The 72,089-nt window shown below is 43.8% G+C and overlaps 1 protein-coding gene and 1 pseudogene across 2 annotated transcripts; one reads left to right on the top strand and one right to left on the bottom strand.

The window, feature by feature from the left end:
* Positions 1–40,223: 40,223 nt before the first annotated feature.
* Positions 40,224–41,485, top strand: LOC123117861 (uncharacterized; annotated as a pseudogene).
* A 9,914-nt stretch (positions 41,486–51,399) lies between these two features.
* On the bottom strand, positions 51,400–55,792 carry LOC123114438 (probable WRKY transcription factor 14). 2 transcript variants are annotated; one of them, XM_044535919.1, is made up of 3 exons: positions 55,004–55,792; positions 54,313–54,498; positions 51,400–52,088 (listed from the first exon to the last, which is right to left on the bottom strand). In XM_044535919.1, exons 1-3 carry the CDS (start codon positions 55,450–55,452, stop codon positions 51,608–51,610), a joined length of 1,116 nt encoding a protein of 371 aa, XP_044391854.1. In that variant the 5' UTR covers positions 55,453–55,792; the 3' UTR covers positions 51,400–51,607. The 2 variants fall into 2 exon arrangements, with proteins under 2 accessions (XP_044391854.1, XP_044391855.1); XM_044535920.1 differs by having other exon boundaries at positions 54,313–54,459; positions 55,004–55,790.
* Between the last annotated feature and the right edge of the window lie 16,297 nt (positions 55,793–72,089).

Raw genomic sequence — 72,089 nt, 5'->3', positions numbered from 1 at the left:
CTAAAAGCAAGCTTTGGAAAAAAGGTATTTGATTGTGCTGTTTATCCCCGTTGGTTGATCGATGTGAGATCATCTAGTTCAACTGTCTGTTTATATTATGCTAGAATAACTGATTTGTGGTGACAGTGCTGCCTGCTGTATGGAATAATGACATTATACCGAAATATGGATAGTATAATTTGGCAGTGCCATATGCATTTTCATATTATCATGCGAGAATAACTGGTTTGAGGCTATTTTGTTTGTGTGATCACATTGTGGTGCCTGGCATATTTGCCACAACACTTTGTAGCCGAAAAATATGCCTGTCATATATATGCCTTTCATTCAGCTATTAGTTGGTGATCCTATTTCGCTTGCTGTACTTACCATATGGTCTTCATTTGTCTTTGAACCTACTTTGCATCTGTATCATGCACTAAGTTTCTGATTTTAGTGTTTTCAGTCTATTATTTCTATTTCTGCTTTAACATAACGGAATAACTAATGGTGGCTGCCTAATGATGATAGACTAAGTTTCTGATTTATTTTCTTATAGAAGTGTAGATTCATTGGTAGCAATTGTTTTCAGTGTCTCATGTTGCTTGTAGTGGTTTGTCCAAAATGTTGAATGATACTGCTTGGCGATGCATATATTGTTTCACCTCTTCACATGCCAATGTATTTTCCATGTTGTGATGGAGGCCTTTTTTTCCTTGTCCACCCGAGAGGCCCTTGAGTTTGCTGGAATGTCGATTAACTTCCGTTCCAGCAAATTCGGGTACTCCATATGTCCTATTTTCAGCAAAGGTCATGCTGAAATTTTCCGTGAATTTTAGCATGATTTGCTAAAAATAGGACATATGGGGTACTTGTGACTAATGCATGGGCCGGGGTACTTGTGACTAATGATGAAAGCTTAGGCTTTTAGGGTGCCTCGCCGTCGAAAAACCCTCAATGATAAAAGCTTAGCTTTTAGGATGCCTCTGTGTCGACAAACCCTAAATGATGAGACCATGATCTTGTTCCTTGACAATAACCAACTTTGTTCCTATTTAGAGAGAAACATGGCCAACAACGATGAGGCCGGGTGTTCGGGCGGCAAGGCATTCTGGAAGCTGTCCCAGGAGATGGAGGAACAACCTCACTTGTATGAGGACGCCGCCTTCCCCACCGATCCTGAGACCATTGATGGTACCGCCGAGGATGACCCCACTGATGCCACCACTGATGGTGCCGCCGAGGATGCCACCACTGATGATGGCGGCGCACGCACAGATGGCAGCCAACCGAAGAGGCAACGGAAGGACTGGCGCTCGACCGTGCTCCGCACCCTCAAGGAGACAGTTACTGAAGTGGACTCCGACGGGAATCCAACGGCGCCCGAACGAATAGTCAAGGGGTACTCGCTTCAGATCGGGTGCATTCTCTGGAGCACCGTCCCGATCAACACCGAGAACCTGAGGCATCCTGACCGAGGGAATTTGCGCAACCTCCTCTTCACGAAGCTGCACGAACGATACAAGTTCCCCACTGAATTTGAAAACAGAAGCCTCAAAGGGAATAAAGTGAACAGTGCTGCCCTCACGAAGATGAGCAAGGCCCTGTCTACTTGGAAAAGCCATGTGAAGAGAATGATCGAGAAAGGTGAGAGTTATGAGAAGATCAAGGAGAAAAATCCTTCGATCATCGAAGATGACTACAACGACTTCAAGATCAATTGCTCGAGCACTGCAAACTCCGAATCAAGTCAGTGGGGGAAAGAAATGCGGGAATTGAACTTAGGGGAACACAAACTCGGTCCCGGCGGTTACAGAGTGGCGGAGCCTATATGGGACAAGGAGGACGCGGAGCATGCCGAGCAAGGCCTACCGCCCTGCTTCGAGAAATACAACGGTAACAAGCAGACCTGGAACTATGTCAGGGCCCGGTACAAGGAGGACCCGATAACAAAGGAGCTTACCACAGATCCGAAGACCAGGGCGCTGAGCTTGTTCTGGTAAGGAATACACCCCCGCGTAATTAGCTCCATATGGTTGCATTCTAATTAATGAAGCCAAATTTCTAAATGGTTCACATTCCTTCCGCAGGCGACTGAAAGCAGTAGCGCGGGGTCGACTAAGAGCAACCCTTAGGACACCACTCTAAATAGGGCGTTGAATGTAATGAAGAACAAGGATAAGCTCAGTAAGCCGACGTCAGCTGGTCGTGTGGCCAGCAAAGGCTTGTCCACAAAATGGGGGTCATACTATACCGCTGGTGTGCGGAAGGAGAAAAAGACCAGCTCGGAAAGCCAGGCGCCCGAGGTTCAAGAACTCAAGGCATAGGTGGCGCGGATTCTGGAGATTGTCCAAGAGCAAGTGCAACAACAACTCGGAGCGACGATCACCGCCATTATGCCTACCTTGATCCAGGGGTTCAGTGCGTGGATTGCGGGAGGCCAACAGGGGCCGCCCCCGATTCCTAGCTTCACGGCCAGCAACTCGCAGAATGCGATGGCGGGGCCATTGGTGTCTCCGGCGGAGGCGGCATTGGTGTCTCCGACGCCGGCACGGGAGCTTAATGCACCCGGGTGTACGCCAGCTGGCACCTCTGCAGCAAGCGGCCCCTCCGTCAACTGCACGCCCGCCGTTGGCGGTGCCTCGAAATTAGCCGAGCTCGACGCCATCATCACGGTAACTAATTAAGCCTCTCTCGGCCGAGGACTTCATCTCCTTGCCTTTGACTGGGCATCCCTGACGCCCTACATGTTTTCGCAGGGCACCACCGATGTTTCGTGCACTCTCCTGCACTTCGTGAACAACGAGTTGGTCGATGTCTCCAAGGGCAAAATCGTTCAACCAGGCAACCCCTTGTTCCACGGTACCCAGATGCCACCCAACTTGTTTAGGGTTGAACTGGTTCGGGTGCTGCCAGGCTACGACGAGTTGTTACCTCCGATTCGACCCGTCGGGGCCGACGATGATGACGTGATGACCCTCAGCGCCTACCTGAGCTGGCCCCTGCTTTGGCCAAAGAGCCAGATTCGTTTGGGGGCGGGGGACACCACCCCAAAGACAACACCGCCAGTCGTGTCGGCGCCAAGTCGGCCCTATGGCAAGACCGCCGCAATGGTGCCGGACATCCCTATGCCACTGGATCCAAACATGCATATGTCACAGGATTAGAACGACGACGACGACGATACATTTGGCAATGTCGATCAGTACTTTGCCGAACATGGGTACGATGGCGACTTCATGGGGCCTCCTTCTCAAGAACCCAACCCAACAAAAGACGTGCACGATCTAGCTGGTACCGCGGAGAAGCCAAGTTGCAACAGGCGTCGTCTGCCGTTCAGCTCTCAGGAGACGCCTCCAGCTGCCGACTTCACCGAGCCTTAGATAGGCGAGGTGCAAAATATTATCAGCCCAAACACACTCAAGAAGGCGGTCTGTGAGCAGAACTCGGTCCCATTACAGGAGAAGAAGAAGGCACGCAAAAGAAAGACTAACAAGGGTGTGAGCCAGCCGGCACCGAGTACGATCCGTGCTCAGGACGGGCCACCTTCACCTGAGGATATCTCGAGGAGGGTGCATGTGGCGGGTAGGGCGATGCTACCGACAAATATGCTCAATGTTGCAACCGGTGCTATGCGGAGTCTGCATGACAGTGTTCTTTCTTTGGAGAAGCGGCGTCTCAGAGAGAAGGATGTGGCATACCCGGTTTTCGCGGCCAAGGTGCCAGAGGGCAAGGGCTTTGTGGATAACTCCATCGGGCGTACGATCGTCTTGTGGTTTGATGACATCCACGCTATGTTGAACCTTCATCCGCTGCACTACACCTTCGTTCGGCTATTTTCCCTGAGTATGGAGATGCGGATCATTCGCGACAAGACCCCGGACATCGTGATAGTCGAACCCTTCTACATGCGTGCCAAGATCTTGGGCAGCGCTGGGGACCGGCAAGTCGCGAGTTCTTACCTCGAAGGCGTCATTCTGGCAAACCAAGATAAGGATAACTTCCTCGTGCCTTACTTTCCCGAGTAAGTCCTCCCCTCAACCGGCCCGTAACATATAAATTCTTAGATTTCGATCGTTTTTCTTTTAACATTCCGTGTTTTCTGCAGTGACACACATTGCACGCTCATCCTCCTAAGCCCCAAATATTCCATGGCCACGTATTTCGACCCGGACCGTCAGTCGAACGTAGACTACACAAATGTCAAGAAGGTTCTTGATGATGTTCTCCCCGGCTACGCCAAATCTGGGGGCACCTTCACCAGGCCTATTCGTAAGTACGGCAAGCACGTGTTCTCCCACAATACGACGTTCTACTGCGTCAAGCAGCCGCCTGGCGGTCAGAAGGGTGCCTCCTACGCCATCCATCACATGCGAGCGATCGTACGGGACCATCATCAACTTCTGCTACCGAGTAAACTCAAAGATTGGGCCGCGAGCGTGTCGGCAATCCAGGACGCGGACATCAGACAAGAATTCTTTCGCATCCAGTCGGAGTTTGCGGAAATCATCCATCAAGATGTCCTTCGTACCTCGGGGCAGTTCTACCTCAGAAATCAACCGTCCAACAGTGACATCAACACAATGCTACAAATGCAGGCTGACAACGCCCATTCTTTCATGACTCCCACGATAGACGGCGGCTTCATCCACGCTCCGGTCCCTTGAGTCGAGTCGAAAGCAGTGATGCTGTGTCTAGTTCTAAAACATCAATTGGCTCATGTTGTAATTAAACTTTAATGAACTTGTAGTATGTCTCTTTGGTTTCGAGAGTCGTTCAACTTAGATGTAATCGATGCTATTAATGTTTTGCTTTTCTCTTCCGATTGTTCTATTGCATACTTATATATTGCTTATGTATTGTCTGTGAATTGGTACTAACATTTCGTTTGGCTAGTGCATAGCGATGCCGTCGTATGTCGTGTACAAGGGTAAGGTTCCCGGAGTCTACGACGACTGGGAGGAGTGTCGGAGACAGGTTCATCGATTCAGCGGTAACAGTTACAAAGGGTACACCACTAGGGCCGAGGCTGAATCTAGATATGCCCGCTATCTAGCGGGAGAGGGGAGGGAGCGTTGGAGGAACCGGATGAAGACGAGTTTCATCGTGATGATGCTCATCGTGATGACCGCAGCTCTCTTCTATGTGATGGTAGTTTAGATGATCGATATCGACTTGTAATGTGAAGACAAACTCGCTACTCGCGGTCTTGAGACTTGTAATATAATGTTCTATCTTTGTTCGGTCTTTTCAATTCGGAGACTAATATGATGAATTGTATTCAGAGACTAATATGATGAATTGTATTCAGAGACTAATCTTCTATTGTATTCGATGAATCTGTTGTTGATGTGTGCTGTCTATATTTTGTCCAATTATACATTTTGTAACCTGTGCAAAAAACAGAAAATAAAAAAATAAAAAAACCTAATATTCATACTAATGGCGCATCACATCACAGTGTGCCATTAGTATGCCAAAGGATACTAATGGCGCATCATTAAACAGTGCGACATTAGTATGCCGAAGTTACTAATGGCGCATCTTGTTGTTGTGCGCCATTAGTATGCCAAAGCATCTGGGTATACATGGCCCCCTGGGAGGCATACTAATGGCGCACTGTTGTATATACTAATGGCGCATCCAGTGGTGCGCCATTAATATACCAGATACTAATGGCGCACCACTGGTGCGCCATTAGTAAAATATACTAATGGCGTGGCATTAATGGCGCACCACTAATGCGCCATTAATGGCCAAATTAGGTGCGCCATTAGTAGGCCTTTTCCTAGTAGTGATGACTTTTGCTAAGAAAGGACATATCGAGCGCCTGAAATTTGCCGGAACAGAAATTAATCAACACTCTGGCAAAACATAGGCCACTCGGAGGTGTTCCGTGCAAACGTGGCCACTTGGGCAAACACATATCCTATTTGTGCAACAATAGATATACTTGTTTATATCTACCTCATATGAGCATTCAAACATGATGGTCATTGCATTTCAATGGTTGAAAATATGAACAAAAACATTTAAAAATATATTATATATAATCCTAACATAACTAAATTTGCCAATATAGGTCTCTCTCTAAACTAGTTCTATTAAGTACTTACTAGATAAACTCGTTCTATTAAGTACTTAATAAATAAACTAGTTCTATTAACCATCTACTAAATAAACTAGTTCTATTAAGCACTTATTATAAATAAACTACTTTTATTAACCACTTACTAAATAAATTATTTCTATTAAACACTTACTAAAAATTCTATTACCCTAGTTCTACCCTAAATTTTCTTACTTCTATTACTAAATTTAATACCTAAAAATTTCTATTCTTAAAATTTCAAAAATAGAGGGAAGTACAGGCAGTAGGAACGAAGGGAGGGGTGAGTGAGGGTGGAAGGGAGGAGGCAGGCGGATGATCCAGGGAGGAGGAGGACAGATGAGTCAGGGAGGAGAGGACGAACGAGGCAGGGAGGGAGGTGGGAGGGAGGAGGCGGGAGTGAGGAGGGAGAGGAAGGGAGGGATCAGGAGAGGGACGAGGAGGGGAGGGAGGTGGAAGGAGGAGGGATGGAGGAACTACGTACCTCGGTGGAGGAGGAGCAGGAGCGTCGGCGGCGGCGGACGATGACGGTTGTTGGGGAGGGCTGGACGGCGGCGGCGACAGACAACGGGGTGCATCGGGAGTGAGAGTGCGAGTGAAGAGGGGGAGAGTGAAGGGAGGACGGTGGAGAAGATAGGATGGGTTTAGCAGTAGCGCGTGTTAGGGGAAAGCGCTACTGCTAAACTACCTAGCAGTAGCGTGTTTCAAGGGAAAGCGCTACTACTACACTTACCCTGACGGAAACGGTGGGGCAATTTTAGTAGTAGTGCTCTTTGTCCTTGCGGCGCTACTGCTATGTCTATAGAAGTAGCGCCTGCTTTGGACATGCGCTACTGTTAAGTAGCAGTGGCGTCTCAGTTTATCCAGCGCTACTACTAATGTTCTGTGTATAAGGTTTTCCCTAGTAGTGTCAGGCGACCACAGTTTGATAATGCTGAATTCTTCTAAGAGAAGAATTTCTTCACTAGTGAGTCCCCATATGACTGATACGTCTCCGTCGTATCTACTATTCCAAACAGTTTTGCCCTTGTTTTGGACTCTAACTTGCATGATTTGAATGAAACTAACCCGGACTGACGCTGTTTTCAGTAGAACTGCCATGGTGTTATTTTTGTGCAGAAATAAAAGTTCTCGGAATGACCTGCAAATCCACAGAGGCACTTTTCAGAATTAATAAAAAATACTGGCGAAAGAATTAACATCACTGGGCCTACACCCTAGTCACGAGGGTGGGGGCGCGCCCCCTCCCCTAGGGCACGCCCCCTGCCTTGTGGGCCCCCTGGACGTCCACCAACCTCAACTCTAACTCCATATATTTGCTTTCACGGAGAAAAAAAATAAGAGGAGAAGGGTTCATCGTGTTTTATGATACAGAGCCGCCGCCAAGCCCTAAAACTTCTCGGGAGGGCTGATTTGGAGTCCGTTCGGGGCTCTGAAGAGGGGAATCCGTCGCCGTCGTCATCATCAACCATCCTCCATCACCAATTTCATGATGCTCACCGCCGTGCGTGAGTAATTCCATCGTAGGCTTGCTGGACGGTGATGGGTTGGATGAGATTTACCATGTAATTAAGTTAGTTTTGTTAGGGTTTGATCCCTAGTATCCACTATGTTCCGAGATTGATGTTGCTATGACTTTGCTATGCTTAATGCTTGTCACTAGGGCCCAAGTGCCATGATTTGAGATCTGAACCTATTATGTTTTCATGAATATATGTGAGTTCTTGATCTTATCTTGCAAGTCTATAGTCACCTATTATGTGTTATGATCCATTAACCCCGAAGTGACAATAATCGGGATACTTACCGGTGATGACCGTAGTTTGAGGAGTTCATGTATTCACTAAGTGTTAATGCTTTGGTCTGGTACTCTATTAAAAGGAGGCCTTAATATCCCTTAGTTTCCATTAGGACGCCGCTGCCACGGGAGGGTAGGACAAAAGATGTCATGCAAGTTCTTTTCCATAAGCATGTATGACTATATTCGGAATACATGCCTACATTACATTGATGAACTGGAGCTAGTTCTGTGTCACCCTATGTTATAACTATTACATGAGGAATCGCATCCGACATAATTATCCATCACTGATCCAATGCCTACGAGCTTTTCACATATTGTGCTTTGCTTAGTCACTTTGCCGTTGCCACTGTTACAATTACTACAAAACTGCTACTGTTACTTATGCTACTGTTGCCGTTACTTCCATACTACTTTGCTATTAAATACTTTGCTGCAGATACTAAGTTATCTAGGTGTGGTTGAATTGACAACTCAACTGCTAATACTTGAGAATATTCTTTGGCTCCCCTTGTGTCAAATCAATAAATTTGGGTTGAATACTTTACCCTCAAAAACTGTTGTGATCCCCTATACTTGCGGGTTATCAAGACTATTTTCTGGCGCTGTTGCCGGGGAGCATAGCTCTATTCTTTGAGTCACTTGGGATTTATATCTTCTGATCACTATGAAGAACTTGAAAGATCAAAGAACTAAAATTTATCGCTCAACTACGAGGGGAGGTAAGGAACTACCATCTAGCTCTGCACTTGATTCTCCTTCCGTTATGAGTAACTTGCGACACCTAAACCTGCTTCTGCTATTAATTTTGATATGTCACATGTTATTGATGATGCCACTTCTGCTATGCATGATACTTGTGATGAAACTACTTCTATGCTTGATACTACTGTGCCATTAGGTCAATTTCTTGATGAACAACTTGCTAGGGCTAGGGAGAATGAAATTATTGAAACTGATAATATTGATGATAGTGATGATGAAGGTTCTCCCCTAGATAAGAATTGCCTGTTGTTCCTGAGGGTTATTGAGGGAGTCCTGGATTAGGGGGTGTCCGGATGGCCGGACTATGACCTTTGGCCGGACTCCCGGACTATGAAGATACAAGATTGAAGACTTCGTCCCGTGTCCGGATAGGACTTTCCTTGGCGTGATAAGCAAGCTTGGCGATGCGATATGAAGATCTCCTCCCATTGTAACCGACTCTGTGTAACCCTAGCCCTCTCCCGTGTCTATATAAACCGGAGAGTTTTAGTCCATAGGACAAACAACAATCATACCATAGGCTAGCTTCTAGGGTTTAGCCTCTCTGATCTCATGGTAGATCAACTCTTGTACTACCCATATCATCAATATTAATCAAGCAAGAGTAGGGCTTTACCTCCATCGAGAGGGCCCGAACCTAGGTAAAAACATCGTGTCCGTTGTCTCGTGTTACCATCCGCCTAGACGCACAGTTTGGGACCCCCTACCCGAGATCCGCCGGTTTTGACACCGACATTGGTGCTTTCATTGAGAGTTCCTCTGTGTCGTCACCTTTACGCCCAATGGCTTCTTCAATCATCAACGACGACGCAGTCCAGGGTGAGAATTTGCTCCCCGGACAGATCTTCGTGTTCAGTGGCTTCGCACTACGGGCCAATTCGCTTGGCCATCTGGAGCAGATCGAAAGCTACGCCCCTGGCCATCAGGTCAGATTTGGAAGTTTAAACTACACGGTGACATCCGCGGGGACTTGATCTTCGACGGATTCGAGCCACGGCCGAGCGCGCCGCACTGTCACGATGGGCATGATCTAGCTCTGCCGCCGGACAGCTCTCAGAGCGCCGCTCAGGTGTCTGCTCCGACCCTTAGCTCGGAGCCGACCGTGCCAATTGGGGACGGACGGTTGGACGCCGCCCCAGAAGCTGCAATCTCTACGGCGATCGAGCCGAATACCAGCCTAGTCCTTTGTGAGGCCTGTGACTCCAAGGTGCCGGACTCCTTTCCGGACTCCGAACCTTCCGCACCCCTTCCGATCGAACCCAATTGGGCTCCGATCATGGAGTTCACCGCCGCGGACGTCTTTCTGCACTCGCCCTTTGGCGACATCCTGAATTCACTAAAGTCTCTCTCTTTGTTAGTAGAGCCCTGGCCAGACTATGGTCAGCAAGGTTGGGATGCGGACGATGAAGAAATTCGAAACCCACCCACTACCCACTTCGTAGCCACTGTCGATGATTTAACCGACATCGACGGTATGGACGCCGATGAAGGAGAAGAACAAGAACCAGCACCTATAGGGAACTGGAAAGCCACCTCGTCATATGACATATACATGGTGGACACCCTGAAAGCAGGGAATGGCCATGAAAAAACGGAGGATGACCCCTCCAAGAAACAACCTAAGCGCCGGCGTCAGCGGCGCCGCTCTAAATCCCACCAAAGCAAAAACGGCGAGTACAGCACTGGAGATAACAACACCCCGGACAGTGCCTAAGAAAACCCCCTCCAGCAGGATTCAACGCAGGAGGACGGAGAAGCCAGCCCTCATGAGAGAGCGGCAGACAGGGAGGTCGAGGACGACAATTATATGCCTCCCTCTGAAGACGAGGCAAGCCTCGACGATGACGAATTTGTCGTGCCAGAGGATCCCGTCGAACAATTGCGTTTCAAACGCAGGCTTATGGCCACGGCAAGCTGCCTCAAGAAAAAATAGCAGCAGCTTAGAGCTGACCAAGATTTGCTAGCCGACAGATGGACTGAAGTCCTGGCGGCCGAAGAGTACAAACTCGAACGCCCCTCCAAGAGCTACCCAAAGCGCAGGCTGCTACCCCAACTAGAGGAGGAAGCAACTAAACCTACATCACCAGCGTATGATGCGGCCGATCGGCCACCCCGTGGCCGCGACAGAGAGGCCTTTCGACCCTCAACTCAAGCCGCACCCCGGCGCCGCTCAAAAAATACCAGAGCACGGGGAAACGCACCAGACCTGCGAGACATATTGGAGGATAAGGCAAGGCAAACAAGATCAATATACGGATCGCGTGGGCGCCCCACGTCACGTGATGATAACCGTCACGCCGGGTATGACAAATACGGCCAGGCCGAACACAACAGACAAAGCTCATCCGAGCTACGTCGCGATATAGCCCAGTACAGAGGCGCCGCACACCCACTATGCTTCACAAATGAAGTAATGGATCATCAAATCCCCGAGGGTTTTAAACCCGTAAACATTGAATCATACGATGGCACAACAGATCCTGCGGTATGGATCGAGGATTATCTCCTTCATATCCACATGGCCCGTGGTGATGATCTACACGCCATCAAATACCTCGCGCTCAAGCTTAAAGGACCAGCTCGGCATTGGCTTAACAGCCTGCCAACAGAGTCAATTAGTTGCTGGGAGGACCTGGAATCCGCATTCCTTGACAACTTCCAGGGCACTTATGTGCAACCACCAGACACCGATGACCTAAGCCACATAATTCAGCAGCCAGAGGAATCGGCCAGACAATTCTGGACGCGGTTTCTAACCAAGAAAAATCAAATAGTCGATTGTCCGGACGCAGAGGCTCTTGCAGCCTTCAGGCACAACATCCGAGACGAATGGCTTGCCCACCACCTAGGACAGGAAAAGCCGAAATCTATGGCAGCCCTCACGACACTCATGACCCGCTTTTGCGCGGGAGAAGACAACTGGCTAGCTCGTAGCAATAACATAACCAAGAGCCCTTGTAACTCAGATACCAAGGACAACAATGGCAGGTCACATCGTAACAAGCAAAAGCGCCGCATTAACGGCGATAATACTAAGGATACGGCAGTTAATGCTGGATTCAGAGGCTCTAAACCCGGCCAGCGGAAGAAGCCATTCAAAAGAAATCCTCTGGGCCCATACAGTTTAGATCGGATACTCGATCGCTCGTGCCAGATACACGGCACCCCCGAACAACCAGCCAATCACACCAACAGGTATTGTTGGGTGTTTAAGCAGGCAGGCAAGTTAAGTGCCGAAAACAGAGACAAGGGGCTGCATAGCGATGACGAGGAGGAGCCCCGGCCGCCGAACAACAGAGGACAGAAGGGATTCCCCCCACAAGTGAGGACGGTGAACATGATATACGCAACCCATATCCCCAAAAGGGAGCGGAAGCATGCTCTCAAGGACGTCTATGCCTTGGAGCCAGTCGCCCCAAAGTTCAACCCATGGTCCTCCTGCCCGATCACTTTTGATCGAAGGGACCACCCCACTAGCATTCGTCATGGCGGATCCGCCGCATTTGTCCTAGACCCAATCATTGACGGATTTCACCTCACTAGAGTCCTTATGGACGGCGGCAGCAGCCTGAACCTTCTTTATCAGGATACAGTGCGAAAAATGGGTATAGATCCCTCAAGGATTAAACCCACAAAGACGACCTTTAAAGGCGTCATACCAGGTGTAGAAGCCAGCTGTACAGGCTCAGTCACACTCGAAGTGGTCTTCGGATCCTCGGACAATTTCCGAAGCGAAGAGTTAATCTTCGACATAGTCCCATTCCGCAGTGGCTATCACGCCTTGCTCGGACGAACCGCATTCGCAAAATTTCATGCGGTGCCGCACTACGCATATATCAAGCTCAAGATGCCAGGCCCTCGCGGAGTCATTATGGTCATGGAAACACCGAACGCTCTCTCCGAACAGAGGAGCACACGGCGGCCCTGGCGGCGGAAGTACAAAGTAGCCTCATAAGGCAATTCTCCAATCCGGCTGTTAAACGTCCGGACAACGTCAAGCGCGCCTGAAGTAACCTACAACAAAACCGGTTGGCACGTTCCGAGCTAGCATAGCAGTGCGGCCCCAACCCCAGCCCTCGCGAGATTGCGATAGCAGTACCACGCGTACATAACTACGCTCTGGAAATACCATGGGCATAAGGGGAGGGGCACAACCACGGCACGCCCAGAATACGGCTCAACCGCACTAGGGGCTCCCGATTTTGCCATTTCTTCTTATTTATTTATATATATATATATATATATATATATATATATATATATATACTTTCAGGACTCCACTATTCGGAAGGCCTGTCCGGCAATACACTCGCCGAACACACGATGCAGCAGCCATGGGGACAACAAGCCACGTCAAATGTCCAGATGGTCTCTATAACAAGCTAAATACCTATCTTACTTAAAGTCTCGCAGCTTGCCCCTGAAGGGGGGAATGTCAAATAATCCCATATCTTGCTTATCACACTATTTGTATCGTTCTGCTTTCATAGCAGCCCTTTAAATAACAATACATAGCTCTTCTCTATTATTGTATTCATTCATTTTTATATAAATATGTTCAGTCATGACATTATGCAACCGTACACTTTGGTACGGCCAATACACCAGGGGCTTAAGTACCCCATAATACGGTGTGAGAAGACCGAACACTCTCATGAGTGCGGCACCCCGAACTTATAGCACTATATGCATCGGCTCCGAATCATGTCTTGGGTCAATAGTTGGGTTTGCCCGGCTCCCATGTTTTGGTACCTTAAGTTCCGCAATGTCAGCTAAGGTAGCACTGGGAGAACTACTGCGATTGTGCCCCAGTTGAGCTGGGTTAACACCTCAGTAGAGAAAGCTAAAACTGACCGTTATGATAGGGCGAGAGACCGGTCGCTCTTCGAGAGGTTTTTCGAGTCCCTAAAGACTTATGCCGCTTAGAGCGAGGAGCTGGATTTATCCGGCCCAGGCGTGGATAGCGCCCCAAACTCGGTCTTCCGAATACTAGGGGCTTCGCCGAAATTTAAAATTATAGAATTCTATGGCCAAGTGAGAGTGATAAAGCATTATAAGTCCGACGGCCTTGTTCGTTGTGCTAAGCGCCTCCCTAGATGGACCCGATAATGGGAACAAGAGCGCTCAGGTTTATCCCGAACACCCCAGCACTCGTGGCATGGGGGTAGAAGCCGATGACTTGCATCTCTCAGATTTCATAAACGGCCGCACAGAAGTTAATATTTTAAATTCAAAAAGCGTTGCTTAGCACATATGAACAAGTTTTCAGCGCGCATGATAAACACGAGCGAGTTACTCAAAAATTACATCCCCAGTACATTCATTCGCTACAAGATGGGCACCCTTCAGGACGCCCTCATAATACATCTCGGGCCTGCGATGCTCCTTCCCCTCCGGTGGCCCATCCTTCACCAGCTTCTCAGCATCCAGCTTGCCCCAGTGCACTTTAGCACGGGCAAAAGCCCTACGGGCGCCCTCGATGCACATGGAGCGCTTGATGACTTCAAGCTGTGGACAGGCATCCACCAGCCGCCGCACCAGCCCAAAGTAGCTCAAAGGCATGGCCTCCCCAGGCCACAGCCGGCCTATCAGGCCCTTCATGGCTTGTTCGGCTGCCTTATGAAGCTCGACTAGCTGCTTCAGCTGGTTGCTCAGGGGCACCGGGGATTCGGCCTCAGCATACTGGTACCAGAACTCCTTCTCCGTCGAGCTCCCTTCCTCGGCCCGGTAGAATGCGGCAGCGTCGGATACACTGCGGGGCAGATCTACGAATGCTCCTGGAGAGCTCCGGATTCGGGTAAGTAACAGGTAATTTACTTTCACGTGCTTGCTTTGCATAAAGAATGCCTTACCCGCCGCAATCCTTTTCATCGCCTCAATTTCCTGGAGGGCTTTTTGGGCTTCGGCCTTGGCAGATTTGGCGCTTTCAAGTGCCGAGGCAAGCTCGGACTCTCGAGTCTTGGAGTCAAGCTCTAACCTCTCATGTTTTTTCACAAGAGCATCGAGCTCTTGCCGCACCACCGCCACCCGCGCCTCTTGCTTTTCTCGCTCAGTGCGCTCCACGGCCGCATTGTCTTTGGCCTTGGACATCGCTTCCTTCAGGGTCGCCACCTCGGATGTGGCCCCTGCAACATTCACGTTGGTCCTGTCATTATTTGCAACCAGGTATTTTTTATATACTTACATAAGGTATTACATACCTTCCTTGTCCTCGAGCTGCTTCTTGGCACGGCCGAGCTCGTTCTCGGACCGCTCGAGGCTCTGCTTCAATGCATCGACCTCCGCAGTCAGTGCGGCAGAGGTCAGCAGCGCAGCCTACATTCCCATATTGACATATTTATGTTAGACTCCTGTGTATATCTTTTTTAGATCCTCAGTCCGGCTTTTCTTTCCGAACACCAAACTGAGCATCAGGGGCTACTGTCTATGCAGTAACATCTTTATATGTTTTAAACACATACCTCAAAGCCTGTTAGAAGGCTGGTACAGGCTTCTGTCAGCCCGCTCTTGGCGGACTGAACCTTCTGAATCACCTCACTCATTACAGTGCGGTGCTCCTTGTTGATGGAGGTGCCGTTAAGCACCTCCAGCAAATTGTCCGGCGCCTTCGGTTGGACGGAGGCCGCCGGCATCATAGGCTTGCCCTTCTTACGAAGGGGCCGCCTGCCGGACTCCGGAACCACTGAAGGTTCCGGAGCGGTGTCCGTCCCAGGGCCGGACTTAGATCCCTCTAGGGCTTCATCCCCTTTGGGCCTGGAGTCTGGGAGGTCGCCTTGCGGCGCCTCCAGGACCACGTCCTCCTGGTTTATTCCCTTTTGGGACTCCACCTCGGCATCGTCCGTAGGGCGAGGGGAGGAGGCCGTCGGGAGTAAAGCGCTATTCACATCCGACGAATCCAGGGAGCCGCTCGACGAATCGCCGAGCTGAGCCTTGGGCGGACTGCATGATTGAATTCGGCGTCAGAAGGTACTGTACAATAGAGGAACGCCATCAGTTATTCTGGTATCCGGATACTTACGATTTTGCCAGGGGCTTGACCATGGATGGCCATTCCTCTCCGCCGTCTTCGGCGTTGGAGGCGTAGTCCGGAAGAAGGGTCTTCCCCTTCTTGGACCCTCTGGCCTCCCCAGTTGGGGTGGCCTTCCTTTTCTTTCCTCCCCCCGCTGGAGGGGGGGAGGCTTCTTCTTCCTCCCCTCGTCTTCGGAGGCGGAGGGCTCTTCGGGGTCGTCGGGCGATGAATCCGACACCACCAGGCATCGGGAACTCTTTCGAGTCCCCGTGGCCTTCTTCTTGGCCTTCTTCTCCGGCACCACGTGAGGTGCCGGAACCAACAGCTTCGTCAAGCGTGCATCTGCTGGGCCTTCGGGCAAAGGGGCCGGACAGTCAAACTGTTCGGACATCCTCTTCCAGTCCTGTTAAGGGAGCGGGAGTTTAGATCCTGCATAGAGTCAAACTATGAAAATCGAGTATCCTTTGAAGGATAAAAACAAGCTTACTTTGGTGGCTTGGCGCTTGGCGCAGAATCCGCGATCCTCGGTGACGGGAGGGGAGACCTCAGAGCTCTTGAATAGCACCTTCCAGGCGTCCTCGTGCTTTGTGTCGAAGAGCCTGGACAAAGTCTGGTGCTGAGCCGGGTTGAACTGCCACAAGTTGAAAGCCCGTTGTTGACACGGGAGGATCCAGCGGAAGAGCATGGCCTGGACTACGTTTACAAGTTTAACCTTCTTGTTCACCAGGTCTTGGACGCAAGTTTGGAGTCCGGCCACCTCTTCCGGATTACCCCACAACAGGCCCGTCTCTTTCCAGGACGTGAGCCGGGTGGGGATGCCAGATTGTAATTCGGGGGCCGCTGCCCACTCAGGGTCACGTAGCTCGGTGATGTAGAACCACCACAATTGCCACCCTTTGATGGTTTCTACGAAGGAGCCCTCGAGCCATGTGACGTTGGGCATCTTGCCCACCATGGCGCCTCCGCACTCCGCTTGCCGGCCCTCACGACCTTCGGCTTGACGCTGAAGATCTTCAGCCATAGGCCGAAGTGAGGCTTGATGTGGAGGAAGGCCTCGCACACGATGATAAACTCCGAGATGTTGAGGACGAAGTTCTGGGCCAGATCATAGAAATTCAGGCCGTAGTAGAACATGAGCCCCCGGACAAATGGGTGAAGTGGCAAGCCCAGTCCGCAGAGGAAATGGGTAAGGAACACCACCCTCTCATGGGGCCAAGGGGTGGGGATGAGTTGCCCCTCATCTGGAAGTCGGTACGCGATGTCGTCAGACAAGTATCCGGCCTTCCTCAACTTCTTGATGTGCCCCTCCGTGACGGTGGAGGCCATCCATCTACCTCCCTCTCCGGACATGATTGGAAAAGGTTGAGGTGGGAAGTGCGGACTTGGGCGCTGGAGCTTGAGTGCGCAGGAATGGATAAGCAAAGGAGGAAGAAGGCGTAGATGGAAAGGGCGGATCCTTATCCCCTTATATGGGCGGCCGAACTATGAGCCCCCACCAGCCTAATAAACTCGCTTATCTCCCAAGTGCCGCGGTTAATGGCGCAGTTGGGTTACCCACGCCCGTATTGATGAGAATCCCGGAATAAGGGGACACGATCTCTGCTTTGACAAGACATACCAAGGAACCGCCCCGCTAAACACGCTGAGGTGGAACAGTAAAACGATTCGAATAAAGGCTTGGCAGTAGCGTGACATCACACTACGGAATACGTCAGCAGATTAGATTTGTGTAAATATTATTCTCTCTACGGTGGTATGTGGAACTTATTTTGCAGAGCCGGACACTATCCTTGTGTTCAAACATCTTCTATGAAGTATTCAAAGGAGGAACCCGCCTTGCAATGCCGAAGACAATTTGCGCGCCGGACTCGTCGTCATTGAAGCTTGGTTTAGGGGCTACTGAGGGAGTCCTGGATTAGGGGGTGTCCGGATGGCCGGACTATGACCTTTGGCCGGACTCCCGGACTATGAAGATATAAGATTGAAGACTTCGTCCCGTGTCCGGATAGGACTTTCCTTGGCGTGGAAGGCAAGCTTGGCGATGCGATATGAAGATCTCCTCCCATTGTAACCGACTCTGTGTAACCCTAGCCCTCTTCGGTGTCTATATAAACCGGAGAGTTTTAGTCCATAGGACGAACAACAATCATACCATAGGCTAGCTTCTAGGGTTTAGCCTCTCTGATCTCGTGGTAGATCAACTCTTGTACTACCCATATCATCAATATTAATCAAACAGGAGTAGGGTTTTACCTCCATCGAGAGGGCCCGAACCTGGGTAAAAACATCATGTCCCTTGTCTCCTGTTACCATCCGCCTAGACGCACATTTCGGGACCCCCTACCCGAGATCCACCGATTTTGACATTGACAGTTATGTTATGGATGAAGAAACTGCTAGAGATTTTCTTGCTTGCAATGATAGACCAAATCTTAAGAAATTATTAGCCAAGCTGAAACAAAGACTCAGAATGCTAGAATGAAACATGACCCTGCTTTTGCTACTTCACCTATCTTTGTTACTGATAAGGATTATGAATTCTCTGTTGATCCTGAGATAATTACTTTAGTTGAATCTGATCCTTTTTATGGCACTGAATCTGAAACTGTAGAGTTACATCTTACTAAGTTAAATGATATAGCCACCCTGTTTATTAATGATGAGAAATCTCGCTATTACTATATCCTTAAAATATTTCCTTTCTCATTAAAGGGTGATCCTAAGACATGGTTTAATCCTCTTGATCCTGGTTGTGTGCGTAGTCCCCAGGATATGATTTACTACTTCTCTGCTAAATATTTCCCTGCTCATAAGAAACAAGATGCCTTGAGGGAAATATATAATTTTGTGCAAATCGAAGAAGAGAGTCTCCCACAAGCTTGGAGGAGGCTTCTCCAATTACTTAATGCTTTGCCTGATCATCCTCTTAAGAAAAATGAAATACTTGATATCTTCTATAATGGACTAACCGATGCTTCCAAGGACCACTTGGATAGTTGTGCTGGTTGTGTTTTCAGGGACAGGATAGTCGACCAAGATGAATTGCTATTAAATAATATGTTGCCAAATGAAAATAATTGGGCACCCCCTGAACCAACCTCTAAGCCAACTCCGAAGAAAAGAGGTGTTCTATTTCTTAGTCCTGAAGATATGCAAGAGGCAAAGAAATCTATGAAAGAGAAAGGTATTAAAGCCGCCTGTTGAAGAAATTCATGGCCTCAATATGCCACCTAAAGAAATACATGGTCTTGATAAACCGGCATAGGTAGTGAAGGTAAACTCTCTTTATAGATACGATAAAGTTGAAATCCCATCTACTAAGTTTGGTAGCCAGTGCTTAGATGAATTTGATGATTTTATGGATAAACAAGCAAATTTTAATGATTATGTTAGTAGACAATTGAAAAATAATGCTTATATGATTGGACGCTTGAGTGATTATATGTCTAGAGTTAAGGGTGAACTTAAACTCACTAGTAAACATGTCTCTATGGTCACTACTCAAGCCGAACAAGTACTTAAGGCTCGGAATGAATTGCTTGATGAATTAAATAATAAACATGATTTTGCTGTTAGAGTGGCTACTAGAACTGGTAAAATGACTCAGGAACCTTTGTATCCTGAAGGCCACCCTAAGAGAATTGAACAAGATTCTCAGAAAAATAATCTAGATGCTCCTAGTCCTTCTAAAAAGAAGAAAAAGAAAAATGATAGGACTTTGCATGCTTCTAGTGAACCTATTGTAGAAACACCTGAGAATCCTAATGAAGCTTCTATCTCTGATGCCGAAACACAATCTGGAGATGAACATGAACCTAATGATAATGCTAATAATGATGTTCATGTAGATGCTCAACCTAGCAATAACAACGATATAGAAATTGAACCTACTGTTGATCTTGATAACCCACAATCAAGAAATCAACGTTATGATAAGAGAGACTTTGTTGCTAGGAAACGTGGTAGGGAAAGAGAACCATGGGTTCAGAAACCCATGCCCTTTCCTCCTAAACCATCCAAGAAAAAGGATGATGAGGACTTTGAGCGCTTTGCTGAAATGATTAGACCTATTTTCTTATGCATGCGCTTAACTAATATGCTTAAAACAAACCCTTATGCTAAATACATGAAAATATCATTACGAATAAAAGGAAAATACCTGAAGCTGAAATCTCCACCATGCTTGCTAACTATACCTTTAAGGGTGGAATACCTAAGAAACTTGGTGATCCCGGAGTACCCATTATACCATGCTCCATAAAAAGAAATTATGTTAAAACTGCCTTATGTGATCTAGGAGCCGGTGTTAGTGTTATGCCTCTTCCCTTATACCGTAGACTTGAATTAAGTATGTGACACCTACTGAGATATCTTTGCAAATGGCTGATAAATCAACTGCTATACCTGTCGGCATTTGTGAGGACGTGCCTGTTGTTGTTGTGAATGTTACTATCTTAACAGACTTTGTCATTCTTGATATTCCCGAGGATGACAGTATGTCGATTATCCTTGGTAGACCCTTTTTAAACACTGCAGGTGCTATTATTGATTGCAACAAAGGCAATGTCACCTTTCATGTTAATGGTAATGAGCATACGGTACACTTTCCGAGGAAACAACCTCAAGTTCACAGCATAAATTCTATTGGGAAATTTCCATCAATTATATTAGGAGGTTTTGAATTTCCTCTTCCTACTGCAAAGAAAAAGTATGATATTCTTATTATTGGGGATGTTCATATCCCCGTTGAGGTAACCTAGTGTCACTTCGAAATTTCTCCAATTTCATGTGATTCGGAATGAGTTTGTTAACAAGACTTGATCAACCTTGTTAGTGGATTCCTTTTGATGAGCATGAGATGGATTAAGTTAGAAGGCACAACCTTCTGTACACTCTCTTTACTTTCTGTTACTTAGAATAAATAAAGTAGAAATAGTATATATTGTCTGTTTTCTGAATTATCCATGCAATAAGAAAAATATCCCAAAAATAAAATTTCTCCAAATGCCATGCCAATTTAGTATGATTTTTGCTGGAATATCTGAGAATATTTGGCACTGAGAACACAGCAGGGGGAGCAAGCACCTAGCCACGAGGGTCCAGGGCGCGCCCACCCCTACAGGGCACGCCCCCTGCCTCGTGGGCCCATGGTGGCTCCCCTCCACTTATTCCTGCACCCACACACTCCATGTTCCTCCCAAAAAATCACTACCTAGCTCAAGCACGAGTTCCAGCTTGTTTTGCTGCCATTTTCGATCTCCTTGCTCAAAGCTCCATTCATAAAACTGCTTTGGGGGATTGTTCTTTGGTATGTGAATCCTCCAATGATCCAATTAGTTTTTGTTCTAGTGCTTTATTCATTGCAAATTCTCGATGTTTAGGTGACCCTGTTCGTGAGCTTGCATGTTAAATTTATAAGGTCCCAAGTAATTCTAATGCATGATAGAGGCTCTAGGCACTTGTGGGAGTAGTTGCTATCAATTTTATTAAGTTTGTTTCACTTTTATTTTGAGTCACTAAATTTTTTAGATATTCTTAGAAAATGATGAAGAGATTCTTCTTGAGGGGCTCTTCTAGCTAAGGTTCTAAGGATAAACAAGCTAAGGAGAATGAAAAGCCCAAGTATAATCTCCCTCGTGTGGTGGAAGTATGGCCGTGTGAATGGCCTTGTGATGATTTCTTGAGAGCAGTCGGGATATATGATGATTTCTATTCTTTGGTTGATAATGCGGGCCTCACCAACTTCCTCCACAACCAACTTGAACAGTATCTCTTGCTCACCAATACTTTCGTGCAAAACTTCTACTTTTATCCTAAGAAATCACCTCCTTCAGTAGAGTTTAAATTATATGATGTTGATAGGGAGATGTCATTATATGAATTTTGCATAGTTTGCAAGATACCCTTCGGGGGCAGCTTAGAGGAACCACATCATAAAGATGTGGAAGGATTTATTGACACTATCACTGTAGGGGAAACGGGGAAAGTTTCCGATGCACGAATAACTAGCATACACTCTCCTGTTTTACGCTACTTTGCAATATTTGCTAGTCGATGCTTGATTGGTCGTGGAAACTATGGAAACCTTAGTATTCCTGATATTATCATTTTGTTCCATGATTTATTTTTTGATAACACTTTTAATATGGGCGCTATTATTGCTAGACGGTTAAGCATGAGCCGTACTAAGGGCCCTATTTTTGGAGATATCTATGCGGCACGCCTCGCTAAACACTTCGAGATACCTATTAGGCACTATGAGGAAGAAGAAAACTATTGCCCCCTACCTTTCTAGATTACAAGAGCATGGTAGCACATGAGTTTATTGTTGCAAATGATGAGAATATGCTTAAGTATAATTTGAGATATCATAAGAAACACAGTGAAACTATTATCCTGCCTGCACCCTCTTTGTTTGATTTATCTACAGGCACGTTTCTCGTCTTACCGGATGCGCTCGTGCTTGCCAAGGCCAGACATCAGCCCCAGAGCCTGAGCCGGAACCACAACTTGACCCTTATCGACCATCCTTTTATCAGTGGAATCCGCAGGAGTTTGCCAGCCAGTGGTACCCAGACGATGCATCCCAGTACACCGGAGGGAGTAGCTCTGACCCATGGCCATAGACCAACTTAGGCCAAAAGTCTAAGCTTGGGGGAGTACGTATTCCTTACCGACTTCACATTCATGTTCACACACTCATTCTAGTGTCGGTGCTCATACTCTTTCACTATACTATCCATGCTAGTTTAATTTATTTTCCTGCTTTCTTCTTGTGTGTTAGATAAACCTTAAGAAAAACCAAAAAAAATTAGTTAGTTTAATTTCCATGCCTGTAGTAGCAATAACTAAAAAAAAACTCAAAAAGATTTCTCGTTCTTATTTTTTCTTGTTGGGAGCTTTCCCGTGTAAATAGTTTTATTTCTTTTCTTTCCTTTGGGGTCGAGAGGAGAAGACTATACTGAAAATGTCTAAGTGGCTCTCATATGCATGATTGATTTACTTTAACCAAGAGCCCATATTACTTTGTCTTCTCTCTTGAAATGAATGCTTGCAGATTCCAGCTTAGTCCAATGCACATGCACTATTATTATTATCCACATCGTTCGGTCATGCAAGTGAAAGGCAATGATGATGATATATGATGAAATGATTGGGATGAGAGAAGCTGGTATGAACTCGACCTCTCTTGTTTTTGTAAATATGATTAGCTAATCGTTCCTGATTAAGCCTATTATGAATAAACATGTGTGCAATGACAATTAGAGATTGTAGTTGCTTATGCCATGCTTAATTAGCTATGAGTTATAATGGTTTACCTTGCGTGCCAACATGCTATTAAAATGGTTGTGGTGAGGTATAATAGGGTGGTATCCTCCTTTGAATGAATTGAGTGACTCGACTTGGCACATGTTCACGCATGTAGTTGAAAAAGAATCAACATAGCCTTCACGATATTTATGTTCATGGTGGATTATATCCTACTCATGCTTGCACTCAGTGTCTATTAATTTTAATGCATGTTCATGACTGTTGTCGCTCTCTCAGTTGGTCGCTTCCCAGTCTTTTGCTAGCCTTCACTTGTACTAAGCGGGAATATGATACGTCTCCAACGTATCTACTTTTACAAACACTTTTGCCCTTGTTTTGGACTCTAACTTGCATGATTTGAATGAAACTAACCCGGACTGACGCTGTTTTCAGCAGAACTGCCATGGTGTTGTTTATTGTGCAGAAAACATAAGTTCTCGGAATGACCTGAAAATCCACGGAGATAACTTCTGGAAAATATAAAAAATACTGGCAAAAGAGGAAGGCCAGGGGCCCACACCCTGTCCACAAGGGTGGGGGCGCCCCCCCTCCCATTGGGCGCGCCCCCTGTCTCGTGGGTCCCCTGATGCTTCACCGACCTCAACTCACTACAAAAAAATACACTTCCGTGATGATACATGTTTGTCACAGTAGGTCGGGTTTTTTGTCATGCAGGTACATCCATGACGATTTTATGACAGAATCAAGATAGTCATACCTATGCTGTCGTAGAAGTGTTCCATGACATTACCAAAATTATCATCACGGAAATGTCCACTTCCATGACGATAAATCATGCATCACAGAAGTTCTTTCGTCAAGGGTGACCAACACGTGGCATCCACCATAATGGAACATTGTTAAGCTATTGGGTCGGATTTTGGATCCAATAACCCGTTAACAGCCCCGACCAATGGGAAATTTCCACATGTAAAATTCTGATTGGCCGAAGGGAACACCTGTCAGCTCGTCAGTGGGCCAGATGTCGCCCGTCCATTGGAGGAGACATGCCTATGGTACGTCGACACGTGGCTAGGCCCAACAGAGGCCCATATAGGTTAAAAAGGCCGGCCCAGTCAAAGGCCCGTAGAACTTAATCAGGTACTAGTGGGCCGGCCCAATAATGGCCTGCTTAATAAAGGCCCATTTACGGCATGAAACCAGATCTGGCTCGTTAATTGTTCTCCCAATATTTGGGCCCATTTACGGCCCGAAGCCAGATCTGGCCCGTTAATTGTTCGCCCAATATTTGGGCCCATTTGCGGCCCGAAGCCAGATCTGGCCCGTTAATTGTTCGCCGAATATTCGGGCCCAACTACAGCCCAGTGACTTTCGGCCTGTTAGAGGCCTGATGTAGACATGGGCCCATTTCAGCCCGGTGTGACTTTCGGCCTGGGAATGGCCCGTGCTGCCCATGGGCCATATATGGTCCGACGGGACATCGGGCCCACTAACGGCCCGTGCTAAAGGTGGCAACAGTTAAGCCCAACGTGACTTTGGGCCTGTTAAAGGCCTGTCGCGTAATTCGGCCCGTTGATGCCTGTACTAAGCTTTCGGCCTCTTAAAGGCCCATGATATCAGTGGGCCAACTAAGGCCCGAGATATGTTTCGGCCTGGTAACGGCCCGTGAGCTAACTGGGCCCATAACGGCCCGGTCTACATTTCGGCCTGCTGAAGGCCCGTCGACGACTAGTGAAAATTGAGGCCCAACATGCATTTTGGCCTGCTAAAGGCCCGTGGTTTCATCTCGGCCGTAACAGGCCAGTACAATATTCAGCCTGTTAATGGCCCAATGCTACCTGGGCCAAACTAAGCGCTGGGTCGACAAAAGGCCCAACTAAAATATAGGCCGGTGTAAGTTTGGGCCTGGCGCAATGTGTGAAGGCCCCAATCATTCGGGCCCAAGAAAGACGCAGGCCGGCCCAATTGTGGCCCGCTAAAAACCTGGCCCGTTAGAGTCGAATGTTTCGGCCCAGTCGACTACATCTGATTTTTTTTCAGATAGCGAATGATGGCAGTAACTAGTAGGAATTAAGAACAAACCTACTCTATACAATAAAGAAATTACGGCATAGTAACTAAGAATAAACCTACACTATACAATAAAGGATTTAAGGTATATTACATCCACTGGGCATCGAAGTTCGCCACCAGTGATCATAAAGCGCAACGAAGAAGCAGATTACAAAAACTGGGCACCATTGCAGCGTAACAAAATAATACTGAACCGAGACCACTTCCAAGACAGTTCAAGAAAGGTTAGCCTTGCGGGGGAACTGCTGCGCAAGCTGCTGAGCAAGGCTGTGAGACCGGCCTAGCATGTCGGTCATAGCTTCCAGGTGTAGCTGTTTAGCGATGAGGTTCTCATTGGTGTTCTCCGCAATCTTTCTTAGAGATAGGACTTCAAGTCGAAGTTGAGTTGCAGAATGCCTTTCTGCTAGAACTTGGGACTGAAGAAGTCGAACTGATTCAGACAACGAATTCTGTGAGCTTGTCTGACTGTTAGTCTCAAGTAACTTGAACACTGCATCAAGACAAGACTTTGGGGTTGTCTCGCTATCTTCAAGATGTTTTGCCTTCTTTGCTGCAATATATGTTGGGTTTGTCTCACAGCCTTCAGCAGACTTGTGCATGCCATCAGGCATATCACCCTGAAACAAAGCAGAGAGATGACAGGTTTTGCACGTGTATAAACAAAGATGATAACTGTTCTGTCAATTCTATCCAATTTCAAATTAGAAAATAAAGAGTAAGTTCAAAATATCAATAGCATAATTTGGCATTGTTCATAATGCGGGGAGCTTCACCACACTACTGGATTACCATGTCAACATAACAAGCATAGATGAAGGGCAAAGAAAATCATTGTATCTATTTTGGATAATGTGCATGGCATGTTGTTCATATCATCAGCCACATCAGTAAGATAAAACAGGAGATGACAAGGTGCAAACGTGGGCTGCTTCACCACACACTGGATTATAGATCCACAAAACCAAGCATACATATAGGGAGTATTAAGTAATGTGCATGGTATGAATAAGAAATTTGGTTTTACAAGTAAAACTTAGAACTTACGGTTCTTACGAACATGCATTTTGGTAGAAACAGCAAACTAAACAGCAGTAAACGATAGGGAGTATGAGCAAATTAAACAGCAGTTGAGGATAAAGGCTTTAGAAGGACTGACTTACATTAACAGTTAACACCGGCTTTATAATGCCCTTCTCCATGTCAAGGGAAGGATAACTCAAGAATTTCAGCACAGAATCTTCTTCATAAGCATTGCCTGTACTCTACATTTTGTAGAGAGTAATTATAGATATGATAATACTGGAAGGGATAGAGGATAATGAAGATAAGATGCAGATTGATGCTACATAATCAACTACCAATCCCTGGAAGTACAAGCGTTACAGGACAAAATGTACTGACAAGAGCAATGGGCTACACTTCTGCACTGGCATTGTCTGTGTATTCTACTTGTTGGTAAGATTAAATATAGATCTGATCTTTTTTAGTAAATGGTGGGCGAGGGAGATAAGATGCAGAATGCTACAAAATGAACCAATCCCTCTTCCCATAATACAAGAGTGTTTTGAACACTGGTGTACTGTACAAAACGTTCTTATATTATGGGACGGAGGGAGTAGCTGTTAATGTAAGTACAGTGATAGACCACGTTCAGTCCTTACAAGAGGACTGCAGAGCTAAACCTCTTCAAAAGCATTGGGTTGATTCTAAATTTGTGTAAGAGTCCATACGGATCTTATAATGTCCACCAAATGGACGATTACGAGGCTAACATGTGCAGTGATGCTACATAATCAAACAGCTATGAAAGTAAGTATGGTCATACAGGGCAAGAGGTACTCACAAGAGCAATGCAGTGTGCAGTATAGTTGCGAGATTCTGTGGTCCCTTGAGAATGAATGTTCTTCTGCTAACAGTTTTCGTACAAGTGAGACATTAAGGCAAATGCAGAAATGTAGTTCAAATTGTGATGTGATATCATAGACAGTACCTTACGCTGCAGCCGAGACCAATGTGTAACAAGATTATTCCAGTCACCGTCGGATAAATGTAGCACCGGAGACTTTACAGAAATTTCGTTCAGAGGCTTGCCATCGAAGTGCGCTTGCCTCAGGTAGGAACGATACTTCATCAACGAGTGCTTGAAAAGCGCAACCAACTCTTGCTCGTCATCACAATCCAGTTTGCTCCTCGCCTATTTAAAAGAATGAAATCTTGTGTCTTCTGTCAGCAGAAACATATGCAGTAATGACCATGAATAACATTAGTACATTACTTACGCGTAAGTTGCGGAGGAAGACTGGAAATTGTTCTGTGTCTGCGGTATAATCTTTCCATGAAGGAAAGATGCGCACAAAGTTCCTGACAACAACATAAGCTTCGTCTTCTAAACTGGGAAGAAATGGAACAGGGGTCCTATTTGCTGCAATTGGGGCTCTCTCTGGTTCGAAAAGGGATTTGGCAACTGGATTTGGTGTACTCTTTGCTGGAATGGGGGTTTTGCGTCGTACAGCTGGTGCTATGTCAACTGGCATAATCATACTGTTTGCTGCAGTTGGGGTCTGCTGAGTTGGGGCATCAGAAATGACCAGTGTAGTAGGGCTAGAGTCTGCTAGAGTTGGGGTATTTTGTGGGTCAGGTGATATTGCAACTACACCTAATGGGCTATTTGATTTATCAGGTGCCACTACCTTTTCCAAATACTTTGCTTGTGCTCCTCCACGATCAGCAATCGCCCTCTTCCTTTTGAACGTCTGATACACAAGAACAGCATTTGAATGGATAAATATGGTATGATGACAGATGGAATATGTACTGAAAATGGATAGGCAGGGCGTATTCACATACACGATGTGTAAAATAAGCTAATGGCAGATTCAACAAGTAGAAGCAATGCAAAGCATCAGTTGCAAGATATGTGCGAGCAATGTAACCTTGGAAAGTTAGAGCAAGTACCTTGATGGGTGAATAAGATAGGGCATCTTCCTCTGACTCCTCCACTAGGGAGCTACATTGACTTAGGTCTCCCTCTAGCTCAGAATCACTGTTAGGATCATATTCTGTTCATGAATCTGTAGGTGGAGAGTGTTTGCATTGCATTGCATCCAGACTTGATTTCAGTCCCTTAATGCCAAGTTTGGCAGCCATGGCATTGTTCTGCTTTATTCTTTTCATGCGCGCAAGCTCATAATCATTATGATGCTGTTCAGAATCTGAGATTCATGAAAACATAAAAAGTAGTCAGATTATATATGGAATGCATTGCGGATTCAACTTGGAGAGTGTCTCCCTATAAACCCCTGCATATGCAAAGTTCACCTCCCCAACCGTGCTGACCAGACCACACACAGAAATACAAACCCCTTCTGTCTCTATAACAGGCAGGCACACATTTCAAAACTAAAGTAGGAACATTAGAATCATATGAAATTCGTATTTGAACAAATAAACTAAGCAATTATGAGTGGCGTAATGTTTAGCTTCAAAGGTGGAGTGTTGGTAGTGCGACACAAAGCAAGTAGGCAGATTGTATTCCATGTCAAAGATCGAAACCTATGTAAAAGCTGGAAATGACACTTTCTTTCTATACAACGCAGTGTTCGTTACCCACACATGATGGAAGAGATCACATAGAGAAATACTATTCACTCATGTCTACGGTTCCAGTATTTAGAAACAGGGTGGTCCACCCTAAAAGAATATTGACAACAAATATGACAAGGCAAGCATAGATGTAGTGAATCAATCATTTACTTGTGAGCTTATTAGGACAAGTATGCAGAATTGTAACTGCAGTAAGAGACCGTCCAAAATCGGAATGAAGAAGTTCGTCTAGCACTTATTGTTTGCAACTAATCGACGTGAATAATTGGATATTATATCGAATGAGTAAGAAAGACAAGTAAAATTGTCAACAAACCTGGCTTGCAGTAGTAATCTGGGTCAATGTCACTACAAAACAATCCAAAATGACTAGTTTCTGTTCCGAGGGCCGGAATTTTGAGTAACGAATCCTAATGACAGTCCTGCCTAATGAGTAATGAATCAATTAGAAAATTGGTGATGAGGAGTGGCTGCTGAGTGTTGAGGACATATCTCAGGATAAATCGGGTTGGCTTGGTGGGTGCTGCACGCCTGAGCCCTGAACGGACTGGGAAGGTAGGCACGGCGGCGTGCCCGGGCAGCGGTGACGCTATTGGGCGAGCGGCTCCTGGCCTCCTGTTAGTCTGGCGTCTCCTCCTAGAGTCATGCCTTCCGGGGACGGCAAGTCGCCGGCGAGGCAGGCGGCTGGGGGCGAGTAGATATCGGAAGCGTGCAGCAGAACAGAGGGGAATCGGGGCCTGGGACGACCCAAAATCCCAGGGTGGGCCGGCCCACCGTGGGCACCCTGTAGAGATACACACCCGAGCGGCGAACATGCATTTTCAAAACTCTAAGTATATTTTTTTATTACACGAAGCACGTATTCTGATCGTATAATGATCATAAAGGAGGAAACTCTAAGCATCTTCCAAACCCACTTTAAATTATAGTATTATTCATACTCCAAAAGATACAAGTGAAGTTCCTGGAGCATTTTACGATTAATATAAACTAGCCAATATCCAAGCTCAAAATATATAAGTGAAGAGCACGAAGCATTCTACAAAACCATACTCAAACGATTTAAGTGAAGCACAAGGAGCAATTTTATAAGATCATACTTAAAAGATATAAGTGAAGCACATGAAGAATTCTATAAATCAATGAAGAGCTAGCTCATACTAGCATGATTCTTAAAGAAAAATACAAACACAAAGGACACAAATCATGTGAACAAAACAAAAACCGAGGTATACCGATATTTGTTGAAGAAGAAAGATGGGATGCCAACCGGGGCATCCCCAAGCTTAGATGCTTGAGTATCCTTTGAAATATTTACTTGGGGTGCCTTGGGCATCCCCAAGCTTGAACTCTTGTCTCTCTTTATTCTTCTCACATTGGTAACTCCTCGTTCTTCAAACACTTCATTCACAAAAACTTGAACAAAAACTTGTGAGATCCGTTAGTGTAATAAAGCAAACTACCACTTTAAGGTACTGTAATTAACTCATTCTTTGTTTATATTGGTGTTAAACCTACTGTATTGCAACTTCTCTATGGTTCATACCCTACATACTAGCCATAGATGCATCAAAATAAGCAAACAATACACGAAAAACAGAATCTGTCAAGAACAGGACAGTCTGTAGTAATATGGAAGTTTAGTAAACTTATGTAACTCAAACAATTATGAAATAAATTTGAAAATTTGAACAATTTGTACAGAAGTAATGCGCAAAAAGTTTCAGACCCATTTGACTTTCCAGTAAAAAATGTAAATTCAAGCACTACAGCCAAAGTTTCTGTTTTTGTTCTGCACGTAGTAAGCAAGCAATCTTATCATCCTAAAACCAAAGCTTGGCACAATAATTTTATAATACAAAGGATATATACAAGGGGATAATTATTTACAGAGAAACTTCCATGAAAAATTCTACATTGTTTCCGTGAGCATGAACACAAGTGCTCAAGTTCGACCCTCACTTTCAATGCATAACTTTCCAATCACTTCTCCTTTTGAAAAAACCTTTTTAGGCATGAGAGGCAAGTAATTCTTTTTGGTGTTTTCATTCTTCTTAAAAAAAATTGTATGTTTCACCCACAACAAAACAGAAACAAAAAAGTAAAAACAAAATCTACTAAGTGAAGAAAGCAAACAAGCACACACAAAAATATCAACCCCACGCTATTGCTCCCCAGCAACGGCGCCAGAAAAGAGCATGATAATCCCCAAGTGCAGCGAATCATCGTAGCAACTCCCAAAGGTGGAAGTGATAAGTACGGAGTGTCGAACCAACAAAGAGCTAAAGGTATGATCAATATTCTCTCAAGCCCTATATGCCACTGATACGACTCTACGTGCACCGAACGTTTGCTTCCAACTAGAAACAAGAAATAAAGTTGTGTTGCGGGTATAAAGAGGATAACTTTGTATGATATCGGAGAGATAAAATATAAAAGTAGGTGCTGTTATCATAAAGTTAGAATATATTACTAAATAATATAGATAGCGAGTGTGGAATAATGGTGGATCGGTGTGCGGAAATGTCCTAAGCAATTGTTAACAAGATCGATAGTCGTCATTGCAATTTCATATGAGGGAGAGGCATAAACTAACATACTTTTCCTACTTGGATCATATGCTCTTATGATTGTAACTCTAGCAAGCATCCGCAAATACTAAATATTCATTAAGGTAAAACCCAACCATAGCATTAAAGCATCAAGTCCTCTTTTATCCCATACGCGACAACCCCCTTACTCGGGTTTATGTTTCCGTCACTCAAGCAACCCACTATAAGTGAATCATGCACGTATTGCAACACCCTACAGCAGGAATCCCTCACGCTTGCGCGACACGGAGGGCACCGTAGGATAGCACCAATAATAAAACATACAACTCGTACCAATCTAGATCATCAATCAACTCAAGGACAAAAGATATCTACTCAAAACATCATAGGATGGCAACACATCATTGGATCATAATATGTAGCATAAAGCACCATGTTCAAGTAGGGATTACAGCGGGGTGTGGGAGAGTGGACCGCGTAAAAGAGATGAGGATGGTGATGATGATGGTGACATTGATGAAGACGATCACCGCGGCGATGATTCCCCACCCGATAGCACTCCGGTGCCACCAAGAGAGAGGAGGAGAGGTTCTCCCCCTTGTGCTTCCTCCTTCATGGCTTTCCCCCTCTGGTCCTTGGCCTTCATGGTGATGATGGCCCCTCCGAGATCCTCCTCCATGGCCTCCGGTGATGATGGCCCCCTCCGGCAGGGTGCCGGAGAGGGCCTAGATTGATTTCTCGTGGCTACAGAGGCTTGCGGCGGCGGAACATCCGATCTAGGTTAATTCCCAAAGGTTTCTGTATTTATAGGAATATTTGGCATTGGTTTCACGTCAGGGGGGTCTCCGGGCTGTCCACAAGATAGGGGGGTGCGCCCCCACTCTCGTGGGCAGCTCGGGACTCTTCTAGCCCAACTCCGATGCTCCGTGGTCTTTTTTGGTCCATAAAAAATCCTCAAAAATTGGCACGTCATTTGGACTCCATTTAGTATCCCTTTTCTGTAAAACACAAAAACAAGGAGAAAACAGAAACTGGCACTGGGCTCTAGGTTAATAGGTCAGTCCCAAAAATCACATAAAATGACATATAAATGCATATAAATCATCATAGAAGGATAATATAATAGCACGAATACTTCATAAATTATAGATACATTGGAGACGTGTCAGTCACCAATCGGGACCAAAGGCCCCCCTGCCTGGGCTAGCCGGAGCGGCCACGTGGAGGCCCATTTGTCCCGGTTCTTGTAAGAACCGGGACTAAAGGCCAAGGGCATTAGTAACGACCTTTTAGTCTCGATTCCTAAACCGGGATAGAAGGCCCTTAGGAACCGGGACAAACGGCCCTTTTTCTACTAGTGTATTATGTGTTATGATCCGTTAACCCCGAAGTGACAATAATCAGGATACTTACCGGTGATGACCGTAGTTTGAGGAGTTCATGTATTCACTAAGTGTTAATGCTTTCGTCTGGTACTCTATTAAAAGGAGGCCATAATATCCCTTAGTTTCCATTAGGACCCCGCTGCCATGGGAGGGTAGGACAAAAGATGTCATGCAAGTTCTTTTCAATAAGCATGTATGACTATATTCTGAATACATGCCTACATTACATTGATGAACTGGAACTAGTTCTGTGTCACCCTATGTTATAACTATTACATGAGGAATCACATCCGACATAGTTATCCATCACTGATCCAATGCCTACGAGCTTTTCACATATTGTGCTTTGCTTAGTTACTTTGTCGTTGCCACTGTTACAATTACTACAAAACTGCTACTGTTACTTTTGCTACTGTTACCGTTACTTTCATACTAGTTTGCTACTAAATACTTTGTTGCAGATACTAAGTTATCCAGGTGTGGTTGAATTGACAACGCAACTGCTAATACTTGAGAATATTCTTTGGCTCCCCTTGTGTCGAATCAATAAATTTGGGTTGAATACTCTACCCTCGAAAACTGTTGCGATCCCCCATACTTGCGGGTTATCAATGACCCAGCCAAGATAAGGCGGATGTGCTTCTGTACAAAAGCACATATGACTATTATGCTTCACTATTTTTTGACAAGAACAAGATCTTCCCGCATCTCTATATTCCTCATGTGGATATGGAGTCCACTCCCTGCTTCAGGCCTATATTGGATGTACTACATGATGCTGGGTTACTTAGCTTCTGATTTGATGTCTATGACTAGAATGAAGAGCTAATTCTTTTCGTCTACACCACCATGCATTTCTCTGGAAACGCTGATGACACTGCAACATGGGCTCTGGACTGGATGAGTGAAGACACTCATTATAATGCACTTGTTGATGAACTTCTTCGTGCTCTACCAGTTAATCCACCCCATGAATAAGCCAAGAAGATCTATGAAGAACCTGGGCAGCCACATCATCTGATGCAAGTTCTTATGAAGCCATTGACTGAAGGAAAAGCTCCAAGGACAACCTTCCTAGTGAAGGATTTGCTATATGTGCCAAGAACAGTATATCACATTCTAGCCAAGACCATCATCCCTATCAAAGGTCACAACTCCAACACTGGAGAAGTTGTTGAAGTCATGAATAATCTGCTCTTTCACATCATACATGGTACTCCAATCAAAATCCATGATTTCTTCATGAGGACATTGGTCATAGTGGCCCAGTCACCTTTTGATCTGAAGTCGTATGCTCCATGGATCATGATATTCATCAGATCCCGGTCTTCGATTCATTACAAGGTTGATTGTTGGAATCATCTCAACTATCTGCCACAAGTTGAAGTTCTTCAAAGCACCATCCATTACTAGAAAAAAGGTTGTTAGTGGCGCACCTATTTTTGCTATTAATGGCACACTATAGGTGCACCACTATTACCACGCCACTAATAACAAATACTAATGGTGCACCTCTGGTGCGCCATTAGTATTTCAGGTAACAGTGGCACACCTTGTAGTGCGCCATTACTATTGCTACAGGTGCGCCACTGGTAAAAAGTTTTTTTTGATTTTTTTAATTTTTTTATTTTGAAGGCGGGAAAATAGTAGTGGCGCACCGTCTAACCCCCACCGTGCGCCATTGCTATTTTTGAATTTTGAATTTGGATCTGGATCTAGATCTGGCTCATTTTTGGCTTGTTTTTTTGCTCGTTTTTTTGCTTGATTTTTTTTTCTAATTTCGTTCTCGACCTGGATCTGGTACGTTCTTTGTGTCGGGGGAGCTCCACATGTGGCCGGAAGTAGAGGAGGAGGGAGGAGAGACCGTGAGGAGGAGAGGAGGGAGGAGAGACTGTGAGGAGGAGAGGAAGGTTGCCGGAGAGGAGGAGGAGGTCGCCGGAGAGGAGGAGGAGGACCGTGAGCAGGAGAGGAAGGAGGAGCACCGTGAGGAGGAGAGGATGGAGGAGCACCGTGAGAAGGAGAGGAGGGAGGAGGAGGTCACCAGAGTAGGAGCGCCGTGAGGAGGAGAGGAGGGAGGAGGAGGTCACCGCAGGAGGAGCACCGTGAGGAGGAGGAGGTCGCCGGAGAGGAGGAGGAGATGGAGTGGAGGAGAGGAGGAGGAGATGGAGTGGGGGAAAGTAGGAGAGGAGGAGGAGATGGAGTGGAGGAGAGGAGGAGAGGAGGAGATGGAGTGGAGGAGAGGAGGCTGGCCGGCCCTTTTCTACTTCTGGCCAACTTAGCAGTGGCGCACTGTGCACTGGTGTGCCATTGCTATCTTTTTGAATTCTGAAGGCGGGAAAATAGTAGTGGCGCACTATTAACTGGTGCGCCATTGCTATTTTTATTATTTTTATTTCTTTTGTTTTTTTGCCTCCGGATCTTAAAAGCATTGTAATTTTTTTTCTGTTAGGTTTTTGGGATTCTAGAAATCTTCAACGGTGGTTTCCTCGGTTGAATTCGGATGTAACTTTTCAAGTAGATGATTTTTCATATAAAAAACCTTTTGATCTGAGTTCGTATGCAAAAGTTATGCCCATTTTACTAAATTTCAGAGAGATTTTGCAAATAAATTCGAAATTCATATTTGTAAATTTTCCCAACAACTAGACCACATATCACATGGGAAACTTATTTTCTTTTTTTTGACATTTCCATCATTTTCTTTTATTTTTTTAAAAACTGAAAAGGCGGTCCAACCGGGGGGTGCATTTGGTGCAATTTTTGGTCAAAGTTAGTAATGGCGCACCGTGGGTGTGGTACGCCATTACTAGTTAAAACTAGTAATGGCGCACAATCCCCAGGTGCGCCATTACTAGTTTTGAAAAAAAATGTTAGTAGTGGCGCACCGAGGGTGTGGTGCGCCATTACTAGTTAAAACTAGTGATGGTGCACTATCCCCTGGTGCGCCATTACTAGTTTTGAAAAAAATATTGTTAGTAGTGGCGCAACGTGGATGTGGTGCGCCATTAGTATTTAGAGTTTAATGGTGTACCTATATATGGTGCGCCACTGCTATATAGCAGTGGCGCACCACATATGTGGTGCGCCATTAATGTTCATATTAAGTATAGCCGTTTTTCTAGTAGTGATCTCTTCAGTTCCTGGCAAGGGCAAGGCTATAATTGATGAAGGATTTTGTCCCCTTGATGGACAATTTCGTCAGCCTGTCTCTAATTCCATGTGTGATGAAGCAACCAGCTAGGACACAACTGCAAAAGCTTTAAGACCATCTCCTTCACCAGAAGCACCACGAGTCACGACTGACCGTGAACTCCTCATAATCTGCACCAAAAAGTTAACAAGAATCACAGATGGGTTAAGCGCCAGTTTCCTGCAATTCAAGCCAACATGTTGGCGCATAACTCTGTGTGCAAGAACCATTACTATGCCCACGAGATCTTTGGCAGAACATGGGCCATACTCTCACATCTCAAGACAGATGAATAAATTGTTGCAATGGATTTCTAGATGAACTTTGATTGGGCCGATCCACCCAGGAAGAAGTTCAAGAAAACTCAAGTTCTTCCTCTCATCCCGAGCTCAGAGTCTTCATTATGCACTACTGATGAAAATGAAGTTATTGAAGACATTGTTGGTGGCCCCTCTGCTTCACACGACCTCAATAACGCTGACGCTCCTTCGAGTTTGTCATGATGACATTCTTCAAGGGCGTTAGTTCTCAGTTTCGTCTCCTTTTGGTCATTTGATGACAAAGGGGGAGAAGTCTGAGTTAGTATTCAAGCGGGTCATTATATGGGATGTTTTTCCTGAGTTACAACTCTTGAACTTCATTTGATTCATTCTTTGATACGTTGTAACTTAATAACTATTGGTGCTCAGACTCTTTTGCTACATTTTATATGCATGCTCTGACCCTTAAATATATCTGCTCATACATGCACAATTTTGTTAGACACCAGTTTTCATCATGCATCCAAATTCTTCAAGTATCTTAATGATCATGCATGATTGGATTCCAAGATATAGGGGGAGATCTCTACAATTTCAACCTGCCATGTGCATTTGCAATCCAAAACAAATTCTTCATATGCACATCTTTAGGGGGAGTTCCTCAATATCTTGTAACCAATTTCTTCATACTCAGTATTTACACTTAAATTATTTACTCCCGTTGAAAACCTAACCAATTTGTCATCAATCACCAAAATGTTGTAAGTGCATCAAGTGCCCCTTAGTTGTTTCAGAGTATTGAAGACAAATAGGTTGAGGGACTAGTGTGTTTGTGAGTGTATACAAGAGATATAGTCCCTAAAGATTTGGTTTAACACATGGAAGACGACACTTAAAAATGGATGTATTCAAATGAAGAATTTGGTGATGAAATTGGTACGGCCTTTGAAGTAATTGATGTGAAGACAAGCTTGAAGACCTTTGTTTTCGTAGTTTCTCTCTTCTTATTTTGAGTCATAGGAAAAACAGTATTGTTAAAGGGGGTCTAGGTGAATCATAGTTCATATTTCGAAAGTGATGCTCAAACCTATACACACACAAGCCGCTTCGTTTGAAGTCTTTGGAAATCTCCGGAACAGCTGACGCATTTGCTAGCGACAGTGACGATGTTCATCTGGCCACTAACGAATTTGATCAGGTTGAGGAGTTAGGAGTTCGCCAGTACGATCTGCTAAAATTGAGGAAATTGAGTTCCTCGGCGAATTTGAGAGTTCAAATTCCAACCATTGCTGCATCATGGGCCAGCTGTCAAGTGGATCCTTATCCTGACAACAGTCATATAGAAGAAGGCATTTATGACAATTCATGTCGGGTTGCCCTGGCTATAAATAGCTGCCCCCACAACCACTTGTTGGTTTCTACTCAGAGAGAACATGACACTTGTCATTTGAGAGCAACTCATCCTCTAACGACTTTGAGAGAATCCTAAGTGAGGAAAAACCCAGAGCCAAAGTGATTGAGCATCACTAAAGAGATTGATCTGTGTGATCCGATGCCTTTTACCTTCGAACACTGTCATTCTTCCAGACGGTTAGGCGTCATGTTCTAAGCACCCAAGAATCATTGTGGTGTGCCGGTGAACAATTCTATGAAGGTTTTGGAAGTCTACCTTGAAGACTTACCACGAGTTATTGGCCGAGATCTAAGTGACCTTAGCTCAAGAGGAATACAGTGAGGACTATGTGTCCTCTAGGTTCATCTCAGCCGCCTCAACTAGATGTACAATTGATACAACAACTGAAATTGGTCTACCAAATCGTATGTCTTACCGAGCCAACCTGGTTTCAAATTCCTCACACTTCCCTTAAGTTATTCCGCTGCTGGAGAATTTCTGATCTACTTTCTGAAGAACTTGAACTGAAGAATTTCATCCTGTTGTATTTTATTTCTTCAGTTCATCTTCCTCATGCTTGTATGACTATATGATTGCATGTTCTTCACTTGTATGTATCTTGTATGCATGCTTTTCATTTCTGTGATGACATAGTTCCATTGCATTTCTGTTTCTCCACTCCGATCTTCGTCAAATTCATCAGAGTTTGACAAATTTCTAAAGATCTCCCATTCACCCCACCTCTAGGAGTAAACCTGTGCTTTCAGAATTATTTCGAGAAAATATGAAGATTTGGAACCGAAGATGGGCGAGAGGGGACCCACCAGGGCTCCACGCGGCCACCCCATGTGGTTGGGTCCTAAGGCGTGCCACCTGGCCGTGTGGGCCCTCACGGGTCCTCTCTAGATGCCCTTTTCCCATAAATTCACAATTAACCTAAAAAAATCATAGAAAGTACCTGAGCCTTTCCGCCGCCATCTGCGATGCGGAACTGAGGTGGAGCACTTTTCGCTCTGGCAGAGCGATTCTCATGACGAAACTTGCCTCTAGGAGGGGAAATCAAAGCCATCGTCATCAGCAACACATCATTCAGATCATCATATTCATCAACATCTTCACCAACACTATCTCATCTCCAATCCCTATTTCATATCTTTGTTTAATCTTTGTATCAAACCTCAGATTGATTGATGGGAGTACTTTTATGTGTTGATTACATCTTATAGTTGATGCACCTGAGATTTATTGGTGAAAGATTGTAATGTTCGGATTGTTTATCATATATTTATACCCACTGATCATGATTCATATGATGTCTTGTGAGTAGATCTATTAGTTCTTGTGGATATGGGAGAAGTCTTGTTTCTAGTAATCATGTGAGTTGATTACCGTTTAATGTTTTGATGATATGTTGTGTTGTCCTTCCTCTAGTGGTGTTATGTGAATTTTGACTACATGGCACTTCACCATCTTTGTACCTAGGGGAATAGATTGTGGAATTAGTTTGTAGATGATTGGTTGCGGGAGCGATAGAAACCCAATCCCCAGTTTATGAATTGCTCCGTAAGGGGATGTTTTGGATCCTATGGTTTAATACTATGGTTAGATTTATCTTAATTGCTTCTCTTGTATTTGTGGATGCTTACATGGAGGATATAATCATAATTAGGTATGTTTTCAAGTAAGCATAGTACCTTAGCTCCGGTGCACCCACACAACACTTAATGAACTTAATTATGATTGCAAATTTGCTGCAAAATGTTGTTGTGTTTATTTATGGACGATGGCGAGGAAGAAAACGGTTGAACAATGATCCATAGGCCTAGATATATGAACGGAGTTATAAAATATCTAAGGAAACACAAGAATATGCTATCCTTATGTCTCAATGCTTGGGACGATCTATTTTAAACCAAAACACCATGGCATGACTGGACTATCATCAGGGAACACAAAAACATCCTTCCGTGAGTATGGTGTTACATAAATTTGAAGGCATGACATGAGGAGAAGTCCTCGCCGCACAAAGAACTGAAGTTAAAAGACATACAAGGCAAGGGTGCGCGATAAATGGATCATGGTGGAATGAGTGTTCCGAGATGCTACGGCTGAACTCCGTCTCCATGATGTATCACTATTTTTTTTAACCAGATGATACAATACAGGAAAATAAATAAAGCCGAGTATGAAATATAGTCGGCGAAGCCTCAAATAAACTCGGGTTACCGCTGTCAGCTTCATTTGGACTGGTTTATGCCGTGTAAGCTGAGTGTCGTTTCACGGGTACTCAGAATGTCACTCAACTTACGTACGTGGTTATAAGCTGACTTAAATTAACGTAGATACATGGCAATGACTTGGGCTACTTTCTCCTATTGCGTAAAATTTATCCGGTAGCAAATTCACTTTCATCAGAATTTCAGGCATGTAGATAGATACAGTGTGGACACATCGCAATCCAATTATGCAACAAATACAAGTGCAAAAATTCTATCTTTTGGCCAAAATGAAAACCGAAATCTATGTAGTTAAGTGGAATTCAGCGATTTCGGTTACGGCTGAAATATTTCTGAAATCGAAATTGAAAACCAGTAAAGCGCAGTCAGTTACTCCCTCCGTCCGAAAATACTTGTCATTAAAATGAATGTATTTAGATATATTTTAATTTTAGATATATCAATTTTCATTCATTTATGCGACAGGTATTTCCGGTCAAAGAGGTACTTAGTATTGGTCTTGCTGTTTGGGCGGACCCCACTGTTCGTTACTCCCTGTATGCTGTAGCAAGAAAGCAAATACAGGCAGAGGAGAGTGGCCAAAGCCAAGCTCAGTGGTTGGTGTGATGGCTTCCATCCCGTACAATCCTCGCCGTCGGCAGACGGAGTCCTCCGCCTGGCCCGACCTCCCACCGGAGCTCCTGGAGAAGGTCTTCCGCTCGCTCGACCCGCTCGGCCGCGTTGCCGTCCGGCTCGTCTGTACCTCGTGGCGCTCCTGCGCGCGAGCCGCTCCGGCCCCATTCCCGGCGCCCTTCGAGGCCCCACTTCTCCTCCTCCGCCGCCCAGGATCCGGCGGCGAACTTGCCATCTTCAGCCTCAGGCGCCGCGAGATCCTTCCCTTCGCCCTCCCGGCCGGCCGGTGCTGCGGGCAGATCGGCGGCTGGCTCGCGATGGCCTCGGCGGGGACCGCGCCGTCGCGCTCTGCAACGTCTTCTCCGGCGAGTCCGTCTCCTGGCCCGGGCCCTCGCGTTCCCGGTCGCCAACGTCGTGCTCTCAGCACCGCCCACCTCCCCCGGCTGGGTGGCCGCCCAGCTCAGCTGCTCGGGCCGCACGGTCGAGCTCGTTCGGCCGGACAGCGTCATGTCCGTCTATGTCAGGACCACGATCGACGCCGCCGGCTCGGGGCACGGAGGTTTCCAGGACGTGGCGTTCTGGCGCGGCCGGCTGTGCGCTCTGGCCGACGACGGTGCGGTGCTCGCCTACCGCGTCAACCTGTGCGCGCGCCTGGCGGCGGTGTGCGAGCTGCGCGGGGAGGAGGTCGGGCACCAGCTGTACAACTGGGAGCGGCGGCGCGTGTACCTGGTGGAGTCGGATGGGGAGCTCCTCCTGGTGGCGAGGAAAGTAGTGCAGGGCATAAGGCGGTGTTCATGCTGGCCGAGGTATTCGGTTGGGGTGGAGGTGCGGCGGTTCCTGCCGGCGCGGCGTGAGTGGGAGGCGGCGACGGAGCTTCCCGGCGGGAAGGCGCTGTTTGTGGGGACGGCTGCCTCGGTGGCGGTGTCGTCGTCGGCATCGCCGGGGATCCGGAAGAACTGCGTGTACTTCGCGCAGGGGGACGAGGGGACAACGGCGCGGCATGCCATCGGCGTGTACTCGCTTGGCGACCGGGAGACGACGGTGCTAGGCATCGCCGGCGGGCACTTCGTCGACATCGAGCCCGTCTGGATTTCCCCGTCGGTCGCCTGATCTGAACCCCCGCCTGCGTGCCACGGCATGTCTGTGTGAATAAGCTTTATTCATGCGTGTGATCTCTTTCCTGCATTGTCATTCAAAAAAGAGTGCTAGTTGATGTATCTAAAAATGTTTCTTACTCCCCCTCAAAAAAAGTGTTTCTTAAAAAAGAGTGATATGTTTATTAAACAATAATTATAGGTACCTCGAGCAATTAAGAAAAATAATTGAGAAATTTCAACTAAAAGCATGAACATATATGGTGTAGATAAATCACTAATCACATCCTAAAAATAGGAAATTCAGAAGTTTAGTGCCACACGTGTGGGCGTTAGGAATACTGCCCACACATTTTGTGTGATATATAAGAGGAACAACCCACACACCTACGTGTGGGCAAAACAACTAATGCCCACACACCTCTTTTTTTCCCTCACGGTCCCTCTCACACACGTGCGTGTGGGCGAAGTAGATAACGCCCACACGCCCCGTATGTCAGGCCTCGTACCTCGTGGACCCGCACGCCACGCATGACAGTCACCGCACGCCCGCAGTTGTCATGGTCCAGACCCTCGTCCATGTTCGTTCAACTGCAGTTGCCATGTCACTGAACTACCGTTGCCATGTCGGACAACTGCAGTTGCCATGGTTGCTCAACTGCAGTTGCCATGTATGGTCTGACCTACTGTAGTTGCCATGGTTTCAAAACTTTAGGAGTTGCCACATACTAACACTAGGCAGTTGAGAGAGTTGCCATGTGCTCACAAGCATGCTAGGGCAGTTGCCATGTAAAAAGGAAGAGTTGTCATCTGCTTACGTGCACGTTAGGGCAGTTGCCATGTACCATGCAAAAACCCATGACAACTCGGTGAAGAGAGAGTTGCCATCTGCTTACGTGCACACTAGGCAGTTGTTGTGTACCGTGCAAAACACATGGCAACTCGGGTAAAAGGAGAGTTGCCACCTGCTTATAAAGCACACTAGGGCAGTTGCCATGTGTGCTGCAAAACATATGGCAACTAGCAGCTTGGGTGTGGGAAGGAGACGGGCGTGTGGGCGAGATGACAAATGCCACACACTAGCCCTTATGCGTGCGTGGAAAGTGGCGTGTGGGCGAACTGTTGAACGCCCACACACTAGCCCCTCCCGTGTGGTGAAACGGTTGTGTGGACGACCGGGTAAACGCTCACACACCAGGTCAGTCCTACGTGACACTGAAAACATGCCAAGATTCATGCGCTCACGAACCGACGCGGATCCACGCGTGTGGATGTGCCCACACTTGTGAACGTTAACATTTCCGAAGATTTTAGGCGATGATATTATCCGTTTTATATAAGGACTCCACTACGGCGCAGTCAAAGCTCGGTGCGACCCACGTCAACATGCATCGTCGTGTCGCAAGCACATGTGTGGCCTGCCAATTGCATGTGGTGGAAGGCCTGCTGCTCTATAAATCTAGCCAGCCTTCATTTGTTAGTTATTGTTAGAGCAACTCTAGCAGATCCTGCAAAACGTCCGATCCGTAAAAATTCTAGCGAGTATGCGGGTTCGGTCTAATTTTTCAGTCAGAACAGAGCGTGCGCGAGGCGGCGGAGCGCCGGCACCACGCCGAGGAGCTCGAAGCCCTCGAGTGGCGGCAGGCAGTTGCCGACAACGTCGCCACCAAAGAGAATGCTGAGGAGTGGCGCCGCATCCGCGCGGAGCGGGCGGCGAAGTACATCGACCTGTGCAGCTCCGGCGAGGAGGATTGAGCATCGCTCGGCCTCCACGGTGTCGTCCATTTTGACGCGACCTCACCGTCGTCAGATCCGACCCCCTCTACTACTAGTTAACGTAGCATGTAGTATGATCTATGCTTAATTTGTTGATCATGTAGTATGTATGAACTCTGTAATATGTGATGTGATGAATTATGTTTGTGCAATTTCTTCTGTGAAAGTATTTTTTTTCTAAATTATGCAGGTTTAGATACGGTATCTGACCGGTCGTGCATGTTTTCCACCCGCAAACGCGATCTTCGTGAAACCGCAAACGCATTTTGCGGGTCGAATTTTCACGGGGTCTGCTAGAGTTGCTCTAGGACTACATTTTATTCTTTTCTACTTCCTCCTTCCAAAATAAGTGTCTCAACTTTGTACTAAAGCTGAGACATTTATTTGTGTGTATATATATATATATATATATATATATATATATATATATATATATATATATATATATATGACGCAACTGGTAATATATATTGTTGAACGAAAATTTAGAGGGTCACGCTCAAGATGACAACATGCACAGGAAAAAAAATCCTATACAACTGGGTCGCATGGATCTAAACTGGAGACCCTCTTCCCTAAGTGACACCTGGCAAACCTGATCGTTGGCGCCCTACCCGCGGCCCGGCCACTCGATGCCCACCACATATGGTCGTGCGCATGCTCGCCGCTGTCGGACCTAACTCCCTAGCTCGTGGCGCTCCATGTCTGTCGGGTTTGTCAGCGATAAAGCTCGCGGAACAAGCCCAATTGCTTGTCCCCGCCGGCCACGGTCATGCTCCTCATCGGCACCATTGACGCATTGCTCAGACTGCAAGCACCCGTCGGTTGTGGCCAAGCTTCTCGCCGCCGTTGTGTGATTCTTTTGCTTCTCGGCTTGCCTGCACTGGACGACGGTAGGTTTCCTTGTGAATCTGAAGAATGACATTTATTTTTCTACTATAATAATAATTTCGGTTTGCCAAGTGTCACGTGAAGAAGAGGGTCTCCAGCTTGGGTCAGTACGACCCAGTCGTATAGAATTTTTATCCACATGCACACTACCGAGCGGATAGTGGATAACTTACCTAAACACGTGCCCATCACTCCAAATTCTACCCATGCCCAATACCCAAACCCGACCATGGGTACGACATGACATCCATCCTGTTAGGTTACGGGCACCCATGGAGACCCCAAACCTGTGAGCAACCAGTGACACGACATAAATGTTAGCAGCAAACTTCTTCTTTTTTTTTTCTTTTTGCAATGACATTGCTCAAACTTTGAAGTGCCTCCAATAGTATTGTGTGGACTCGCACATGGCATGTAATTTCTCTTGCAACCACACGATGATAGGACGCTCAATTTGCATAAAAGGTGGAAATGAAGTATTGATCTCATAATCCATACTGTCCAGAGCCTCTTTGATTTGCAGGATTAAAACATATATTACTTTTCCCCCTAAATTAATTTGTACTACTACATATCATGTGAAATTTAGCATCCACACAAATTAATCTCTTGGAAAAATTCCTTTTGTATTCCGGTCATCCAATCAAACAAACTAAATCCGTTAAAATTCCAATGAAATGACATTGCAGTCCTAAAAAATATATCCTATTCCCGTGTTCTTAGAATTCCCCGAATCAAAAATGCCGGCAGTGTCCTCAAATACAATATGTCATAGGTAAACAAGAGGAAGATAAACTAATTTAAGGTGGGTTTAAAGCTAGGGCAAAAGTTCACGTATGAGTGATTTACAAACCTCTTTGGTCCTAAAGATTGTTATAGAAATTTGGAGGATTAGGACATTTAGGATGTTTTAGATAGGAGTTGTTTAATTTGTAGGATTAAATTGCGTTAAAAGTTTTCTACTCATCAGAATACATTTTGTAGGAATTTTCTATGGCTTCGAAAGCGTTTGCAAAAAGTGAAAACTTTATCTTTGGTATATACTAAATTAATTAACCTAGCCCGTCGAATTCAGGTGATCATCGTGTTACAGCTCTTTTTTTTCGTTTTCCTGACAGCGAATCGAGTTGGCTCTCTCGTGGGGTCGAGGTCAATCGTGACAACGCGTGAAACTGAAACGATGCTCAAATGAGCACAGGCGACACGAATTACAGAGGCCAGGCGTGGCATAGGTAAGCCAAGTAAGGCATGGCTGCTCTACAGGTTTGTCTTGTTTGGTCAATTACATGCATGCGCGATTCCTGCACCTGTACCAGCATATCGTACGTGTGCATGCATGGCCGCTACACAGTGCAGTTCTTCCCCACATGCATGGCCTTGTCAGTTCACTGCCACTTCCTCTGACCAAAAGACATGGTTGCATGCATGCCAAAAGCAAAGCAACACATGTGTGTACACAGTACCGATCTGATTCAGAGACGGCAGGAGAGAGAGGGGGGAGGTGAGAGAGAAAGGAAGAGAGAGAGAGAGAGGGAGAGGGAGAGTGAGAGTGAGAGAGAGAGGAAGAGCAAGAGGCAGAGTGAGAGAGAAAGGAATAGAGAAAGAGATGTGAATACATGTAGAAAATGGTTAGTTGCACCAGGAAAGTGCTTGAGTTATCATTACGGCATCTCCAGCCGTTGGCCCCCCAAGGGGCGTCTAAAAGCGCCGCTTGGGGGCGAGCCGGCGACACAGTCGACGCTGGTGGCGGTTTTGCGCCCAGTCGTCGCCCCCAGCCCGCCCCCAGGCGCCGAAATTGGCCCACTTTGCAGCCCAATTTCGGCGAATAAACGGCTCATATGGGCGAGAATAGGCCCATATTCAGCGTGGTTTCGGCGTTCAATTATCAACACACACATATTTCATCACAGAAAAATCAAATACTTCAACAAAATACTACAACAACAAATAGTTCAATACAAATTATATAGTTCAACAAATAAAAACTCGTATTTCATCACGCGGCGTCCCCCTTGTGCCTCCATAGGTGCTCAATCAGATCTTTCTGCAGTTGATGATGCACCTGTGGGTCTCGGATCTCCTGACGCATACTGAGATAGGCAGTCCAAGTTGCCGGTAGCTGGTGATCAACTTCGGCTAGAGGACCCTGCCTGTAGTATGGTTCAGTGTCAAACACTGGGTCTTCTTGCTCGCTCTCGATGATCATGTTGTGCAAGATGACACAGCAAATCATGATCTCCCACATTTGATCTTTCGACCAGGTCTGAGCGGGGTACCGAATAACAGCGAATCGAGATTGGAGCACACCAAATGCCCGCTCGACATCCTTCCTGCAAGCCTCCTGAACCTTCGCAAACCAGGCGTTCTTGCCTCCTGCCACAGGGTTTGAGATCGTCTTCACAAATGTCGACCATCTCGGATAGATGCCGTCAGCTAGATAGTACCCGCCGTTAATGCTAGAATGGGCGTGTACCCGCCGTTAAACCGCGCCTCCGCGCCCGGAAACGGCGGCCGGAAACGCCCAGCTGCTGCGGGAGGGGCTGCCGCGGCGAAGCGCTGCTATTTTCCGGCGGGGAATGGCTATCTAGCGGAGTAGGCCGGCGGCCGTCGCCGGGATATAGCTAGTGGTGGCCGAGGGCGCGGGGGTGCGAGGCGAGTCGGGGGAAGAAAACCTTGACTTTTCCCCTGTCGGTGTGGGCCAGGCGTGCTTTTCCCTAGCGCCGGAGCCCCCAACGGCTCCCCAGTGCGCCGGGTTCGGCCTGTGACCGCCGGGCGGAAAAAATGTCCGAACCGGCGATTTTCGGCGTCCTGGGGGCGCGACTGGGCCGTTTTTTCGGCGCCGGCGCCGAAAAAGTGGCCTGGGGGGGCCTGCTGGGGACGCGGCTGGAGATGCCCTTAGAGTTCATTACGTGCAATGTTGTAGTTAAATGCAGATTAGACTCATGCCAATACTACTTTGGAGTTGAGTGCAAAGGGTTATTATCATGCAATCAAACATGAAACATCACAGAATAATGAATAATTCATACTATCATGTACTCCCTCCGTCCCATAATATAAGAGTGTTTTCACGGGGACAGAGGGAGTACTAGTACATATAATCATAATATTAGTAACTTAGAAAAACATATTTTTAGTTTTGAAAAAAATGTTCAAAGAATCCATGCATGTAGAGTACACCTGCATGACAGCTTTGGTAGAACACGCAAATCATTTTTGGCATTTGCTTTACTATGTGTGTATATATTGTACACGCTTGGTTTTTTTTTCCATAATTTTTTTGTAATTTATAGATATGATCTTCACCATGTTCATGTATCTTATCATATGGTTCATCAAACAGCACCTCTGTAGCAAAATTTCGTATATAATGAAAACTAGCTACAAAATTTATTTCAAATTGAATCAAAGAGGGAGTTAAAGTTAGAGCGCACGCTAGGAAAATGAACAATGTAAACTGTAAAAAAGGACTTGTATTGTCACATCGCCAACCGTTGACGCGCACTTTACTCGTTTCTGTCCACTTTAGATAGATCTTGCAACCTGGGGTCTACCACAGATCTGCATGCCGGCCGCTAGGCACAACAGCGTCACTGTACATGCATGTACATATGTCTATGAGGATTGTCTCTGTCGTCTCCTCAATCCTCATCATGCGGGATGCATTCGCACGCAGCAACCCAAAAGAAAAGAGCAAGACTGGCTCCTCGACATAGCTGGGTAGTTACAAGCCAAGTTTTCAACTCACGGGTTATTTATGTCTTAACTTTTCATTGGCTCTAAAGGGTGCATAGGAAGTCAAAGCACATCTCAAAAGCCGGCCGACACTCAAAAGCATTTGAGATGTATGGGCGGTTCACTAGGTAAAAATATATATTTAAATCTCTAATTTTTTTTGAACTCAAAGCACATAACATGCATCTAGAAAGCCGAGCATAGCCGACACTCGGCGCACTAGACTATTTGAGATGTACTGGGGTTCACTAGGTAAAAGAAAACAGGATTTAGAAGTTCTTTTTTTAAGTGGGACATATAGATGATATGAACCATCCTACAAGATTCCCAGTAAGTTCTGATTTTAAATGGGACATATAGATGATGCGCATATGTACCATCCTACAAAATTCCCAGTCTTAATTAGATTCACAAATTGATAGGCAGCAAGACAAACCAGATCGTGAATAGTGCCACATTCAATATTAAACTGAACAGTAACTCAAAACTGAATTGAATAGTATCATAATGGTACTATCCACATCAGATTTGTCTTTTGCTTCTTGAGTTATGTAATTGAATTTGGACCTTAAATTTTGTAACGTGGTATGTACATATTGTATGAGTGTTGTCGAATTTTCTTGAGATTTTGCAATCCATATCAAATTTGAAACATAGGGCTTAGTACACTAGTACACCTCGAGGTGCTATATGTCCTCGCCGACGCTCGACAAAAAGATGTCATTGCTATTTCTCTCTTGAGAACTGAAAAGCTTATATATACTATTAATTTATGGATGAGATTTTGAGCGAGAAGGACAACAAATATCATTATGTTTAAACAGTTGAAAATAAATATACAAGGCACATGATATTTAATAATAGGATTTTTATCATTTATGCCACTAGTTGTGTCCCACTACTCAGTTTTGCCATTAAAAGTTGTAATTGCTCAAAAATGTCATTGTTTCGTGAGATGCTTGCTCAGAAATGTCAGCATTTGATAACTGTACACATATCTATGATGGATTCGACTCTGTCGTCTTCTCATGCAGGATGCATTTGCACGCAACAACCCCAAAAAGAAAAGAGCAAGCAATGGCTCCCTAAATTGTTGTACACTACAAGCCAAGTTTGTAGCTTAAGGATTATTCATCCCTAATTTTTTATTGTCGCGAAAATGCATAGGAATTCAAAGCATGGAAAATGCATCTCTAAAGCCGGTCTACACTCAGCGCACTAAACCATTTGAGATGTACTCGCGGTTCACTAGGTAAAAATCAATATCTAGAAGTTCTGAATTTTAAAATTGGGATATATAATTAAATGATGCATATGTATCATCCTACAAGATCCCGAGTCCTAATTAGATTCAGGAATTGATACACAACAAGACAAAACAGACCATAAACAGTATCACATTCAAAACTGTATTGAATATTTTCATAATGATACTATTCAAAACAGAATTTTGTTTTCTTTGTTTCTCGAGTTATGTATTGGCAACATATTACATACATAGTGTATGGGTGTTGTTGAATTTCCATGCATAGACCCAAAATAAATAAATAAAACAAGGAATGGCTCCATCGAGATCGCGGAATAATGCAAGACCAGTTTTCAGCTCAAGGATTATTTATCTCCAACTTTTCATTGCCTCTACAAAATGCTTGAGAAATCAAAGCACATATCATGCATCTTGAAAGTTGGCCAACACTCCGAGCACCAGAACATTTGAGATGTATCGGCGGTTCACTAGGTTAAGATTCATATGTAAAACTTCTGATTTAAATAAATCGGAACATATAAATGATGCATATGTACATGTACCATCCTACAAGATTCCAAGTCTTATTTCGATTCACAAATTCATACACAACCAGACAAGACATGCAGTGTATAGTATCATATTTAAAACTGAGCTGAATAGTATCTAATGGTACTATTCACATAAAAAATTATTTTTGTAGTTCTTAATTACGAATTGAATTTGCATTTTTTTCTAGCATGGTATCATATATATATATACCTAAATAGTCAATCCCTACTAACTCAATTATCTTGACATGCAACTATGCAAAATCATCATGCCATCATGCATGCCCCACTAAATTTAATTCTCTGAACATGCAACTATGCAAACTCACTACGCCACTATGCATGTGACTTAGCATGCATCATGCATGTTACTTATAATAAATAAATTTTCTACAACTATACGGTAATCAAATATATTAAACTACATGTGCTTGAGTTTTAATTCTCATATTGTAATAAGAATACTAAAGTTTCATACCACCAAATCTCATAGAAATTACTGCATCCAATTGCTGCTGCAACGCACGTGTATCTTCTCTAGTATACATAATGTATGTGTGTGTGTTTGTATTTCCTTGAAAATTTTCAATCCATAGTAAATTTGAAACAAAAGGCTTAGTACAATGGCACGCCTTGAGGTGCTAGTGCACCCTATATGCCCCCACTGACACTCGAGACAATGATGTCATTACTATTTCTCTCTTCAAAACTGACCCTTAGATTATTAATTTATGAGTGAGATTTTGTACATGAAGCTCGACAAGTATCATTGCGGTTTAATAGTTGACCAATAAATATACAAGGAAATTATATTTAATAATAATATAGGTAAATTTGCCAGCATTTGATACTAGACTGAGTTTAAGTGGTTAACCAATGTCGTTTACCTTCTTTTAGTTTCGTTTGAGTGCAAAATTATATTTTGCTAGCAACGACGGCATCTTGCTCCAATGGTGGCTAGCTTACATACTTCACCATATGATGTTTTCGAAGGAATAAGACACTATTTGACTCATACATGCATATAATAAGTGAGATCATCACTTGATAGAGTTAATTAATTAATTATATTCCTAAGGAATTTTTTTACAACACCGTGCTAAGATGTACAAATAGGAAAATGAGATTATGACCATATTAGTGCACACTCTAAAGTTGAGTGTTATTATTATTATTATTAAAATACATGCACACTTTACAATTATAGAAATCAAACCATACATAATGGTACAAGGATTTTAACTACATGAACAATTTTATGCATTCAGTAAAACTTGAAAAATTTGAATATCAGTATTTTCTACTGATTTAAAATAATATGATAAGATAGAATATATTATTAGAGTAAAATAACTAGAAGAACTGAATGGAATTAAAAGGGCAGTCAGGCCAACATACATCCTCCCAAAATTTAGGCCACTCAACCATTTCACTTCGGATCATGAATATATGCACACAGTTCTAGAACCTAAGCCTTTTTTCATCTTGTTGTAAGCTAGATCCGCCATGAAGAAATAATTACTACTCCCTAGGTCCCAAAATAACTGACTTGGTGTTAGTTGGGACAGAGGGAGTAGCATCCACAACATCAAATGTGTATTACTAGATCTACTTAAATAGTACTCATTCCGTTTCTAAATGTTAGACATTTTAGAGAATTCGATACAGATTACATACAGATGTATACAAACACATTTTAGTGTGTAGATTCACCCATTTTGCTCCGTATGTAATCTATATTGAAATCTCTAAAGAATATATATTTAGGAACGGAGGAAGTGGTTGCTATACATTTGTAATACTATTGATTAATAATATGGAAACTTTGTTAGCGATAGGAGTAGGCATGACACATGTAGATATTTCTCATGATTAATTACCTCATAAAATATACGTATATGTACACTCTTAGTTTTATCATCATATATTGGCGGAAACAAATATATTAGTTATCCTGTTGTACAAATAAAGGAAAAAAACCCGTGCATTTTAAGATATGTATGATCTTCTTAGTCGAGCATGCATATATGTATCACAGCCGCCCTGATCGATTGATTAGCTAGAAGCATCGTGATTAGAATTTGTGCCACTCGTAGTTACTACTTACCCCCCTGGATCCGTAGACGTTTGCACTTGTCATCATCGGATTATTATCAGTCTCCAATTCCTCCAGCTCTGCAAAGACCTCGTCAGGCTGGATGCCTTCAAACAACAGGCCACCACCATCTCCGGCGGTGGCCGTGCTATCCGGCATCTTGCAACTGACGGGCAGCTGGTCGCCGCAGATCGGATTGATCTGCTCGACGTGGAAACTGTTGCTGGAGGACGAGCTCGCGGCATTATCAGCGGAGCTACTGCTGCTGATCTTCTGCTGCTTCTTGGCAGCGGCGTGCGTGTGAGCACGAGCGTATCCAGCAAGGACGTTGCGCTGCATAGGCCATGGGTGGTTGTGCTCCGCCGTGTAGGTGATAACCAGCATGTTGGGGTCGCTGCGGCTGCGCTCCACCTGCTTCCGGGCTAGGCACCCCTTGGAGCTGCTGCATCTGTAGTAACCCCTGCATGCAGGCACCAAAAATATCCCATCGTCATTGTATATTTATTAACACGTATTCGTTATTTTTTTCCTTTACTTAAGAATTGTTATTTCTAAGTGGCTCAAGTTAATTACACAGCATAATCCTTCAGGTGCAAACTGTCCTTTTTGTGTGTGTTACCGACAAAAAAAGACAAGTTTTTTGTTTAAATTTAATTTGGTGTGGTCGATCGCGTGCAGGTGACAGATGCACAATTTCACAGCTATTAGCTAAGGCAAAAATGTGCAACTACCCAGATAAAGAAATCAACAGCTAGAAATACATAGCCACACAATTGAGTAATTCACCAGCCAAAAGGGAGACATGAATACATACAAATATAGTTAATTGTCTGTGTGAGTCTAGAATGATTGTGTTTCGGTTATTTAGTTAATTACCCCTGCAGTTTAGACGTTTTGGACATGTCTTAGTTCAAACATTGAAATGTTAATCAAAAATATTGTTTTAAATATTTGGGTAATTGTTTTTATAAAATGATGCAAGAACTATTTTAGAATGTTATCATCCTGTGCTTAGAGCCAATTGCATAATGAAACAACTCATGAACTGACCAATATTTGAATACAAAAGATGCCTCTTGTTGAATTATATGAAACAAATTATTGATTTTGAGAACAGAATGTCAATGATGGCGTATAAACTGACTAAAAAAGTCAATGATTTCTAAGTTTGACCAAGCAGATATACAAAAATATGAAGATAAACAATACCAAATCAATATCATTATATCCACCCTTAGATATATTTTCCTAATGTACTTATTCAATATTATAGTTGTTAATAGTTTTTTCCATATATTTGATCAAACTTAGGAATAGTTGAATTTTTGATAGAATTTATAAATCAACTATTTGGGACACGGGGAGGGGGGGGGGAGGGGGGGTGTTATAAGATTGAATCTAATTGACAAAATAAATATTTAGCCTGGAGGTAACCTTATTTTCTTTGTACATACTTGTTGGGTTTGGACAAAGAGCCAAACCTGTGTGTTCCAGCTAAATAGCACCAATCTCAATTTTCCATTTATATTCTAGAACTTATTTTAGAGATACGGCAGGAAAATCAACACAGCGAAGAACGAGAAGCAATCAGGGGACACGAGATTTTACGTGGAAAACCCCTCCAACACGAAGGGAAAAAAACCACGGGCGCCATATCGGGGGAGGTTACGAATGCCGGGGATTACAACTAATCAACTTATCCCATGCGGCGGCTTACAAAGGATATATATAACCCATGTGACCTCAGTCAAAATTGATCTGTACCGCTTCAGCCCAAGCCTACCATTGACAGGCCGCGCTCCGCTCGCTCGTCAGAAGTTAGCCTTTCTTTTTATACTTGAATTTGAATCACAACATAACAACTTATATTATTGATAAATGATTTCCCTGGTTGATATGTTTTGCATTTAAATCTGCGACAAGACCCACCTCCCACAAAAGTCAAAATTATACTCACGCCCTATGTCACACTTCCGCACACTCTATTGCTCCGTCTCGTTGGCTCTCTAACCGGACGGCTAGGAAGTAGTGTCCAACATGTTACACCATTTTGAACTTTCCCTCACACTCTTGTTGTAACCCCAACCCATCTTAAGAGTAACCCCAACCCTACCCACTACATAACCCCCCCCCCCCTCCCCGCCCCGCTCTAAACTTGCAGTTCCACCCTCGCCTTAGTGAAGAAACTGACAAGGTGCCAAGAGGGTGTAGCATTGCGTGCTTCTCTCCGCCGCAGCTTTCACCTTGTTCACCATATCATAGTCGATCGATCCATGTATCCCACCGGCCCAAATCATCCTCATGTTCCTTAACATCCCTTTCCTAACATTGAAACACTGCAAGAAACACTAACGATGAGTAAACGCAACAAACACCAGTTTAATAGTGTGTTTTCCGTCCAAATCCACAAGGAAGATGCTGAGATGTCGCTGTTTTTCCTTTGGTCAAATCATAGATTTCCATGTCGATCAAATGTGGAAAAGTTGGAGAAATTTGAGTTGACAGCAAAACAGTAAGCTCGTTCAAATTTATATGACCAGACCAGTCGACCTAATTGGAACAACCTACTGAAAAAACTAAACGAGAATAACTAATGTGAGGCATGTACTTATTCGCATACAGTACCAAACTAAGACATCAGATGTTAATTATAAACTTCAACTGGATCATGAAAACAATAGTACCTTGGATAAGGAGAGCCCTTGATGGGTTTCTGGCCATACTTCCTCCATGCCCATAGATCAGATGGAATCACCTCCCCTCCCCCTCCTGCCCGGTTGCTCATCACCGGCGGCGCCGGGATGCACACCACCTTCCTCACATCGTTCTTTCTGCAGTATGGTATATGCGTGCAAGCCATGCCGCAATAACTTAATGTGGTGAATGGCAGAGCAGTTAGAGCTTTTGAAGAACAATTAAACATGTCCCCACAAAAAACATCTTCCAATAAACATCATGAAAGGAATAAAGAAGCCTAATTTAATTTGAAAGGGGAGAAACATGCAGCTATCCATGCATCAAATATCAGGAATTCAAAACTATGAACTGTTGAGTTAACTCATGGTAGCAGAAACAGAATGACAATTTCACAGATGTGAAGTATTTAATTGTTCTTTCAATCTACTGAAAAATGATGCTGAAATGAACCAATGGAAATGCATAGAAAGAACTAAAGATTAGATAGAATAGAACCACAGAAAATTACATAGGTACATGCATGAACTAATGCAATTGTAAGGGAAGGGGGGAAATGTATTAAAAAAGGAGCAAATGACAAATAAAATACTGAAGCAACAAAGAATAGGACAGATCAAGTCTCTCCGCTAGGAAAGAAATTAGGATGGATGGAAGGGGAATTAATTAGGAGTTAATAACCTGGTGATCATCTGATGATGAGGAGCCGGTGGTGGTGGTGGTGGTGGTGGCGAGATCCTCATGGGGTCGTCGCTGTCGGCGGCGGCGCAGCACGCATGCTCAGAGATCTGGAAAGCCAGCAGTTGCTGGTGCTGGTGCTGCTGCTGCTGCGGCAGCCCATATCCACCAGCCGCCGCCAGAAGGTACGGGTCGACCACAACGGTTGACGGCGGGGCCTCAAAGGTAACCTGGCCGCCGCCGCCGCCGCAGGCGACGTTCGCAGGCCGCCGTTGTCTCTCCTCCTCGTAGGGGATCATGACGCGAGCTGCCGCAGAAGGGGGAGGTGGTGGTGGTGCTTGGCGACGGGCTCCGGCGGAGTAGGGCATTGAGTTGGCACGGGCCACGACATCGGCGAGGTCGCCTTCCCGCGCTGCAGTGGCGGCGGCGTTGGCCTGCTCCTCCATATCCATAGTGGTCTTGTGCTCTCTGCTGTATCTTTTCTTGTTTATACTATTACCAGCCTAGTCTTTGCTACTCCTAGCTTAGCCACACACACACACGCAGCCAGCTTGCAGGAGCTGTACACACACACACACACACACACACACACACACACACACACTCACACTGTCCTCCTCTCTCTAAAACTCTCTCTCTATCTCTGATTCATGAGCTATATCTAGGTAGCTAGGTGACAATGGAGCACAATTTGGCAGGGCTGTGGTGCAAGCGGGTAAGTGCGCGTGTGTCTTTTCATGGACTAACCACATGAGGAGATACGCGATCTGATGGCTGGCTATGAGTCTAGTCTACGTATGGTGAGCGTGAGGCGGACCGGTCGGATGTGTAGGACGAAATAAGCGACCTGCATTTATTTTGAGCTCAGGACACTGTTGGCGCCAACTGTGAGCAGCTTATTGCACCACAGAACAGAGGTCAGGACATTACGGCACTCCCTCCATCCGTCTCTCTGCAAGGACTACTGCCTTTGCCCCCCTTATTTAGAGAGAGGAAAACGACAACGGGACAGGGACATGGTGGCACTTATGAGAGAGAGAGAGAGAGAGAGAGAGAGAGAGAGAGAGAGAGGAGTAGGGCTTGGCAAGCTGGTCCTTTCCCCCTCACCAGCTTCTTTTCACCACACCTCAAGTTTTTTGGGGAGAACCTAGTGAATGAACGTTCACTCTTCAGCCTTAGGGAGAGCACATTCCGCGCTCCCAATCTGGTCGCGTGTTGCCGTAAAAGAGAGGAAGAAGAATCGGGAGGAGGAATTACGCCCCCTCGCCGCGACCTAGATGGCTTGGCTGGACACCTAGCCTTATCAAGGTGTTGGTCAAAGTATGACGACACGGGGTCGGTGGAAAAGCGACAAAAGGAGGAGTTGGCGTGAGGAATAAGGGAAGAGAGGTGTCTAGGTTAAAGAGGAAGAAGAGTGGAGCGATGTTCACACAAATTGGACTACATAGTCAACACCTCGTTGTAGAAGCATCCTTAGATACATCTCAAGACGGTCTCAACGTGCTATTTATCACTAGAGACGGTTGAATAGGGTTTTAATTACCAGGAAGATTTTATGGTAAACCATGGAAGAAATAAAAGTAGCAATGCGGGTAGCCTATTACATCACCATTTATTTGGTCACCAAACTATACCGGGCAAATTTGGTCCTCACTCCATGTGAAACAGTTTTTGCGAAGGTGCGGCTTCTTTTTATACACATGACAACCTAGTCAACTATATATGATAAGCAAAAAAAAGGTCAATTGTATCAAGAAATTTGACAAAATAGTAGAAATCATGGATAATTTATCAAAAATTATGGAAAATTTAAATTTATTTAAGACATGTTATAACACAGAGTTATAAAATATATAGTCTTTTAAGACTGTAATTTTATTTGTTTTATAAAAATGCGAGGAAAAATGGATTGCGGGATAAATGAAAAAACTATAATTGTAGAATAGTCCATGTATGTTACCAACAATTTTAAAATCATTGAAGTACCTACGAATTTATTTGATTTTAGTAAATTCTCCTTGAAATATTTTATTCTTCATGACTCCAATAAATTATTTACTCCCTCGGATCCAAAATAGGTGTCACAGTTTTGAACGAAAGTTGAACTAACCTTAGTTCAAAGCTGCAACACTTATTTTGGATTGGAGGGAGTATTATGTTTTTCTTCAAAATTTTGTTTTTATTCTTTGAGTTAATTTCCCAAATTTGTTAAAATAGATTGATTTGTTGTATAATTAGATTCTTAACTTTCTGTTGTAATTTAGTAATTGCAAAAAAGGTCAATTTTTTAACAAAAATCCGAAACATACTTAACCTTCTGTTGTACTCATATTAAAAAGTCAACGAAAAAAAACTCCCGTCGACTTTAGGGCAAAAATAACAAATTTTCGAGAACAAGAAGTGTGAATAGTAACTTGTACATAGCGTTAATATTTTTCCACCTGGATACCATGAAAGTCAAGATTTTTTTCAAAAAATATTTAGATTTTTTAACTTTTTTGCAATTACTAAATTATTTTTTCATATTAGGTGCATATACATCCGACAACTAAAGGTGTGTGCCCCCCTGTTGCAGATTCTCTTAGAGCATCTCTAGCAGACCCCGCATCCCGCCGACCCGCAAAACACGTTTGCAGTTCGTGAAAAAACGGCTTTGCGGGCCGGCACGGACAGCCGCAAATGCAGACCCCGTATAACGGACCCGTAAAAAAGAATATTCATGTATATTCTTTCCCGTGTCTTCTTCTTCCTCTTGCCTGTGTTCATAGTCAGCTCCCGTCGTCCATGGTAGTCGCCGAATCGATTTAGGAGGCAGCTCCTCCGTTGCCGGATGGATCCAGGAGCTAGCTAGCTATTCCATGGCCGGCTGGATCGAGGAGCTTGCTAGCTACTCCCTCAACGTTCGTGGCCGGATGGATCGAGGACCTTGCTAGCTAGCTAGCTAGCTTGCTCGTTCGTGGCCGGATGGATTAGTAGCTTGCTAGCTAGCTCGTTCGTGGCCGAGTAGCGGTAAACGGCGAGTTTCCGGCGAGATTCCGATGAGTTCCGTGGCGGCAGCGGTAAACGGCGAGTTTCCAGCGAGATTCCGGCGAGTTCCATGGCGGAAGGTCACCGGAGCACGTGTGCACACGGCGGAATTTCCTTGTCGCGTAGCGTTGACCGGTTTGCAGTTCCCCTTATATTTTACCTCCAAATCTGCAAAATTAAGGGTCGTGGGATGGATTCACAGGCCTGCAAAATTTTTACGGGTTTGACCGCTTTTGCGGGTTTTATTCGGGACGTTTTTTGACACCACGAATCTGCAAACGTAGATTTTTACGGGTTTAACCGTTTTTGCGGGGTCTGCTAGAGATGCTCTTACTGCCTCCGGGCAGCGAAAAACTAAATTCTAACACAAGTGTGAGGAATGCAACCTGTGCAATCAGACCGGCCTGCTGTTCATGAGAAACATACCGTGCTGGGCAACATATTTAATTAGATTCTGTGTTCCCCCTTGTCACATATGTGTGGACGTACGCATGCCTATGTGCATGTACAGTGCCCCTTTTGACATAAGTTTAACTAACATTGTCGTGTCACTTCCTACAGATCGTGAGCATTGATCGATTGATCATTTTATATACGGCATGATGAACAGCCAGGCCTGTAAACAGATGCTTATTTGTCAAGTTATCAACACGGCCACAGGCAAGCTATGCCATACTACTACATGCCAAAATAATGAATTCTTAGAAGCGCAAAGTCAAAATTCTCTATCTTTGCCAACTAAATAATAGATAGATTTGTTGGGAGAAAAACCATATAATTAGATTCTTCTGAAAATAGTTTCACAGAATGTACTTTAATAATTATGTACTTACATGTTGATAGAAACATTAGTTGTCAAATGGTCAGCCTAGAAAAATCTAAAATATTAAATATTTATCTTCGAATGGAGGGAGTATACGTCATATTAGCAAGTGGAAGTGGGTAAATAATGCACACCAAATTTCAAAAAACAAATTCAACAAAGGGTAATATATTAGTACCAAGATGAAACAAATTACACCCAGCCTTTACAATAACACAATTTCAAGTCCTAATCAAGACACTGAGTATGTACACAACCAAAAAGATAAAAAAGAAGAAGAAGGAAAAAAACTGACGCCACAAACCATGCACAACAAACAGACAACAACATCATTTCCCTTCATTGACAACACACGAACACCAAATTTCATGTTTTAATGCATTCGGATTATTTCTTCCTGCTAATGGCATATGTTGTTTTCCTATGTGTTTCTTTTACAAATTAGCTCAGGCATGTAATGTGGAAAATTTGCACTGGTGTCCATAAGTTGTGATTACGTGACAGGGTTTCGGACATTTCCAATGCATGATGACAAAGGAACATGGTGTTGCGTCAGTTTTGATTATGTGTTTCCGAAATTAAGTTGTGATTATGTGTTTTTTTTACTTTTTTAAGAACCAAGGGCATCCCCCCCCCCCCCCCCCCAAGTCCTTTTTTTAGCACTTTAGCACCCACAAAAAAGTCCCCTTTTAGAGAACCAGGGTAGGCAAAAGCCTGGATGGATCATTCTTTTTATAAAACTAACAAGATGGCCCTCACAAATGCGAGGGCATCTCTTTAGTCTATTGAGGTCAATTAATCAAATAGTATTATATCTTCTAGGAACTTGCAAACAAATCACCCAATCTAAGATTATTAGACTGAGACATCATGTTGTATTTGTACGTGCTTTGACATACATAACTCAAATATGCATATTGAGTTAGTGTAGTTATTTTCATCAAAGTTCTTAATAATATGTTAATACATGGATATTCAGTGTATAAAAATGTGATGACACACACTCATGGTTGTTATCTATGTTCGAACACACTTACACATGTAGTTTTATTTTTATCTATTTTCTTTCACTCTTTCACTGCTCTTCAATCCACACTTCTATGTCATCTCTCACATGTATATATTGTGTGATGTCACATGATCACTGCATTTTCTTGAAGAACATATGTCCAATAAACCACATTTTCCTTTGTCAGTTATGAATTTATGACTTGTCTTCGTTCTCAAAATAATTTCCATTAGCTCGGGCAGCTCCAAAATCAATCATCCCCATTCAGTCAACAACGCTCCTTAGTAGTGACTGGACAACAGTTTAGCATGATGGCGCAAAGCGCACACATCGCTGTCAGTTTTATCACTTTGCTAACCAACTATAATGATTTTATTTTCCAAGGGTGACAACATGTAGATACTTTGATGCATCTATGTTGTGCAGTCTGTCAACTATGTTCCACCAAGATGTGAGCCTGCCTAGTTCGCTTGGTTAGGGAAGTGGAAGTACAGAAGTCTTCATGGGTGATGTTTATATCTAGTTATGAAGATCAACATGTTACCACTAAAAATAAGGTCCATGGGATAATAGTAGGGACATTAGGTATAGTTGTGAAGATCTATCATCCACTATATAATAGTAGGTACTTTTGATTTATTGTGATATATATGTCTAGGATGATTGTATTTTTCTATCTGGTCGCGTCTGTTTATAATTTAGAATAAACATGTTGTTGTTACCAAAATATATGAGAGCATAGTGTAAGATTATAATATCATGATGAAAAATATATGAACACATAATAATCCCAGTGTGGCATTGCCGTTGCACATGGACATGTTGCTTGCTTGCTAGGGAGTAGCAGATGACAACAATCCATGAGGCGTGACAATGTTTTAATTCGTACTGGATGTGCTTAATGAGCATGCGGTCGAGCCAGTGGTTGTCCCATCCCATCGCATGGTCTGCTTGATAAATTCAGGTTCATGTACAAGCGGTACTCGACTCAGTTTTCTGAGGCTAAACATATTTATATTGTCAGAATCAGTTATGCTTTACAGTTCACATGACATGTGGTAGTGCAGATCAAAGACTGGATTATTTGTGAACAAAATAATTGACCATGCCATTCTGCTAATGTGTTGATTCACAACCATGTACTTATCACTTATAGTTGCTTGCATTTCTAGAGCATTCATATGCTTAATTAGTACAGTTCACCTTTCTTGAATGGCTATATAGGACATCGGTAAACACTATGGCTTTCTTTGTCCTCGGGTCATGGCTTGCCCAACTAAATATATATGGGACGACCAACACTCACAAAAAATAAGGTACGTACTGCACTGTACTGTAGCCATGATGGATTGAATTAGCCAAGATGCCATCATCTAATTCTTTTTCCATGCTGAAGTAATATTCTCAAGCAAAAAATTATGCGTATCTTGTTGCTAAAACATGTGGGAGAAATAAGAAATTTCCCTTGTAGCTACTGCTGCTCCTTCTTTTTATCCTTTTTATTGCAGCTGCCCTTGCTTTTTTTATAACAGAATTTGTGTTGAGCGATTTTTTTTTTGAATAATAGCACCGCCTGCTCCTTTGTTGTGATCCGAGCGGATCTGATCATCAATTTGTCGTTGTTTATTGTTTGGCCCAACTAAATATGTATGGACTGACCAACTCGCAAAAGATAGGTATGTAGGGGTCTGTACTGTAGCCATGATCGATGGAATTAGCCAACATGCCAGCTAATTCTTTTCCCATGCTGGAGAAATATTCTCAAGCAAAAAGTTGCAGTATGTATCTTTGTTTCTCAAACCTGCGCAGAAATAAGGGCATGTACAATGGTTTTATATCTTAGAAATGCCACGTAGGATAAATGATGAGGTGGAGGAGAGAGAAATCATAAAAAAAAGGCTTGTCTTCTCTTATTTAAGAGAAGAAGAAATGATCTCTTAGCACAATTTGTCTCACCACGTTTTTAGGAATGACTAGTTATTGAAGATAAGGGTAAGAGATGATCCATTGTAGACATGTTTTTTGGTCATCTCTAAATTACATGCAAGACTTAAAATAAGACTATCTTATTAAAACATTGTACATAGAAACTTCGTTGTAGCTACCGCTTTTAATCTTTTTTTATGGAAGCAGCCCCTGCTCCGTTTTCTTATAACAGCAGCGCCAGCTCTCTCTCTCTCTCTCTTTTTGAGGGAACCAGCGCAGCTCCTATGTTGTGACGCGAGCGGATTAAGAGATCTCATTGTAGCAGATGAATTGAGAGCCGTTCCAGCTCTTTTTCTTTTGATGGACAGGACGTTTCAGATCTAAGCGTCGTGTGGGTCCGCTTTCAGTTACGAAGATCTAAGGGGTTATGTTTACTGATTAATAGAGGGTCCACCAAATCAATGACCTGATGTTTCTGATTATTATGATATTTTCTAGCATGTTCGTCTATTTTTTACCCTTATTTTTCTGTTAGTATATAAAAGATAGATAGATAGATAGATACCTACATACTTTATTTTTGCGGGGAAAAATACCTACATAAACAATATTTGTAAAGAACAACTCGTTGTGTGCATCCTCGAAATGACTTTGAAGGTAATTTTTCCAATGGCCTAACTTCCTGCTAGAATTTCTTAGCTTAGAAATCAACCCATAGAAATTTTTGCGGTTCACTGTTTTTGGTGCAGAACTGTCAACTCTCCCTCTAGATCTAACAAGTGAGCTGGTGTATGGTGAGGTAGGAGAAAGAAGAATGAGATGGATGAATATGATTCGATGCGGATGGGTGGCAGCAAAGTCTCAGAGGGTGATGTGATGGATCAAGCGACAAAGGAACTTGCTTGGGACGCTACCTAGCATAGCAGACACTACTCTCTCTCTCTCTCTCTCTCTCTCTCTCTCTCTCTCTCTCTCTCTCAACAACTATGCATGCCTGTACCCTCTCTCCCTCTTATATGTGGTTCTGTCATTCTGTGCTGCTGTATGGAGGAGCGCAGAGGCAGGCAATTAAGCATGCCGGCAGCCTTTGGTGGATTTGCATCGAATCAAACAAAGCCCCAGAACATCCAACTGTGCCACTGTGTGGCACTAGTGTCGATCTGATCAGTCAATGCGATTGCTTTCCTGATTCAAAAGGTTTTCGCAAAGGGCTTGAACAAAATGATCACACATTATATGAATATATACTATGTGGATTATTTGATAGTATTACATTATATGAATATATACTATGTGGGTTATTCCGATTAAAATACGGCACACCGTGTCAATCCTGAGTTCCTGACAATCACAACTCCCATCCGAGAGCTACACGTACACCCATCCATCATTGACTGGTCATTTCCAGACAGTAATTTCTTATTTCTCACCACATGCCAATTTTTCATCCATTGGGGAGTTTAAAACGGAAATAATTTTCTCCTTGGTTTACTGAAAAACAGGGTACCTCTTTCTCCTCATTGCCTCGGTTGCCAAGATCGTCATAGAGTGTTTATTTTTATCCAACCGGCACAGAGTAGCTCATCACGGGGTCGGGTCCATTCTGGTTTTCTGTCGATCCTTCTCTACTTCTGTTTCATTTATTTCTTTCATTTTTATGCCTTTTTTTGTTTTTCCTTTCTCTTTTTTGTCTCCTTACTGCTTCATGTTTATTCTTTTTATTTCGCCAATTTCTGCTTCACTTTTTTTCCTTGTTTTATATTCTCGCTTTTTATGTATGAGTCTGACCATTTTCCACAGGCCATATAATATATATCCACATGTGTGTGAACAATTTTCTTAATCTATGATTATTTTTAAATACATGAACTTTCTCAACACATGGATACAACATTTCCCACTAAAAAAACTTGTCTGTAACTTGTGCTTGTGAACCCTTGTTATTTCTTTGTACGAACAATGTCTTCGTGAAGCAAACACCATTTATCATGCGTTAGCTAGTCTTGCTAGAAGGGTTCCTACACATATCTTTTGGTTGATGATATAAAACCTGTTCTGAAGTAAATAAGTAGGTGATTTTCTGTACAAAATATCAGTTAAACCATCATAAAAGTGAAGTCCACCTTCAGAAAATAAATAAATTCGTTTTGGTTCTTACCAACGTTACTAAGAAAGAATTGATCCAAAGACCGTTCCTTGTTTCACAAGAATCATGCAAGAATTCATATGTGCTGCCTACCTTTTGGCCCTTTATAAGATTGTTAATTATAGAGGCGTGTCACCAATTTACTTACCTGTGATGTGGAAGCTTAAGGTCCTTGCTACATCCGCATAACTTGTTTGGGTAGTCCAGCAAGCAAGTATTTTTCTTAGTTGAGAATTAATGGTTATCGAACTAGGAGTAGGAACTATTGGCAATATGGTCAATGATCGGTACATGCGCATGATTTAAAAACTTCACTTGGCTCCAACTTGGCCGTGAAGATTATCAGTCTTCCGGTCTTGCTAGTTATAAGAATTAATTGTGTATAGTGTAGAAGTAATTGATGATTGCAAGTAACTAATGAAACGGACCAGATTGTAACAATATTAAAAGCAAGCAAATGAGGTTGAAAGAAATGAGAATGAATGAACTGGGATCCATAATTTCACTAGAGGCATCTCTCGAAACAAGATGAGATTGGTGTTATGAACAAATTACAGTTCTGTATCAATTAAATTACAATTTTTGTGAGTATGATCATTCATGCAATGATCGCACATAGGCATTATGTCCTTATATATGTAGGCTGTTATTCAACTGCCTCTATAGCTAATGCTCCACCCCAAGACGGCTATCAAACATCTATATCAAAGTATTAAGTAAGACAGGGTATTGTTTTAAGCAAGGTGGCATAATGTTGATAGTATATTGTATTTACCTCCAGCTCATCACCAAGACAACTACACAACTACCTATTTATCTTTAGTGGCAACACTATAATACAGGTATTTTCCCCTTTCGTTGTGTTTGGATGTCTGTATTGGAGGGCTCCGTATTGAATTGGTTGGAATACCAATTCAACAAGGAAACTGAAATCGGCATGAATACGAATTCATCTGTTTGTTGATCACTGAATTGGCTTATGAAATGCTAGTGAAGTTTCAATACCAAATCATGTTTGATGACTCGGTATTGAAATTGCATATTTACATGAGTGTGAATATGCTTTCATACAAGAATCAGACCATACACATAAAACACCAAATTCGTCCATATACATATGAATCTTTTTTTTGCATTGAATATACATATGAATCTGACTATAGACATGAAACATCAAATTATACATATGATGAATCTGACCATACATATGAAACATCAAATTCATGCATACACATGAATCTGAACGTACAACTATCTCTGGTTCAGTGAGATAACCAGAGATATTTTAGGACAAAGGCAAGGGAGTGCCATGGGGCGGCTGTACTAGTGATGTTCTGGTGGATGTACGACCATCACCTACAAGAGAGATTGAGAGACTGAGGATTCAGAGCAGGCCATGGGGCGGCCGTTCATCCAGCCAGACAAGCGACGACGACACATCCAGGGACGATACCGGAAGCGGGAGGCACGACCCAGGCGGCAGCGAATGGGGAGGGTGCTGGCGATGCACCAGGCAGGGAAGGGAGAAGGTCGTCGGCGCATCTAGGGAGGAGCAGCGACCGGGGATGGGGGAGGCAACCGCGACCTGGTAGGATGACCGACGGGAGATGGGGAGGAAGGGCGACCTGGGAGGACGAGGAACATACGGGGACGTGGGAGATGTAGGAGGAGGGGGCCGGAGAGGGAACATGCCTGGACGACGGCGAGGTCCAGCACCGCCGCCCCTCTGCGTTTTCTCCTTATCTGTTCGAGCGGGGGAAACATGAAAGGGGTGTGAGGGTCGAAGCGGTACGTTTTGCAGGATTTCTCGATTTAGCGCAACTCCGAGCGGTAGACCTCTGTATTGCGGATGGGTACTTCCTGTGGGAGTGATTTCAGCCTGAAATTTGGTTTGAATATAGACTGCCAATTTAGTGTCCAGCCAAACAGGTGAATTGGAAGTTTATCAATACGAAATCCAATTCAAGGGCCCAAATTGAGGCATCCAAACGCAGCGTTTACGTTATTGTGGTGGTTCATTTACAAGATTGAACCCAACCAATATACACAACTCCCTTTTCAAGATCATTCATTTAAACACAACCAGTGCAAGACTAGTAAATCGGAGAGCATGAATATATGTAAATCATACAACAAAGAAACCAAAGAATTTTCACAAGAAATCATATGAGTAGATCTGGTCATAAAATGAAAATTCATCACACCACAATAAACACACCAAGAAGTACATCATATTGATCTCCACCATGTAGTGCATCTCATGAGATCTCTGCATTGAACAACAAGGAAAATAAGATGCCATCTAACTACTACATGGTCATAGTGGCGCACTAGTAGAAAAATGGTCAAATATGAAGCACATTAGTGCCGGTTTGAATTTGAGCCGGCACTAATGTGTTCATTAGTGCTGGTTCCAACGGCTAGGCGGGCGGACATCATTAATACCGGTTCGTGGGCAACAATTAGTACCGGTTCATGCCACGAACTGATACTAATGATGCTGTGTCAGGCTGTGGGCCCCACGAACACCTTTAGTACCGGTTCATGGCATGAACCGGTACTAGAGTTTCTTATTAAGCTGATTTTTAGTCCCACCTCGCTAGGAGAGAGGCAGTAGGAGTGGTTTATAAGCCGTGGGTGCAGAGACGATGAAGGAGAGGCGCAATGCTCACCTGCAGGTTGCTTAGCTTCAAACCTTTCGGAATAGAATACATTGCACGGAGCTACGTGCAGTGTAGTCTATCCTATTCCGAAAGGCTTGAAGCTAATTAACGAGCATTGCGCATTTTTTTATTTTTAATAACTTATTAGAACTCCGGACTTCTTGTGGACAATCTCTTTCGAAGTATCAGGGCCGATTTCGGATGATCAATGTATTTTTTTATGTACTTCTCTGTAGCAGTAGCGCGTTTTGGTTGAAAGGCGGTACTGATCAACGTATTTTTTCTGTGTTCAGTAGCATTTGGTCTTCCAACATGTTCTGACATCATTTGTTGTTTTTTAGTCACCGATTTGTTTAGATCAGAGCTAAATGACCGTGAAAATAAAAATCACTACAAAACAAACTCTGAAAATGTTGAAGGTATCATCATTTCACCCGCATAGCATGTGCGAAAGAGTAGAGAGGGTCACGGCAAAAAATAAAAAAACTATATAAAAAATTACTCAAAAATAAATAGAAGAAAACAAATAAAGCAGAAAAAGAAAAAACTATATAAAAAATTTACTCAAAAATAAATACAAGAAAATAAGTAATGCAGAAAATAAAAAAATTATATAAAGCAAAAATACTCACAAAGAAACTAAATACAGCAAAAAAAACTACTCAGAAATAAATAGAAGAAAACAAATAAAGCAGAAAAGAAAAAACTATATAAAAAAATTACTCAAAAATAAATACAAGAAAATAAATAATGCAGAAAAGAAAAAAATTATATAAAGCAAAAATATTCACAAAGAAACTAAATACAGCAAAAAAGCTACTCAAAAATAAATAGAAGAAAACAAATAAAGCAGAAAAGAAAAAACTATATAAAAAATTACTCAAAAATAAATACAAGAAAATAAATAATGCAGAAAAGACAAAAATATAAAAAAATTATTGGGGCGCTGCCCGGTGGGCCTGCCAGACCTAGGGTGTACAAATTTAGGCCTATAAGGACCAGCACGCTCACAGGGCAGCGCGCCGGAGTTAGGCCCAGAAGCCTGCTATATAGAGGAGTTCGAAAGGGCAGCCGCGGCTGGGTTTATAAATCAGTGCGGCTGCCCTTCGCTCGGTGAGGTGGGACTAAAAATAGCGCACCACAGCGTGGCAGCGCACGACCTTTAGTACCGGTTGGTGGCTCCAACTGGTACTAATGGTTGTCCTTTAGTACCGGTTGGAGCCACCAACCGGTAGTAAAGGCCCTCATTTCCCGTCGCTTGGCCTGGCCAAAATTAGCCTTTAGTACCGGTTGGTGGCTCCAACCGGTACTAAAGGCCCCTCCTATATATATGGCACTTACGAAAATTCAGTTCCATCGACCACTTCTTCTCCACTTCTCACGCGACATCTATCGCGCCGCCGCCGCCGCGCCGTCGCCCGTCCCCGCCGCCCGTCATCGCCGTCCCTGTCGTCGCCGTCTCGCGCCGCCGCCCCGTACTACGTCGCCGTCTTGATCGCCCCCAGCCCGCTGCCCGTCGTTGCGCCGTCCCCGTCGCCGCCCGTACGCCGCCGCACCCCAGCCCGCTCGTACCCACACACACACACATACTACACACACACACACATACACACACACACACACATACACTACACACACATGTACACACACATATTTTTTTACTTATTTTCTATTTTCTATTGTTTAGATTAATGTTAGATGAATTTCATAGATAAGAATGTTAGAATGTTAATGTTAGATGAATTAGAACTAGTTTTTTTTAGTAAGAAAATTTAGCTATATGAGATTATTTGAACTATTTGAATTAATGTAACAAGTTTATTTTTAGTAAATGCTTAGTTGAACTAGTTTATTTTTAGTAAGAAAATTTAGGTATATGAGATTATTTGAACTAGTTGAATTAATATAACTAGTTTATTTTTAGTAAGAAAATTTAGCTATATGAGATTATTTGAACTAGTTGAATTAATATAACTAGTTTATTTTTAGTAAGAAAATTTAGGTATATGAGATTATTTGAACTAGTTGAATTAATAGAACTAGTTTATTTTTAGTAAGAAAATTTAGGTATATGAGATTATTCGAACTAGTTGAATTAATAGAACTAGTTTATTTTTAGTAAAAAAATTTAGGTATATGAGATTATTTAAACTAGTTGAATTAATATAACCAGTTTATTTTTAGTAAATGCTTAGTTCAAATTGGTTGAATTAATTGAATTAGTAAGTGTTTAATGTTTCGCCTATATGAACATATATAGGAAATGTCGTTTGACGACGAAAAAAATTTCATTATGTGCGAATACTGTGAAGACCAGCGCGGCCTGTGCGACAGAAATTTCCTTGTTGATGATAGGGGATTCAGCATCAAGCTGGATGAGACCTTCGAATTCGATACAGTAAGTCACAACGACAAGTCTGTTTTCGTAATTAAGCATGACTTATATATGCTTCATTTGTCTGACTTATAATTTTTAATTTTCACTATTCTATTAGCGCATCCCCTGCCATGCAAGAATTTTTGTCTTGGATAAGATAGGTTTCAATGATATGGAAACTATGGAGGTAAAGAGAGTTTACCTGAAAACCGAGCATGGTTATACTTTCAACGTCAAAGTATAAAATGCAAAGACGTACACCTATTTTGAATGCAAAACTTGGCAAGCACTATGCAAGGCTTATGCATTTGAGCCTGATATGGTTATCACCTTTGATATTCGTCCGAAAGATGATATTGAAGGTAATAGAGACATATGGTTCGATGTGCAGACGCCTCCAGTTCTACCATTATGTGAGTTCTTCTCAACTATATTTTTGTCTTTGATATTGCTTATTCAAAAATAATTGACAACTAATTTCTATTGACAGCTTATTTCCATTCAAGCAAACATGTCCGGCGCTTGGTAGACATGACCTACTACTGTCCCGGAGCTGAACTAAACTGCGAGGAGATAAGTCATTATGTTTCATGGCTTGAGGATCTTCATACTGTCAAGACAAATTTTCTTCCTAGACTTAGAAATATTAGTACTCAAAACGTGCGACCAATAGTGATCGTATTGAACTACGGTCACATCTATTTAGGAATGATGGTAAGATTTTTTCTATTTGTCCTCAGTGCATCTTTTGCATACATAATTTTTTTGCTAAACTTTCATTGCTAAGTATATTAATTAATTAAGTACTACTAGTCGTCAACCCGTGCGATTGCACGGGCTAGTTATTTAAACGATAGCTTAGTGGAACAATTTTTTAAAATATTGTTTATACGTAAAAAGGAAAACTAAATATGAATTCATAGATTTTGTATTAATCTCTTAAAATTTTATTCTTTAAAGTACGCCATTCCTTATACATTTACCATTTAAGTAACATTTATTTGTCATATAAAATCATAATAGTTTGTTCGCCTTACCCTGGGAAATGTTAATATATTTTTTGACGTGTGCAAAATGCTCCGTAACAAATATTGAAAAAATCTTTAACTTCCCCCAGGCGTAGCGTATTATTTACCTTCCCTCAGTAGGAGCCATTCACTTATTTAGCTAATAATGCCATAAATCATGTGGAAGTGATATTGAATATCCAAATGGGTAAATAGATGAGACACATGACTATGGATCACTGATGCCATGTGATGCACACCACTGTAAAAAATATAAAACAAAAATAAATATATAACTTCATGAAATGTAAAACAAAACTGGACTATATATATAGTTGAACCGAGAACCTTTTGAACATGCACCAAAATTACGTGCTGTTTTTAGTTAGAAGGAGAAACAAAAGTTACGTATGTACAGAAAATGTTCATGTATAGATAAATGTCTCCTTGGTTTGAAACTCCAAGAAAAAGCAATCTGCCAAATTATAAGCTGAAGTTTGCAATCCTACTTCCATGTAAGTGCGTCCCTTTTTATCGCCTTTCTTGAAACGTAGATGGAAGAACTGAGTGCTATTGGACGTCAAAAGCCCATGCCCAAGGTGGAATTAGTACCATCTAAGCTAGTCTTTCTGTGGTACTGACGACAATTTCAATTGTCGTGAGGAAAGTTAATATATTGTTAATGGCTAATTTTCTTTGTTTTATGCTACAACACCAGATATATATGACTGGGTTGCAGCAGTGTTTGGGCGACAAACATCATTTTATAACTGGAGATGCTAAATAACGTTGACTTCCCAACAAAAAAAAGTTGATCGAGCTGCAGCATGCCTGTATACTGCATCGAGTACAGAGGAGAACTTTCTCCCAAGACTGGCACTTTTGGCGAGATGGGCCGTAGCCACACTGCAAATGTAAGTGAACCCCCTCAGGATTTTCCTAGGAAATATACAACTAATGTCATGCCTGTATACAATATGAACGAACATGTACGTTCGTTGATCATGGTGCACACCTGTTGTGACCTTTGCTGAAGCGTCATTACCCTGGCGTCCGACACCTTTTCCTGCAAGTAGTGAACAGCTGACATAGAAGATCAGGAAACAAATTTTACACCATGTTGGATATATTATAAAATAACTATTTCTTTACACAGGATCTAGCATCCAATAACTCAGGAGGGTTTCGAAGTAGGAGACAATGCTCAGATTCATATCCTTTCTTTTCCGAGGGAAACGTGGAGAGGCAAAGGTGAGCACGACTTGCAGGCATAACAAAACATATAAAAATCATGAATTTAGAACATGTTCTTAGGACAAAACTGCTGAAAGCCATTGCTCAACACCTTCAATTCGAGGCAAGACTAAAAAGTTGTGATTTTAGATAAAACTTCGAATGGGGAGAAGAATGGGCAGTAGTCTGAGGTTTAATGCACGTATTGCACGCGTACTGCATGCAATGTTCAATAATAGTGGCTGTAGAAAAGTTGAACCTGACTGGTCAAATGTGAGCTTGAACTAGTATTGTTAAATTCCTCCTTTTATGGCATACTTACACACGAAGATTAGCAGCTCAAGTGAACATCTGTTTTCGTTGAAGCTGAAATAACCATAAAAAATAGTTGATGAAAATACCATACCAAAACCATTGTTTGCGCTGATACTTGTTGGCATCGTACTATTGCTCTAATATGGATGATCGTGATTAACACATATATATATATATATATATATATCAAGATTACTGACTACTGCTCTATGGCATCAATCAACAATGGTCGAGTGCTAACATACCTGATCGGGAAACCATGTTAACATTGTTCTAGTACTGATGATCGTGATTAACACGTGTATATCAAGATTACTGACTACTGCTCCGGAAACCATGGATGGAAGCTGCCGGTGTTGCCATCAATCAGCAGTGGTTGGGTTCTCGCGTGCCTGAACGGACAGAGGAGAATACGTAAGTACATATCGCTGCGTCCGAGTTGAGGGCAGAGTGCTGTTGTCCCATGCCACAAGAGATGTCTGGCTTGCTCAGATATTGATCACTGCTACCGGTGAGAGCTGCCCCCTTGCATCGGCCCAGCATGAATCAATCTGAAAGGTAGG

This window comes from Triticum aestivum, chromosome 5B, assembly GCF_018294505.1.
Source record: "Triticum aestivum cultivar Chinese Spring chromosome 5B, IWGSC CS RefSeq v2.1, whole genome shotgun sequence".
Taxonomy (NCBI): Eukaryota; Viridiplantae; Streptophyta; class Magnoliopsida; order Poales; family Poaceae; genus Triticum; species Triticum aestivum.
Note: the sequence above shows the minus strand (reverse complement) of the source record. Positions and strands in the feature narration are given on the sequence as shown.

Bases quoted from the DNA above. Each gene is read 5' to 3' on its own strand.
- LOC123114438 (XM_044535919.1), bottom strand. From the start codon at position 55,452: ATGGATATGGAGGAGCAGGCCAACGCCGCCGCCACTGCAGCGCGGGAA. The intron at 54,499-55,003 runs GTTATTAACTCC...CACCACATTAAG, and splicing joins CATCATCAGATGATCACCAG to TTATTGCGGCATGGCTTGCA. The intron at 52,089-54,312 runs GTACTATTGTTT...GCCTGCATGCAG, and splicing joins AAGGGCTCTCCTTATCCAAG to GGGTTACTACAGATGCAGCA.